Genomic DNA, 60948 nt, shown 5'->3' on the forward strand with positions numbered 1-60948 from the left:
CTATTACATTAGAATCAGACATTAGCACAGTTAACTCTTTTTTAACTGTAAATGATTAGTTTTTTTTTTTAATTTCTTTTTGCAGATGCAACCCTTTTGAGTACATGATGATATCTTTGCATATCGATATTGGAGTTTACAATCTTATTTATTTATTTATTTGTTGAAATAAATATCAAATGTTTTACATTGTAAGTGATTTTTTTTTTTTTTTTTTTTTTTTGGGTTTCTTTTTGCAGATGTAACCTTTTTAAGTACGTGATGATATCTTTGCATATCGATATTAGAGCTTACTATTGATATCAAAACCAGCTGTAATATATATGTTTTTTTATTTGTATTGTCGATACTTCTGTTTTGTTTTAGATACAAAAATTTGAGTTCTTGAATATAAAAAATTATTAGTATTGTTGGAGAATGTTTTACATATTTTTGTAAACAATATTTGTTTGACAATTGTTATAAGGTACATATATATTATTATTGGTATGATTTTGTGGAATGTGGATGTGGATGTAGATGTGGATGTATTTTATTTTACAAAATATTAATAATTTGTACATGGAGTGAATTAATAAAATATATATTAATTTTATGAAAATAATTTTATTGTTACAATAATAAATCGTCGCTAATGTAATCATAATTTTCTTACATTTTATTAGTGACGGGTTAACTTGTTACATATGCATATTAGTTTAAATTTTTAGCGACGGTTTAAACTGTTATAAATGCGGTATTAATTTAATTTTACGTTTTTGCGACGTTTCAAACTGTCGCTAATAATACTTTTTGTGATGTCAAATACCGTCGCTAAAAAAGTTTTAGCGACGGTAACCAACATCGTCACTAAAAGTGAAGTTTTTTTTCCTTTTTTTTGTGTCAAGTTAAACTGTCGCAAAAACTATTAATTAGCCGTCGCTACAAGAAGCGACGGTTTGTAACCGTCGCAAATACTTTTTGTTACACCCCTTTCCGCCACCCCCCATTTCCCGTCACTACTCCGTCGCAAAAAATCTTTTGAGACGATAGGTGGACCTTTTGCAACGTTTGAGACCGTCGCAAAAAGTTCGATTTTTAGTAGTGTTGTTTACAAAATTCACCAAAAGGTGATTCATATTCACCACCTCTATCACTATTTAGTTTTTTAATTTTCTTACTAAGTTGATTTTCAACTTCATTCTTATATTGAATAAAAGTTTCCAAAACTTCATCCTTGGTTCGAATTAGATAAACATAACTATATCTAGTATAGTCATCTATGAAAGTGATAAAATATTTTTTTCTCACCTCTAGTTTGAATTGATTTAAAATCACAAATATCACTATGAATTAATTCAAGTGGTTTCGTACTTTTTCCAATTGAATGAAAAGAGTTTTAGTTAATTTTGCCTCAACTCAAATTTCACATTTATGATTCAAATCAATGTCAAATTTAGGTAAACATTCTGTATTAATTAATTTACGCAAAGATCCATAATTAACATGTCCTAATCTACCATGCCACAAATTTGAAGACTCAAGTAAGTAAGAAGAGGATGTATTATTGTTAATAATAGAGGGTACAACAATCATTATATTTATTTTAAAAAGGCCATCAGACATGTAATATTTTCTTACATACATCCCGTTTTTGGTAAGTACAAATTTGCCACTTTCAAAAACTAGCCTAAATCCATTTTTACTCAACAGAGATCCAGACACTAGATTCTTGCGAATGTTCGGTACATGTAGCACATTGTTGAGAGTGAGTTCTTTTCCAGATGTCATCTTCAGAATAATCTTTTCTTGTCATTCAACTGTAGAAGTTGAGGAGTTGCCCATAAAGAGTTGTTCGCCGTTGTCCACCATAGAATAAGATGTGAACATCTCTTTGTTAGCACAGATGTGGCGAGCAACACCAGTGTCCACCCACTATTCTTTAGGATTTCCAACAAGGTTTGCCTCGGAAACAATTGTAGAAAAATTTATATCATCTACACCATTGAAAATTTTGTCTACTTTGGTGATATTGGCTTACGCAGGCTTCTTACTTGATCTTCCTTTGCCTTTGCACTTGCTACGGCAATCTTTGGCCCGATGTCCCTCTTTGTCACAGATGTAACATTTGCCATTGAACTTGTACTTTTTAGTTTCCCCTTCTTTAGAGTCTTGTGAGGAATTTTCTCTAGAAAACTTCCGTTTCCTTGCTTTTAGAACATGCTCCACCACATTTGCTTTAGATTTCACTAGATGCTTACCAGCCCGCTTCTCAGAATTGTGGTTGTCCTCCTCAATCCTCAAATGCACAATCAATTCTTCCAAGGTCATTTCTTTGCATTTGTGTTTGAGGTAGTTCTTAAATTCCTTCCAGCCTTGTGGTAATTTTTCAATTAAGGCGGTAACTTGGAAGGATTCACTAAAAGACATGCCTTCTGTATGAATGTCATGCAGAATGAGTTGGAGATCTTGAACTTGGCTGATCATAATCTTAGAATTAACCATTGTAAAGTCTAGAAATTTGCCTACTACGAATTTTTTCGAGCCAGCATCTTCTGTTTTGTACTTTTTCTCCAACGACTCCTAAAGTTCCTTTGCCGCCTTGATAGGGCTGTAGACGTTGTATAATGGGTTATCAAGCCCATTCAAAATGTAGTTCCAGCAAAGGAAATCAAGCATCAACCGTAGCAACCACTTGTCGGTCGGTTTCATCCTCTTTCAGAGTAGGAGCATTCTCACGGAGAAACCGTGCTAGATTAAGAGTAGTAAGATAAATTAGCATTTTCTGCTGCCACCTTTTAAAATCAGTTCCTTACAACTTCTCTGGCTTTTCACCGTGATTGACTGGCATAGTCACAACAAGAGGAGGGATTGGTGCAATTGCAGTCACCATACCAGTACTTGTTTGAGCATTAGTTTTAGTAGCCATGAATTCTAAATTATAAAATAAAATTAGAATTAGAATTTTATAGCACACAGAAAATTTAAACCATAAACACAGAATTTAATTCTGTAAAAATAAAAGAAACAAGAAATGTAACTTTTATTTCTAATTAATTTGAAAATAAAATAAAATTTTATTTAAACAAATTAATTCCACATAGAAAAAAAATTTATGTAACACTTTAAAAATTAAAATACTGAAACAAAATTTTTACTAATGAAAATTCAGAAATTATTTCTGAAAATCAAAATTAATTTTTGACCAACTTCACAAATAAATATTCTGAATTGTTAATGACTGCTAGTATATTAATACTAGTTCTCAAAGAAAATAAACAATATATTACTACTATTTGTCAAACAGTATATTACTACTATTTGTATTTTCCAACTAAAATCTTATTTTGTAAATGTACATAAAATTAATTTCTTTGAGAAAAGGAAAATAAGAAAAGGAAACAAATGAAAAAATTCGTCTTAAGATTGTTGGAACAATCTTCTGTGTAAAATAAATGACTTGAAACAAAATCAAACAAATAAAAATAAATTACGTACAAAATTTATTTAACGAACCAAGTAAGTATAAAAGATCAAGTCGAGTGTTTGACACTCTGTCCTTAAGACAGATTCGTCCCGTTTCGGTGTTTACGGATAAATGGCGTCTATCTCTTAGGATACAATGATCTTTACACAGATTGTAGTAGCACTCCAAATAATCTGTACGGCGAACCAAACTTGTGTTCTACACTCTCAAAATTTTTCCTAAAATAATATAAAGAATATATCTATGCAATATAGCAAAAGGAAGGCAAGAAGATGTTTTTTTGGAATGAACAAATTGCTGGAAATGGCCTGGTATTTAAAGGCAAATAGGTGACCATTAGATCTATCCGAACAGGTATGATCTTGAACTGAACAGATGCAATAAACCAGAACAGATACAGTTTGAATTTTGAACAAATCTGCTGCCAGTTTAAAAACTATTAAAAAATAGTTTGAATCTATTGGAAATTTGGACCGGAAAGGTACTGCATGGACAGGAAAAATTAAATTCAAATTTGGTAAAAATTTTGAATTAATTTCGTTCAAAATAAAAAATAATTTTCCTACAAGAATTTTGGAAACAATTCAAATAAATTTTGTCCAAAAATGAATATTAGAACCGACCCACACCCCGCACCTGGCACGGCTCACCCGGCACCGCAGCGGCGGCGCGTGCGTGTGGTGGTTTGAGCCAAGGTTCTCTTTGTCTATAACTCCTCCCTGCTACAAACTTGGGGTACCTCTCGGGACCCAACCCAAGTGTTGCCACCTAAAACTTATATACACATAAGTTCTCTTTAGTTTCTAATGTGGGATAACCATTTTCAAAGTTATCTACATTTTTACTTCTTTAATAGTTCATTTCATGAAGTCGAAAACGACGTCAACTTTCCATTCACTCATAAATGGTTTTGACGAACTGTCTTCACCGCGTGACTTGCCATGCGGCAAAGAATTCGTCACCTCTTTGGATCTACCCCAAAAGACGTGTGAGACCCTCTCAAATTTGGGCTCAAAGTTAGCCCAAAGTAAGCCTATAAAACCATAAATTCCAACAGAAGAAGATATGAGAGTGGCTAGAATGGGGGAGTGAGGGGTGAAGTGGCAACAAAGTGTTGGATGTGACGGGACAATGAAGAAGGTAACAGAAAGGGCTAGTAGCTTTTATAGATTGAAAGAAATTTTGACAGTTCTCTCAATTTTTTTGTGAGTAGTTTTTTTTTTTACTGATAATAAATAATTTAGTGACTTACACAAGGCATGCATGTGGGTTTTATCACTTAACATGATCATACCTAATATCGTTTATAGTTAATGGGTTAATTAATACACAAATTAGTGTTTATATTAGGTTATCTCCAACGTTGCATCAGATCTTTCATGAATTTGATGAAAAATTGATGTAAATGGTGCTCTAACCATTTCATTAGACTGATATGAAATGAAGGGAGCAATATATTTTTCATCAAATTAAGGAAGCGTTTAACCTTTCATCAAATTTCGTAGGTAACTGTTGGTGGATGATCGGATGGACAATCGGGTGGACGATCTCCCGGACAACTGGGTTTTGAGATGATTTTGATGAAAATTTACTCTTCACGAAACGACCGACAAAATTGATAAAAACTATTGGAGTGCATCATGTCAGATCAAACATTTCATTAAAATTTTACTCAAATTTTATAAAGCATTAGAGATACTCTTAGAGGTGAGTATGTTTCAAATTGGTTCGTTTTAGCCGTAAACAAGGCCTATCTATTACCTACGGTTCTATCAAATTTGGAATCAATCCGCCCCGAATCACTAAACCATGGATTGCTTCGATTTAGAACTGTGAATTTTAAAAATAATATTATTATTCATAATATGATCACGAATATTATTCACAACTTAAAAATTGTTTACATGATTAGTTAAAACTAATTTTATCACTACACAAGAATATACTTATACTAGTAGATAATTTATATATATTTGATACTAACAAATTATTTTAATATTTATATTTGATAACAAATTATAATATATTTTAAAATTTTAATAAAGCATTTTAATATTTATACTCAAACTCTAGTTTCTATCATTATGGTTATTTTTTACATTCCAAACCAACCTTTATTAGTCGTTAGTAAACAGTAGTAATTGTGTGGCTTTTCCACACAAAAAAGCAAAAGCAAAATTTGGTGTCTTAGGCCATCTCCAACCGTGTACCAAATCCATCATTAAATTTACGTTTGATGAAAAGTAGCTTCTTTTTTTGCTTCAACAGTTTCACCAAATATGTATCAAATCGAGAATATAAAAAATCTTTCACCAAATTGAGAACGTTTGGGACCTTTCAACATTTCACTGTTCAAGACCGTTGTTTTTGGGCCTCGAACGACCTACCGATGGACGTTCAGCCGAATGTCCACCAAGTCATCCGCTCAGTACACGGGTCCATCACATTCACACCATCTCACACCAACCATTTTTTTTTTTTAGCAACACCATATGTTGGATAAATTTTTCATTCGTTCTCATCATATTACTACCTTTTTAACTTCTACTAAACATTTTCTTTTGCTAATCTAAAACTGGGATTCCCAAATTTGTGAGGTCCTTGAAAATTTTACTTTCTTAAAAGTCCCTTACTTTTAAATTATTTCTTTGAACTCCCTTAGATTCTTAATTAATTGCAATTTTAACCCTAGGATCAAAATACATGCGCTAACAAAAACCCGCAAACCCTAATCGATTTTGGTAACTTAGGAATCCTTTCTAATACCCTAATACTGATTAATTGACTCCCTAAATATGGAATTACCACTTGAAAACCCTAGGTTTTTCCGGTCTTTATCACGTTCGTCGGTTGATCGCCTTTTTATTCGAAACAAGAAATTCAAACCGAATTAGACTCTCTAACCCCAATTTAATTTAATTCTACACTAAAATAAATGTTCCAATTCATAAATTAAACCCAAAGCCCTCACATTTTTTATTAAATCGCAAATTGACCCTAAACAAGTACCATTATATATACATATACACTTGTACCCTAAAATCTATTTTTATACACTATATTTTACAATTTTCAACATTTGTATACAAAATAAAATAAGACAAGTCTCTCAAATCACCATCATATGGCTAGCCATACCTACATAGATATAATGAGTGTACTTTTGAGATAAACTTGTATAATTTAAGGAAAATCTTTGACTTTTGTTACAAACTTATATATATATATGTATATATACATTGTACTTGTAACTAGGTTGGTTTGATTAAGATAAAACCCTAACAAGATCATGCGTAAGTACTCAATTAAGACCTATAATCATCTACTATTCCATTGAATTTAAACTAAATCCAAAATATCCAATCCAATTCCAACCAATGGGCATTTTGGACCTTTTGCACTAGTTTTATTATAAAAACAACCCCACCCTTAACATTTTACATACAAGAACACACACATAAACACTTCATTTGGTTGAGAGGGAGAGAAGAGAAGAGAGTGAGCTTGGTGGAGGAAAATGGAGGAAGGAAAAGTCTTGTTAGCTAACCAACTAAGCCTCAAATAAGCCACATCACCATCCCTCATTCTATTTCCTTTTCAAATACATATTATTAGAGATTTAAAACCACATTTTCAGATGTTTTGTGATGGTATTCATGTGTTCAAAGTGGATGAATTAGGCTTTGATCATTCTTCTATTAGGCTTTGATCATTCTTCTATTCATATTTCCTCTTAATAGATGCAAAACTACATTTTTCTTCCCATATCTCACATTTTTTTAAAGGCATACCACCACTATAAGAATTTGAGTTATTGATACATTATTTAGTATGTTTTTATCACAAAAGGAGTGAAAAATTTCCCTTAGTTGGCATCTTTTCTCACCAATCTTCTTATTTTAAGTATTGTGCATGAAAAATCCGTTTTACAGCCAACTTTCAAAAATTCTAGAAAAATGTAGAAATATCTTATGGACCTCGATTTAGGTCAAAATCTTACTTAAGGAGTTATCTTTCAAAAAAAAATTGTCTTATTGAAAAAGAGTGAGCAGTTTGTAAGAAAATTTGATTCTCGTAACGGTCGACGAATCTTGATAGCGCTGGAGTGTTTCTTAAATAACTAAAAATCTAGATAAGCTATTCCATTTCCAACACATGTTCTGAACACTAGATTAAATTCTTTACGAACCATAGGAAGGCCGAGTTCGGAAAAAATCTAAAATAGCCTTTCGATTTTAATCTTTAAGTGGTACTGTATCTAGAAATTTTGTTTGGCATTGATATTTTATGCTCTTGTGTTCATGAATATGTTTATTAATATATGATCATATCTTGATATGATATTACATGTGTTGTGGTAATATACCGTTTATTTTAGTCATTTGATGATGCTTATACTTATGCAAATTTATTCTTTTGTTATTTGTTCGTGCTAACTAACTTAAAACATTAATCTAAACGGAAAAAATTAATGGGGTGGCTAATGGGGTTTCGATCACATGAATATTGTTATGAGATAAGATTATGTTCAAATTGATTTGGTTAGTAGGACGTGTTCCCTTTTGAAAGTTGAAGTCTTGCGCAAGTGGTTGTATCGAAACCCTTGAATGGATTAGTTGTATTCGGACCTTAGGTGTTTATGATGGATAAGGTTAGGGGAGGTTATGGACATGGCCCTTATTTTTTTGTCTCTTTTGAGGTCCTCGGTTGGCGCTACGTGGTATATAACCATTGGTAGGCATCTGGGGTAAGGTCTGCAAAGCAGCAAAAGAAGGGCATATCGAATATCCAAGTTCAATTCTTACGGTCGGGAGGATGAAATCTCTTTGGGGGATTTCTAAATTACTAACAACTAACCTTGTAACATTTGTTATTTACTTGAATGTCATGTTCATTTCTTGTATTGTTGTAATTGCTATGGTGTATTAGATTGGAAAAAGTGACAGGGTGTGTGTGCGTTTACTAGGCATTCAAAGCTTATGGTGTTTCATGCCAGGTATTGAAGACTATTAGACCGGTCAAAGGCAAGGTTGAAGTATTTGAAGACGTATAGCTACCCTATGAAAGTTAGGAACTAGTTTTGTAGCGTTTTGAGATTATAAGTGATCAATCGCTTGTTGTATTTAAGACTTGATTTTGTAATTATACATACTTTTTATATTACTTATTCCTTATTTTCTCGTCAACTCATGTAGGCCTTATGTTAATACTCTGTCAAGATTTGTCAAAAGGATAGCTTTGCTATCTAAGGTGGTTGGACTTAGAAGGGAGGCTATATTGACTCCTCCGACCTTCCTAGGATCTTACTTGGTTATTAATCAAAAGACTCATTAGTAATGTTTCCTATTTTGTAATCTTAGATAAATCCTGTATTTATTTGTTAATATATTATCTAATATTCCCGATTTTTGGGATGTTATAGAATTAGCCATCGGGAATCCAATACAACAATACAATTGCCAGCCAATCCCATTAACTAATCTCCAATATAATCAATTCTATACAATAAAATCTATGTAATAATTTGATTTGTCAACAATACAATACATAGTTCTATAATTAATTTGCTAAAGGCACTAGAAAAAAATACATCACAGTCGTAAACCCAACTCAAATCAATTAAGTGTCAAAGTATTAAAAAATCACTACAATAAATGCAAACCCACTACAAATGTCTGAAATGAATTCACCACCATATTCAAAAATAGTACCCATTAAAAACATAAAAAAAAACCACGAACTTGTCTCAGCTCAGATCACGAATAAGATTATGGAAAAAATGTTCAGGAAAAAGAGATTTATATAAAACTATTACAGATCGGTGGCGGAGATGAGGCCAAGAACAAGACCAAAGAAAGGGAACCCAGAACGTGAACATGTCACCGTAGAGAAGTGTCGCCGCCCATATCAGGCACAACGCAGCTGTCAAATTCCACATCATCTCCTCCTCCTGTGCTCCGTCGTAGTGGCATATCACTTGTTCACTTTCTTCGACTACATTGCACCATTGAAAATTTTGCACTGATTGGTCGATCGCCCGATCGACCTGTGCTTTAATGAAAAACTAAATTCCTCCGTTGGAGCAGACGATATCAAAGAGAGTTTTTACTCAATTTTTTACTTAAATTTGGTAAAAAAAGGTAATGCACCGTTGGAGGAGGAGATGTAAACCCACATTTGACACAAAAAGGCAAAAGTAAGAGTGTTAGGAGGTAAAAGAAAAGAAATTATAAAAAGATAAAAATAAAACATTATAATTTTTTTAATATTTTGTTTAGATAAACAGGGAAAAAATATTGATTTAGCTTTTAATAAAATAATATATTAAAATAAAGATATTTAATAAAATATTATTTTATTATAATATTTTATAATAAGCTTTCTGGTGATGAATCTGAAATCAAAAAAGTAATTGAACAAAATAATTATAGCAATCAATGTTTAAAAACTATTGGTGAACAATTAAACAAAATTGAAACTACTTTTAAAAATCATTCAACTAGTCATACTTCCACTAGTAAACCCTTAGACAACCCACTTATTAATCTTCCTAGTAATAGGAAATGGTTAAGCCTAGTTACCTATGATACTACTACTGTTGATGTGATGACCGGGTGTCTCACTAATTTCGCTTTCCCTTGTTTAACCTTGGATTTACCCTAATAGAGTGTCGGGTTAAATTGGAGCCATGTTGAGTGTTTGGGGTTTGTGTTGCCCGGAGGGTTTTTCTCAATGTAATTTCTATTCACGTTTTTATTCGGTGTTGAAGTTTCTTTCTTCCGAGAAGTGCGGGGTCAGGTCCGGAGTTCCCGGGAGCAAAACGGAAAATTTCTGGGTTGCTAGGCCAGGACCGCATGTGCGGGGCCGTAGGCCGCACATGCGGTGAAGGTTGAGCTTCAGTGGTGTGCATTCTGTCTAATATGCACAAGCGGGGTGAGGTGCGGGAGAGGGGCACCGCACGTGCGGGGGAGGCGCTCCGTACGTGCGGGGAGGTGCGTCACACGTGCGGCAGACGGGCAATCTGAAACTCTTTTTTTTTTTACTCTTTTTGCCGAAGTTGTATCACATTTTAGACATCTTTCTCTCACTCTAAACCTCATTTCTCTCCTCCTTCTCTCTAGAAATCCTCACCAAAACACTAAAACACTTTGATTCTTGTAATCTTTGGGTCTAGATCATCAACATTTCACACCAATCTTGAAGATCCAAGTTAGGGCTCCTCTTGGTGTTGTGGAAAATTGAAGGATCTTCCATCTTGAATTTAGGGTTTTCTCTCTTCTCTTCATCAAAGCTTGAGATAGGGATTTCTTGAGTCATATATACATGTTTTGCTATATGAATGTTGATTTAAGAGTTTTCATGAGGTTGTTGTGTTGATTCTAATTTTGCACTAAATGAAGAGAGAGAGAGAAAGTTTTGAAAAGATAAGTTTAAATCTCAACTTTTTTTACTTCCATGAGGATTTTCTTCTATAAAACTCAAGAAAGATGATTTTGGTAAGATTACTTCAAGAGAATGGTGAAAGGTTTGTCTTTGATGACAAAGCCTAAGATTTTGGGGATTTTGGAAAATAAGAGAAATGTCTATAAAATTCTTTATTTTGTTATGTGTCAAGAGGAGGAATGAGAATAATTCCATTACATGTTTAGCAAAATGACAATATAATTGATGTATGAAAAATGGGATATTATTTTTACATATTTGTTAAACACTTGAACATGTATAGATGGGAAGTGGAGAAAGGTTGTGTACCATGGAATGTGAGAATTGTAAAATAAGTCTTTGGGTTTAATGTAGAAAATATTACATGTAGTCTTGACGAGGCTAGCTTGTTATTAATTGTGCTTGATGAGAGATTGATGTTGCCATGGGTTTATGTCAAGTAGTTATTTCGTGAAATAATATTGAAGAGAGGAAATGAGAAACGTGTTGATTTGATGTTGTAACAAGTTACTTGAATTGGAGAATGTTGTGAGGCATGGAAGTTCATTGCATTGCATGCTCATTAAAGTTATTAATTTGCATTGTGAATTTATTTTTGGAAAACATTCACTTCATGAAAGAAAATGATATTGTAATAAGATCAACGGAAATATGTATGGGGTAAATACGTTTGGTAAGTCCGGTTAGGAGGTGTAGATGACTTGATAAGTTGGCCTGAGTGTCCGGGGTGAAAGACCAAAAACACGCGTGGAGGAGGTACCACTTCCCTTCCGGTTGGCAACCGGTAAAGTGGGGTATTGCTAGTGCTCATAGAGCCTACTTGCAGACACCAACTAGGGATCGTATTTACTGCCCCTATTGATTAAAATTGGAAGTTTTGAAATATGTGAGATTGTAAGCTTTTATTGAGAAATTGAAAGTTTCAAGAAGAGCATTAAATGAAATTTCTTTAAAAGAGCATGACATGTATGAGTCCGAGAGGCTACTTTTGTGTAACTGGGCTTAAGCCTTGGAAGTTGTAGCCCATAAGGGCATTTACTTGTTTTGAGAACTATATGCTTCACATGCTATAAATTCATGTGTTTTCTTACCAATGAATGTATAATTTGCATGTGAAACTTTTGTATAAGCTTGTGTATTAATTATGTTCGTTAAGGTGGTTGGTTTATGTTGAAAATTTCGGGGCGTTACAGTTGAAACCATCGAACAATTATTTACTAAAATATCCACTACTTCTAATGAAAAGGCCTACGGTCTTAACGCAACAACCACCTGTTCAATTCAGAAGTGACTCCGATACATCCAACAATGAAATCAATCAAATAGCCCAACAATTCCAAGACAATAATCTTAACCAAATCACACATCCTAAAGTTAATCCTACTACTCTCACCAAAAATTGGTGTACTAAACCCCCTGGATCTTCAATTTGAAGAAACTAATATTAACAATCAATTTTCTGTTTCTGCCAAAAAATTATATGAATGGAATATTGATGGTCTTAGTGAAAATCAAATTCTACAAAAATTAAATCATATGTCCATGGTTGCAAATAGTTACCTTAGTAATTATCTTGATTACACTCAACCTGAAATAGTCTCTCTACTTACCTCCGGATTTACCGGTATGCTTAAATCTTAGTGGGATAAATACCTAACTTCTGATACATGTGAAAGTATTCAACATGCTCAACAATTAGATGAAAATGATTTCCCAATTTTTGATGAAGATATAGGATCAAGCAAACTTGATGGTATTAATACTTTAATATTTACTATAGTCAAACATTTTATTGGAACACCTACTAATATCCATTTTCACATCCATGATCAACTTAGTAATCTCACTTGCCCTACTTTAAGTGATTTCGCTGGTATAAAGATGTCTTTACCTCTCGTGTCGTGCTTAGAGAGGATTGCACTAAGTCATTTTGGAAAGAGAAATTTATCAATGGATTATCGAGTCTTTTTGCCCATAAGATTAGAGATGTTCTTAGTCAACCTACTAGTATTATAGAATATGATAATCTAACTTATGGTGACATCATTAGTACAATTCAAAAAAAAAAAGGATTAAAAATGTGTATAGATTTGAAACTTAGTCAAAAAGCTGCTAAAAATAAACATAAAGCTAAATATGAATTAGGAAATTTCTACGAACAATATCCAAAGAGAGGCAGAAGCAGCACATAAATAAAACAAGTTAAATAAACTAAATTAAATAAAATCTAAATTGAATAAACTAAAGTAAATAAACTTAAATAAACTAAATTAAATAAAATATTTTAAATAAGAATCAGATAAGCAAAAATAATATAAACTTACAATTGTTTAAATTAACTTACAATCTTTTATTGGAAGTAATCGGAAAATACAGAATTGTTTACTGGAAGTAACTGGAAAATACAGCTTCTACATGCATCCTTAAAAACTGAATTTTTAAACAACAAACTAGAAATTTTACAAAAGTTGAGAGAAATTACGAAAGAAAATTTTGAACTCTTTCTAACTCTGAATTGGCATTGACTAAGGAGCTGCTTTTATAAGCAAAGTGGATAACTGTTAAGCTTGTGAACTGGGAACTGTGAGGCCTGTGACTGGAGCTGTGAGGCTTATGACTTCAAAAGCTGAAAAATACTATGAAACTTGTGACTTGAAAAGCCTGAAAATAAGAGGCACATCAGTGCTGAGAGTATCTTCCTGTGACCGAGAACTTTTTTACTTTTTTACTCTTTTTTTTTTTTAACTTGCAGTGAGGAAATGTGACTGCACAGTTGACTGATGGGAATCAATATATATATCAACAGCTTTTCTCAAAGTAAAAATAGTGATTGAAGTTGATGTATATATATAGAATCCAATGACTTTTTTAGGCGTATAGGTCCTGAGCATCTTAGAATTGTGGACCATATGGATCATGACTGGTTGAGGCTTCAGAGGAGGCTGAATCATCTGAGGCTTCATCTTTAATTTGTCACTTTGCTTGGGCCATCAATAATTTGGCCATTTAGATCAATTCATCACTAGAGATTGACTTGGGCTTTCAAGTCTGGAAGGTTCAATGTTGATTGATGGGCTTCCAAGTCTAACTGTAGTAAGGGGAAATGGCTTCCTTGTGTGACTGAAGCGTATGGGTTTTGCTGAGAGTTGACCATTGCAGGAGTTGGGGCATGAATGTTAAATGGAAATTCTTGCTGGACTTGTTCAATAAAATAATGGGCTTTGAATGCATCCCACCATTTAACAAAATGTTGACGACTGACTATATTATTGGATAGGCTATATTATCATTTAAAAATCCAAGGGACTTTATATTTGGACATAAAATGGAGTAACTAAGGAAACTGACTTTTATGCTGGCTGAGCTTGTAAAATGAAGAGAAGTAATTGACTTGTTCTATTAACTCAAAAGGGATGATTTCTGGAAGGGCATCATACTGTGACCACCATCTTAGGAACCAATAAGGGAATTCGGATTTGAATTTGTGGTCAAATGAGAAAAATCAAGAATGACTCATTTTGATGCAGGAGGATTTTGAATCAAGCATCAATGTAATCATAGTAACTATATTGTATATCATGGTTGAGATGGTCTCGTAGTAGAAAAAGGAGACCCCATTCTTCCATGGAAACAATATTATGAATGTACAAGGAATGATAAATGATTTTACTGGTCTGAACTCAATCATAGATAGGTTTAATGACTATTGACTTATGATGGAAAAAAATATCCTTATAAAAAGTTATTGACTTATGGGGGAGGGAAGGAATGAAATGCCATCCATTAAGGAAATAGGATTTGACTAATTCAAGAACATTGTGGATATTTTTGTGGATAGGTTCTTTGTAAAAAAGATTGACTGACTGTTTAAGAACATAATCTGTTCTTAGGGTAGACTTGTTAGGAGGCATTGGCGTAATTGACTAGCAGGCAAAAAGGTCTGAAGACAAAGTCGAAATGTAACTATGTTTAGGAATATTACCAACAATTTAGGTTTTGTAGTAGGTTTGTGGCTTGACATTTGTAAGAAAAATGACAGAAGTAGATGAGCATCCACTAAGGACATCTAATCTATCCATATGAAAGTTAACTAGATTAGTGTAATGAGCAGTGAAATTGCAATAACTTTTAATCTGATTGAATTGAAGGTAGGGTCATTTTGTAGTGACTTTAAATAAGATATTTTAAACTTATAATAACGAATAGTTTTGCGGTATCTTATGACTTGTGATCTATTTGTAGAACAATAAGGAGTAGGCATGATGCACTATCCTCCTTGTAAAAATTCTCGGGTAAGGAAATCAGGGATAAAATTTTGACTACTAGGAATACATTCAATATCAAAATAAAAAATACTTAAAATGGATTGCCATCGAGTAAAAATATGTTTACTAGTAATATTTTGAACATCTTTTTCTAAAACATATTTAGTACTTTTGCAATCAACACGTAATAGGAATTTTTTTTATTTAAAATGCCATCTTGAAATTTACTAATACATAAAATGATAGATAGAATTTATTTTTTAATAGTACTATAATTTTTCTGTGCTTTGTTCCAAACACCAGAATGAAAACGAACAATTTGTTCAGATGACTGGGAAGTGTTTTTCTGAAGGAGAATGTCACCATAACCAACATCAAAAGCATCAGTCCAAATAATTTTGAATGAATTTTTAGTAGGAATGCCAAGACAAGGCAAGGTTTTGACATATTTTTTGACTTGTTAAACAATAGCAGTATGAGTAGAAGACCAAGGAGGAGGATTATCTTGCAACCTATCAAAAACGGGTTGACTAGTTTTCCTAAGGTCTTTGTAAAATTCAGTAATGTAATTTAAGGAACCTAAAAACCGTTATAACTAGGTTTTGTCTAAGATTTCATCAGGGAACTTAGAAGCAAACTCAATAGATCGATTGATAGGAAGAGTAGTACTTTGGTGGATATCATAACCTGAGAATCTAACTTTAGTTTGGAATAGCTTAATCTTAGGAGCAGAAATGACTAGACCATTACATTTGATAATATGGAGAAAGGAATTAAGATGTTTCCAATGTTCATCGAGTGACTTAAAGAAAATGAGGATATCATCTATGCAGACAATAGAAAAATGACTAAAAAGATTAAAAATTTAATTCATAATGTTTTGAAATTCACTAGGAGTATTTTTTAATCCAAAGGGCATGACATTCCCTTCGTAATGGCCAAAAGGTGTAGTAAAGCCAGTTTTATAGAGATCATCATGATGAATTTGTATTTGCCAAAATCCACTTTTAAGATCAAATTTACTAAAGATGACAGCTTGACTAAGTCTTTTAATGAGATCTTTTTTATTAGGGATTGGATAGCGTATCCATTCTAGACTTTGTTTAACGGTTTATAATTAATGACTAATCGTGGAACACCACATTCAAGTTCAACATTTTTATTAACATAGAAAGTAGGGCAAGACTAAGGCGACTTACTATTACTAATGATGTTATTTTTTAATAATTCATTAATCTCTTTTTTGCACATTTTCACTAATTCATGATTCATTTGAGTAGGTCGAGACTTAGTAGGAATTTGTCTTTCATTAAAATTTTTAATATAAACAAGTGTAACTACATGTTTTTTCCTATGCCAGAAAGCCCTAGCTAACGTGGAACAAGCGGTATTTTCTAATTGTTTTTTAAATTTATCAATTTTGGATATAAGAATTGGATTAGTCAATTGAGTTTCAATTCTTTTGTATTTTACTTCTTCTTTGAAAAATTTGAGTTGTTTAGTTAATCGATTAACAGATTGGAATATAGAATATTATTTTAATTGATTTAATTCTTTGATTTTAGGAGAAGACAAGAATTTAAAAGTCACTGTTTGACCAAAAGCTTGTGTGGTTATGCCATGGTTAGTAGTGGTAAATGGATACAGTAAAAAGATAAATGGAGTTCCTAGGATAACTTTGTCGGTCATATTTTTGACTAGAACAAAGGATGTTTTAAAACAAACATTATTTTGACAAATAGGTACTTTGGGTAATTTATATTTAATATGCATTTGACTTCTATTAGCAAAACTTAGTTGTTCATTAGTTTTATGATAATATTTTGTGGGGATTAAACCTTCTTGAATACAATTTAAATCAGTGCCGGTATCAATGAGGGCTATGACTTCTATTTTAAAGTCATTAATAACTAGTTTGACTTTCGAATGCCATTTTTGCATATGAATTCTATTAATAATATTTAAACAATGACTATCATTATGATTATCACTATTAGATTTAGTTGATCGATTATCAAAGATGACGTGGCTAGGATTAGGACTAGAACTAGATTCATCAGAGGAAGTATCATTATTATTTTGGAAATCATTAAGATTTTTATTGATTTTTAATATTTCAATTTCTTCTTCTAATGATTTGTCTTTAGCCTTTAACTCTTGAATGGTTAGTTTGATTTGGTTAATCTCATTTTGTAAATCTTGAAAGTGATTTCTTTATGTTTATTTTTCGAAATCTTTCTAAAGTATTTGTGAGACTAATAATTGGTTTATCTTAATGATGTTTTTTGTCTTTATTTATTAGTAAAGATTTTAACTTATTAGTGTATTTTCTTTTTGATTTAGGATTTTCTAATTTACTAATTAATTCTATTAAAGAATCTTCTTCTTGTTGTGATTTACTAAGAACATTCATTTGTTTACTGTAAGTATCATTACATCCTAATTCAATCTCTCCGTCAGTATTCTCACTGGGAGAGTAATAAGTAGAAGTATCACTCAAGGGAGTGGTGTCACTGGATGATGGACTAGAATGAGCAGGAGATTGATTTGGGATATTAGCTATTTTAAATATGTCGAATATTTGACTTTGATGTTCTTCAATAATTTGTAGTTGATTAAGCTTATTCTTAAGTTTTTCTTTAAGTTTACATTTATTAGAATAATGACCATTTTTTCCACAATTGTAACAAGTAACTTCTTGGGTAGATTTTGACTTCTTCTTAAAGTGATTAGTTTGTTTGTAATATTTCTTTTTTGGTTTAGCATAATACTTATCAGGTGATTTGGTAGGTGAATATTTCTTCCTATATTTAGCAGAGTATTTGTGTGAATATCTCTTGTAATTATGTTTGCGTCGTGATGGTGCAACAGGAGGTAGACCATATTATTCATAGAAATTTTCTAATTCATATTTAGCTTTATGTTTATCTTTAGCAGCTTTTTGACTAAGTTTCAAATCTACACACATTTTTAATCCTTCTTTTTGAATTGTACTAATGATGTCACCATAAGTTAGATTATCATATTCTATAACACTAGTAGGTTGACTAAGAACATCTCTAATCTTATGGGCAAAAAGACTTGGTAATCTATTGATAAATTTCTCTTTCCAAAATGACTTAGTGCAATCCTCTCTAAGCATGACACGAGAGGTAAAGACATCTTTATGCCAACAAAAATACTTAAAGTAGGACAAGTGAGATTACTAAGTTGATCATGGATGTGACAATGGATATTAGTAGGTGTTTCAATAAAATGTTTGACTATAGTAAACATTAAAGTATTAATACCATCAAGTTTACTTGATCTTACATCTTCATCAAAGATTGGAAAATCATTTTCATCTAATTGTTGAGCATGTTGAATACTTTCACGTGTATCATAAGTTAGGTATTTATCCCACTAAGATTTGAGTATACTGGTAAATTTGGAGGTAAGTAGGGAGACTATTTCAGGTTGAGTGTAATCAGGATAATTACTAAGGTAACTATTTGCAACCATGGACATGATTTAATTTTTGTAGAATTTGATTTTCACTAAGACTATCAATATTCCATTCATATAATTTTTTAGTAGAAACAGAAAATTGATTGCTAATATTAGTTTCTTCAAATTGAAGATCCAAGGGTGTAGGTTTAGTATACCAATTTTTGGTGAGAGTAGTAGGATTAACTCTAGGATGTGTGATTCGGTTAAGATTATTGTCTTGGAATTGTTGGGTTATTTGATTGATTTCATTATTGGATGTATCGGAGTCACTACTGAATTGAACAGATGGTTGTTGCGTTAAGATCGTAAAGCCTTTTTCATTAGAAGTAGTGGATATTTTAGTAAATAATTGTTCAATGGCTTCAACAGTAGTAGTATCATGGATAATTAGGCTTAACCGTTTCCTATTACTAGGAAGATTAATAAGTGGTTTGTCTAAGGGTTTACTAGTGAAAGTATGACTAGCTGAGTAATAAAAAATAGTTTCAATTTTGTCTAACTGTTTACCAATAGTTTTTAAACATTGATTGGTATAATTATTTTGTTCAATTACTTGTTTGATTTCAGATTCATCACCAAGAAGTTTAAAGGGAGAAGCATGTACTACAACACCCTTATGTTCAATGATGATAGTTTCTAAAGGAGGGTGACTGGAAGAAACAGAAGTATTAGGGGAAGTTTTCCATTTAGTTTTAGTAATAGTATTGACTTTTTGACAATACTTTTCTAAATAATCAAAGAAGTAGATTTCAGTGTTGATTTCGTTCATAAATTTATATCATTTCTTGGTAATTTTTTATTGTTGGTGTTCATCATAATTGGTTCATAAGTTTGTCGTTTTAACTTATTTGCTTTAGATTTGAATTCATCATGAAGTTTATTATGATTTGGAATAAAAGGTTTACTAAGGGTTAATAATTGTGGATTAATAGGAGAAACAACTTCAAAATCAGTTTGAGTATGTGAATCCTGTGAGGTAGTATCTTCTTCAGGAAGATGTGTATGGGTGGAATAAACTGGTTTACTAATTTGAGAAATAGAGAAATTATTGATTCCTTTTAATTTATTATTGGTGGTGTTAGAAGTTTGGTAAATATGAATTTTTCTATCTTGTCTAGTAAATAAAGGTGTAGTGAAAATTTCATCATCTTCAGTATCAGCAGGGATACTAAAAGTATTATGGCGAGAAGATTGACTATGTGGTTGATTAAACCTTATATGAACAAAACCATCATTATAATGTTGAATATTTTGGCTAGTAGAAGGTTGTTGATTTTGGGAATAATTTTCATTAATTGTAACCCAATCATTATGACGGGTGATATCTTTCCAACAAATCATTTTTGGGACTGAAATATTGGTTTCATTAGTACTACCTTGAATGAGTAATGCTTTATCTTTTGGACTTTTGGTTAAAGTTTGAACATTCAGATTTGTTTTAATGCATTTGTGGTAAATTCTGTAAACTAAAGCAATGTTATGGACATTATCTAACATATTAGTAAATGCACCAGATAGTTGAATATTTAATGTTAAGGCTTTTAATATATGAGGATCTCTAAGACTTAAAGTAAAATTTGGAAAACAATTAAAGTGGACAGATCCTTTATGGAGGCTTGATTCCATCATACCCATTAGACTATTATGATAATTAATAAATCGAGCATCTCTTAAACATAAGAGGACAGAAGTATTGCGTCCTTGCATAGTTAATGGTTTGATTCCAACTTGAATTAATCATAAATGAATAAAATTATGACCATCTTTTAGATGTTGGCGAATTGACTTTTTGGATAATAACTGGCAAGTTTCTCTGATTCTAGTTAAAGCATAAACTTGTTCAATAATTCTAACATGTAAATTAACATTAAAAGTTGACTTTAAAAAACTTGTTCTATAGATTTCTTTAACTGGTACTTTTGGGATATTCCAACTTAAATAAAGTTTAATATCATGAAATTCATGCTCTTCTTCATTTATGACTAAATTCGTATCAGGTAGAGGAGTTAAAGTTGTAGATCTAGAACTTACTGAAGAGTTATTTTTGAAAAGTCGACTCATTTTTATTCTGTAAATTAATTCAACTTTATTAAATTCTTATATAACTTATTATGTTTTTGCATACTATGTGTTCGCACATACTCTTTCCAGGAACCCAGATATCTATCACTTGCCTGTCCTAAGGACTTACACTAGATGTGGGACGAAAGGTGAGAGTGGAAGACAAAAATAAGTTAGTGGAAAATAAGAAGACTGAAATTAATAAACAGAGATAATAATGATAAGAAACATCAACAATCTTGGCTGTGATACCAAAAAAATAATTGAATATGAATTTTCCAATATTTTCCAATCACAAGTTTTATTATAATATTTTATAATAAAATAATATTTATTTAATTTACTTTTTCACCTAATTTATAGAGATTCAAAATAAAAATCATGAGAAAAATGAGTTTTTTTTTTTTCCTTCTTTTCATTTCACTGTATTTGTCTTTTCTTTACTTATCTAAACGTGTGATATAATATAAACTTCCAAACAATGCATTTATTTTATTTTCACTCCAAATCACTCACTTAATTTATCTTTTTTTTAGTTAATTTAATTTCACTTAATTTATCTTTTTTTTAGTTAATTTAATTTGACTAAATTGATTCTAAAAAATTTAAATGGGATGATTGTCAAAGAAAAAAATAAAATAATTTTGATTTAATTATGATATTTTATCTTATTAAATTATTTAATTTTAATCTTTTTGAAAAATTAATTAAAAATTAATTATTTAATTTTTTTTAAGATAAAAAATAATATAATCAAAAGTAAATTAAAAGTCAGAAGTAAATTAAAAGTCAGAATTAAATTGTCAAACCGCAGCCGGAAAAAAAAAAAAAAATGCTTAACAAAAGTCCGCTGTTGTTTCATGTTTCTAGGTCAGGCTGAGGCGCTTCTCTCTTCCCCGCTGTGTGAGCGCAGCAGCGTGCATAACTTGGGAGAGAGAGAAAGGATTCGGCAGATTGGTAAACAGATTTTGCTCTCTTTGTTGTCGTTTTGTTTCTTCAATTGTTTTTTCTCTGTAATAAACCACAAAATTCTTAATCCTGTAATAAATTTGTAAGTGGCTCTTATCTTCTCCCTTTACACGATTTGACGACGCTCTCTCCCTCGTGTTCCTTTCCCGACTATAACATGACGGACCGTACAGTTCTTCTTTTTTTTTTTTTTTATTATTCCCCCCCCCGGGACTACGAAGTTAGTTGGATAAGGTTAATACAAGACCAGAGTAATGAAATTAATTATTTTTTTTGTATATTTAAAGTATAATAAATTCAAGGCTAAAAAGAAAAAAACAAAAAACCCTTATACGATGTGTTTTCATTTATGAGTTGAGACTTGAGAGCGATTTCAGGTTGGGTGTTGTGGATAGATGAATGGGTGAGCCTTGTTAACTTTATTGACGCATGACGATTGCTATACAATACAATGGAATACATCGTGTGCTGTTGCTGCTATTGTTCCCTCAGTTTGATTTTTTCCATATAACTAAGTTGTTGCACTTTTGAATTAAGGTGGCAATATGGCTGGTGAGGAGGCCAAGAATTCCAGTGCTAAAGCAACCAATAGTGAGTATCGATGCTTTATATCAATCTACTAGCATACTGTCTTTCTCCACACACACACACACACATACACATTCGTATATATATATATATGAACATACATGGACAAGTATATGGTCCCTATGCGTTATTCTAAAACCTGTTTTTGTTGAAATTATCAGAAGGAAAAAAAAAGGAAGTGAAAAAAGAGACCGGCCTAGGCCTCTCTGCTAAGAAGGATGACAACTTTGGGGAGTGGTATTCTGAGGTATGCTTCGAATGTCTGATCATCTGTGAATATTCTATTGGTTGTGTTATTTCATTATCAGTATTTTATTTTCTCGTATTACCTTATTCAACTCAACTGTCTATTCTTTTACTAATACGAGCTGCTTTGCTGCTAGAAAAGAAACTAGTTCACGTGTTTTCCTTGGAAGAGTAGGTAGATTATGTGAGTGACTACCGAACTAGCTTGTATTCTTTTCTTGGTTTGGGATATATATATATATATATATGTTGAATGTGTCAAAATCAGACTTTCTAGTTTTCTATCAAGAACATTATTTCTTTGTAGAATCCACCTGTTGACACTAATTTTTTTTATCGTCCATACTGCTTCATATTATATGAAATGTCATTCAAAAGTAGAATGTATGGTGACTTCGAGTTGCTTGATGATTGTACATACATATTAAAAATGGTCCATATATTTTAGTATATGAAATGTTTTTATCAATAAAAAAAGGTATGATGCACATACCATTAAAGTGGAATGTACAATTATCACGCTACTGCAAGTCGACTAACTTCTGGAAAAGGAGATGAAACGTTTAGGGTTGTACAATCATCAAGCTACTGCAAGTATTTGGAATTCTGAATATGCTGTTGTTGCAGATGGAAAAATATGCCGTGTGATAATGGCTCTAAGTTTTGAACACCTTGTGTAATACCTCTTTTTGTAAAGCCCTCTCTCTTTTTTTGTTTGTGTGTGTGTGTGTAAAACTTTGCATAATCTTTTAATATACTGAATATATAGAAATCTACTAGTTCTAGCTTTTGGATTGTTGTTCTTAGCCTATTGGGTTACATGGCTTCACTTCTTTTGGCTAAGCTTTTCTTTCTAGACTAGTTTGGTGTGTTTCCTCATAGGAAGGAGGTTTTGGCTTGCATTGGCTGTGCCTTTGTGTTCCTTTTGGGGTTGTGTTTTGTGCTTCATTGTACATCCATGCTTTTTGGTAATAAAATTACTTGCAAAAAAAAAAAAAAATTGTAATGCGGAGGGTTTTAAGTACATGTCCGTCCCTAAATATGGAAAGCAAAGTGGGTGGAGATAGAGAGTTTGTGGAGTTGAAAAGTGAAATTGCCACAGAGAAAATAACATTAAAATTTTAACATTTGGAGGAACTGAAAGATGCTACCAATATTAAAGGTAATTATGAAAGTGTAATGTTGGGACTTGATTGCCAGTCTCAATGCTGAGTGTTTGAACATAAAAGTTTTTGGACCTCTAATTTTGTGTAGAGCAGATACGAAGATGCTGCTTGTTTAGATTTTTTGGACCTCATTATGTGATGTTTGGTGCTTATCAGATCCTTTAGGGTGTGGTTGGTTCAAGGATTTGGAGAGGGATTTCGAAAGGGATCCAAATCCATGAACCAAACAGAGCCTTAGTGTGCATTGACAAAGCTTGCCGTGGTCGATGGGTATAGATCAAGTTTATATGTTTTTTTGTTTTGTAAGAGTTTTTCTTTTTCATTGTAATGCAAAGTAAGATGGAATGTAGTGTTCCCCACTACTGCTGTAAAATCCTTGTTCTAGATTATAATATACTAGTTAGTTAAAAAAAAGAAGAAGATTATAATATACTATTTTATCTCCGTAAATATTGTGGGAGCTTTTGCTGGTGTAGAAATTTTATTAATGCATAGAAAGAGACACTCATTACCAGTTCTCTACTACAGTTTTATTTTGTTGCTGCAAAAAATAAAATAAATAAACCTTGACAAAATGGATACATTTCTGTGCATGCTGTTCTGTCCTTGGTGTGCATTCAGTAGCACACATCAATCATGCATTTTGTGTCCTAGTCCTCTTCTTGCTAGTTTCTTTTGCACAATGGATTATGGTTAAGAGGGCTCTTAATTTTTTTCTCATCTATATTTTGTCTTTCCAGGTTGTTGTCAGTGGTGAACTAATCGAGTATTATGACATATCTGGTTGCTATATCCTGCGACCATGGACAATGTCTATTTGGGAGATCATGCAAGTAAGTGTTGAACTTTTGGCATTGTCATTTTTTCCCCTCCTGCGCAGGGATACTGAATGTCATGGCCATTCCTGGTTACTACAGATCGATGATTTTTATTTATTTTAGCTGAAATAACTGATGTGAATGTGATTGTTGTAAAGGATACAAGTTACTTATTCTGGTTGGTGGTTTAGGTTTGTGAGATTACACATATGTATTTTTTAGTCCTGTTTGCGTCATCGACGTCGTTGCAAGTGTTGAACTTTTGACGTAGTCGTATAATTTCTTGCCCACCAGCATGGGGATACTTTAATGTCATGGCGATTGCTGGTTTAGCTACTGATTGATGATATATATATTTTTTTTCATTTTTAACTGAGGTAATTGACGTGAATGTAATTGCTGTGAAAGGAGATATGTTGCCTATTCTGGTTTTCGCTTCAATGCGCAGTAGTGAATGTGTTCTCCCGGTGGGGCTATCGTAATTATTCTAGTGCAGATCATATCTCTATGTCTTTCAAAGCACATGAAGACAATCTCTGTTCTTGTGGGGGGCAGGAGTGGAAAGGTGGTGGGGAAGATTACTTGTTCACACTCTGTGGGTTCATTCCAGTTGACATCTATGGATGTCAGGGCCATATGTATTCCATGCCCCCTTATTCATATCTAGCTAGTAGCTACTGATTGTTGTCCCTATCACTTATTAAACATTCTGATGCATTTGTTAAAAGTTTTATCCAGATTGTAAATATCTTATCGATTCAGAGTTTATATGGTTGATTGCTCGAGCAATGTCAATGTGCAGGCCTTCTTTGATGCAGAAATTAAGAAGATGAAGATCAAGAACTGCTACTTCCCTCTTTTTGTATCCCCTGGTGTTTTACAAAAGGAAAAGGATCACATAGAGGGTTTTGCTCCTGAGGTGAGATTTCAATTGCTTTTGGCATGGTTGTATTTAACTGAACTTTGAATGTGAATACAAGGGAAAATCTGCTTATTTAAAAGTCATCTGAATATCTCGTCTGAAACTTTTGTTCGTTTGTTTTTCCCTTATAATTTATTTCCCCCCAAAAAATAGCATCAATTAAACAACATTGCAGAGTGCATGTATTAACAAAAATAATGGCAGCATTGAGAATGTGTTATTAAGGTAATTCTAGTGTTCTATAAGGCTCTAATAAATGTCTATGCCCAGGGCATACCAACCTGTTTTCTTAAAAAAATAATCAGAAATAAGTTTCAAAGCTGGGTGAGTTGGAGGGCAACAACCAACATGGGCTCACCTGTTGCTGTAAGGACAAGCTTGAACAAATTACAGTATGATTTTATTGTTAGCACTTACTACTTCCTGGATGCGGGTACACAGTGAAAGCAATATTTTGCTGCAAATTCCTGAAAAGTTAACAAACAAACTGCTGTCACATTACTCTTTCTCAGAATAACTAGTTACCCTTAAAATAAATGCTATTTTCTCTCTTTCTTTCTTTCTTAATTTTGGGGGAAGGGAGTTTGAATGAATACCAATCATGCCCTGGTTAACAAGTGGATGAACATTGTCATGCCTTACTGTGCTTCATTAATTTCATGTTGTCATCAAAAAAGTTCCTCAAAGGAATCAAACTCTGCAAACAAGAATGCTAACTGTGGGGTGCTTGGTGGAAGTTTTTTTTCTTAAGGTGTCTATTATTACCCTCCTGGACCTAAATAATTGGCATTTCCAGGACCAAAACAGTTATTCTGACTGGTGTCAGTCCTATATTTGGTTTTGAGGATTAAGGCCCAAATAAATTTAGTGTCTACAACTTGTAAGATATGTTTTTGTAATGGATGTTTTGATGTCTTGTGAAATATTATTGCATTGTGTTCTATTTGTTCCTCTTCTTGTTCTTTTTCCTTTTTGGCTGCACAGGGGGTGGGGTGGTTTGAGTGAGTGTTGTGCGTGTCAGTGTCGGACATAAAACATTACCTTATTAGAAGTGTCAGTGTCAGACATAACATATATGTTGCACATTTTGTCTCTGACAATCTTTTGTAGTTAGGCTGGTAGTTTAATAGTGAACATCAGATTTTGTAGATTTATTCTTCTTTTCTTGCATACTAGTAAGTTCCTCTATATAATGAATCTAAGATGATGAACTTTATCAGGTTGCTTGGGTCACAAAATCAGGACAATCTGATTTGGATGTGCCAATTGCAATTCGTCCTACAAGTGAAACTGTCATGTATCCCTATTATTCTAAGTGGATAAGAGGACACCGCGACTTACCTTTGAAACTTAACCAGTGGTGCAATGTTGTTCGATGGGAGTTCAGCAATCCAACTCCATTTATCAGGTAGATTTTAATGGATCTATTGTTTGATCTTTTATCTTGTTAACTAGATATTTTGGGTTCTCTAGCAGTTGTAGAAGTCTTGCAACTTTAGACTCTGGGAATAACTTTAGGTAAAGAAAGCCCGTTCAATTCTAAATGTGTGGAACTGTGGTTGTTTGAAATCTGGTTATCATGGCTGCAATGCTTTTGAGCATTGCTCAATCATTTTGCATAGGAGCTTTTTTGCCATTGAACTGTTTTTATCATGCTTTTGCACATTTATCAATGTTTTTATCAGAATGACCTTTGCCTATTAAGTTGTTTTTTTTCCTTTTAATTTTGACATTTATTCTATGGTTAATCTCTTGAAGTCCATAATGTTTGTAATACTTCCAATTTCGATTATTGGTAAATTAGTCATGCTTTTTGCTTCTGAGGAACACTCCATTTAATCCATTCTTAGGAGTTCGTATATTGATGACAATTTTGGGGGGTTTTGGTACCCATTTTGAAACTCTTTTTTATTGTCAAAAACAGAAAAAACGAAAATGATACAGATAATGTGTTTGGTGGATCTGTTTTTGGAAACTGTTATGTGAAAACATCCAATTTTAAGTAAATATTTTGAAATTATTTATTGGGTTCTCAAGAAGTCAAGTTCACACACAAAAAAAAAAAAAAAAAGTTGCAACAAAATAAAGTTGATTGTTTCCAAACTTTTTATCATTTTTATATCTAAGAATACAAAAAATGAGAACCAAAAACAAAACGAAATAATGAAAATGATATCAAATGGGCCGGCCCTTGTATATAACATTATTGGTTACTACTTGAAGTCTCCTACTGTCTAGAAACTAGTTTTTAGTTATTTTCTGGTTTGCAATAACTCTCCTTGTGTGATTGTAGGAGTCGTGAGTTTCTTTGGCAGGAGGGGCATACAGCATTTGCCACAAAGGAGGAGGCAGATAAAGAGGTATTGAATTTTGAATTTTGGTAAACTAGGGTCTCTAGATTTTATACGTGGAATAGTTGTGTATTTTATATATATTCTTTGACAGTAAAATGGATTTTTTCTTTCTTTCTATCTATTTGTCTGGTCTTCCAGATTTTCAGTCAGGATAAGGACTTACCTTATATTAGTTTATTCAGATTAGGTATTAATGTATTTACATTAGAGATGGCTTCTGTTTTAGTTCATCTCTGGAAAACATTTTCTCTGCTTTCTGATATAACTATTAGCTAATACACTTAATTTAGATCTTGATACTTCTCATCCTACATCTTTCACTAGAGCTCAGTGTGCTAACTGTTCAGGGCATTTGTCCTGTTGTGCATTTGTTCCAGCCTAAAGCTGTTGTGTGTTTTTTTTTTTGGTTGCCTTGGATCGTAGAATCCCCTAAATGGTCACACTTCTAAACATTCTTTTTTGATCTTGATAATGGTGGAAACAGTTAGCAATGTTCATACATGGACATTGACACTATTTTAAGAACTTTGGAGACATTATGAAGGAAAAATGCTATTAAATGCAATCTTTAAGACATTAGATTAGTCAAGGCTTTGGTTTGTTGTACTAGACTAATTGAACTACTTGCCAAGCATCATTTCCTTTCTTGTTTTCATGTGTCAATCTTACTTTAAAAAAAAGAAAGAAAGTGATTTGCATAAAAAATCTGGACACATTATTATTTTTTGTAAGCTGTGTTTTTGTGGCTGTTGTGACTGTTGGTCTTTTTCAGGTTCTTGAGATCTTGGAACTATATAGATGCATATATGAAGAATACTTGGCTATTCCTGTTATAAAGGGCAAGAAAAGTGAACATGAGAAGTTTGCTGGTGGACTTTATACAACTAGTGTTGAGGTAGCTAATATGTACACCTAAGCGATCTAGCCTTCATCTATCTCTCAACAATTTTCCTCTAATTGTGCTTTAGTTTTAAATGGTTGGACTGTTTTATTAATGTGTATGTGTAATGTTCGACAGGCTTTTATTCCGAACACTGGTCGTGGTATCCAAGGTGCAACTTCACATTGTTTGGGCCAAAATTTTGCAAAAATGTTTGAGATAAATTTTGAAAATGAGAAAGGTGAAAAGACTATGGTCTGGCAGAATTCCTGGGCATACAGTACTAGAACGGTAAAACAATTATGCTCTCTCTTATTTGTTTGAGATATATTGTTGTCAGAAAACTAAAATTAGATTTCTCTGTAGTATGTGTACTGCATAATATACTGCATTTTCCTAGGTATTCGAATGTTTTATGTTAATACACTAAAATGTGATATTCAACTATTCTTTATTGTCTGGCTTAGAATATGAAGACAACATCACTTAATAGTTAATTCTGATGGTAGAGTCATGGGTAACTTCTGTTATTGCGGAGTGTGCAATGAATAATCCAGTTTGTCCCTGTAATACTTCGTTCTCTCTGTGCAGGATTAAAATAGTTTGGTTCTTAAAGAAAATATTTGGTTACTGCCCATCACTGTGCGAGTTTGGTTAGTTGTTGGTTGCAGGTCTTAGGTTTCACACTGATCGGTTTACATTTGCCTATGATTTTTGTAATATTTTCTAATTAGTTCAATATTTCGCAGAGAACTTCCTTAAAAGTTCTACATTTGGTCACATATGGTGTTTGGTTAGTTCATTTGTTTTTAACATGAAATATTCATGAGTAATTCTAACTTGGAAAACCCTTCTCAACTTTTCTCTATGTATTTCATTCTACTAATATAGATTTATCAGGAAAAATAAAAAATAAAAAAAATATAGATTTAGAAAGGTACCCTGCCTCCCTTTCTTTTAGTTGGATGTTGATGTCTTGTGCAAGCCTAGAATTTCTTTGTTGTTTTTTTCTTATTGAAATAATAAGTGTTTTGAGAAGTCCTTGGAATTTATGCATTAGGTTATTATTGGAATCCACTTCATGGTTCCAATTTGGTTTCACCGATGCAATTTAGTCCACTCCATGGTAAACCACTTGTTGACCATTTAATTCAGTAACTAACCAGTTGCACTGATGCAATTCAATTGCAACTTAATGATTTGTCACAATATAAAACTATTAAAATAGTATGAGACTTGGATTTTGGGACTTTGAATTGTTGAAATTCTGCATTTTTGTTTAGCTTGATGTAGTTCTTTAGTCGTTATCTCTGCTTATCATATACTACAATTGATGAATAGAATTACGTTCTTATTGTACAAAAAGAAACACACACCCAATAAAAAAAAGAAAAAGAGCTTCATTATGATTGAAGTTACATATTATTGGCAACATTTTAGTGTGTGAAGGTCATGGTTTTGCAGTCTCGAGGCATGCTTATGTTGATCTGGTTCCGTAACTTGTATTCTCACAGATCTTAACTTTGATTTGTGGTGCTTTGTATTTCTGCTGGACAATATTTTTGGGTGTAATGGATTTTAATAGGTGCCTGCAAAATCTTTAATTACGAATGTGCTATTTTTGGAGCAAACATTTCCTCTGAAAGTTTGCCTTGCTCATGTTACTGTTCTGTTATAGTTATTTTGTAGAGGGGCATCCTAGGAATAAAATAAAGTTAAGTTGAAATGCATTCTCTTATCTTAGCATATCCTTTCATAACATTTGCTAATTAGTGAGCCAAGTTGAGGATGATGTGGAGCCAAGCCAAGAATTGGCGCCTTACCAGGGAAATGAGTATACAGATTGAGGTATTCTTTACAAATTTGGTGCAGAACATTGACAGCACACTTTAAAAGACATTAATCTCATTTGGTGAAACTTGAAAGGATTGAAAGGGGTGGATGCAAATAGTTATGAAATTTCTTGATAGAATGGAAGCTATTTACATGTTAAAAATATAATTCTTCTTCTTCTTTCTAGTGTCTTGGTATATAAGAAATTTCCCGGAAGAACGGATGGAGATAAACTGGGGGGAATGAGTCATTTGCTAAAAAAGCATTGTTGTCTGGTATATGGTAATGTTGCCCAACCAATAATGGACCTGATTTTCTCTTGAAATGGCAGTAAAAGTGCCAAGTTGCATATTTTTTCTTTTGTGTTTGTGCAAATTTATTTTAGGCATATGCTTCCACTGGCACACGGGAATATTTTTTTCCCCAGCAAGTGGTATAAGAGCTTTACGTGGGTTTATTTTTTCCAATAAGAGTAAGTTTAGTATAAGAGGTAACTTGACTTTGAAATTATATTAAGCTCTACATAGACTTGGGGTTGACTAGACATGTCTGTATTTACTACCCAGCTCTGTCTTGCGCCATAATCTGCTTTAAATCATAAACGATAGACTTTGGATAAGCATAAGTGGACATTCTTTAACTCATGTGAGCTAGTATAGTTGTTTATGTAGGTGCGTGTACTTTTTAGGAACATCCCAGTGTGAATTATTTTATATTGTATCTAGGTACTGGATTATATCATCACTTATATGGCATTATTATTATTTGTCTTGATTATTTTCAAACTAGGTACCAATTATAAGCATACACATAGGTGGTGAGAAACAGGTGATGCATAGCATTGCTCGTAAGAAAATGGGAGTTTGGAGTTTGGGTCGTAGGACAACGTGGAAATTTAGGGTTTCGAAAGGTGCACCAAAGGGATGGGGCTTTTTCAATCAAAGATATGAATTTTGGGGCTGTTGTGGGACTGTGAATAGTGATTGGGGTACAGTAACTATGCTGAATTTATGCAGAAAAGAAGGAAGAAAGAACAAGAAAAAGTCTAGGCTTCACACCTGGATTCCGGAGGCGTCATCTCTTCCTTCAAAATCCGGAACTTCTTTCTTATGGTGTAGACATATTGTGCATATGGGATTCCCACTTTGAAAGAACATCTTGGTGAAACCTTTAGCTTTGATACCAAAACTGATGCAGCACACACAGGTTTGAAGCAAGTTTAAGCTAATTTAGGGTTAGGTTTAGTGAAATAATACGTAGGGTTGTTTAGGGCTTGGTTGTGAAAGGATTGGGCTTAAGGAGAAAAGAATTTGGTGGCAAAATAGATACTGTTTATGGGCTGCAAATAGTACTTTGTGAACAGTAATAGAACTAAAAGGAAGAAGATGAAGAAAACTAGAAATCACTTCTAAAATCCCTCACGCACCACACGCAGGGTTTGGGTTGCATCACACAAACCCTAAAAAGGTTCAAATCTCTGGGAAATTATGTAAAAATCTGATCATTATTGAATAGAAGCAACACATAGCTTGATATAGAATTAGGAGACTTCCTTAATCAATTTGAACCAAAAAGGAATCTACTAAAGCCAAAAAGGAAACTATGAAATTATTTTGATTTGTAAAACTTATTTAAGACCTATAAATAAAAGTAATTAAATAACTTGACCCACAATACGACCCATGGTCAACCCACCAACCCACATCCAAAAATTCTACAAATTACCACTAATTTTAAAAACATTTAAAAACTCTATAAAGCTGAACCAAAACGGAAAAAATCAAATAAAACATAAATAGGGCTTAAAATGCTTCAAAATCATATTATGCAAGTTTCCATGTGGTTTTAGTCTTGAATGCGAGCCAAATTCCGTGATTCCTTGCATCTTTGAATTTGCTTTTCCTTCAGTGTGTTATGGATTGCATCAGGTAGTCTTGCAGGCTAGGTGACACTCAGGCCACTCTTTGCTATACCTTTTTTGGTACAAGTGGCCCACATGTCTTGGATGATCCAGCGATTGCAGCCAGATTAGTTGGGTAACTGGATGGTGTCTCAGTCTTGATGTCGAAGGCTTTAAGTCCCTTTGTTGTTTCTTCTAGGCCTAAGCTAGAGTACTCTATTACCTCTGTTATGTATCCGTAGTATACTTGATTTCTTTTATGGTTTCCTGTTATTTTTTTTAAGGAATTGTTTTTCCTGATAAATTTGATGAAGTTTTGCTTTGTCAATTAGGATTTACAGATCTCTCTCTCTCTCTAAATACAGGTTGGAGTGATGGTGATGGTTCATGGGGACAATAAAGGCTTGGTACTGCCTCCAAAAGTAGCAGCTATCCAAGTTATTGTGATTCCGGTGCCTTACAAAGATGCTGATACTAAAGGGATCTTTGATGCCTGTGATGCAACTGTGAAAACATTGACTGAATCAGGTTTCCGTGCTGAAGCAGACTTCAGGGATAACTATTCACCTGGTTGGAAGTATTCACATTGGGAAATGAAAGGTGTTCCTCTAAGGATTGAAATAGGGCCAAAAGATCTTTCCAATAATCAGGTAAACAAATTTGTTGTCATACCTCCTCTATTCATTCAGTTTTTTAGTGGCTTCTGCTTGTCTCTCTATGGTATTAATTTCATTTACTTTTTTGTACTTGATCGTTTATTTTTGCTTTTATGTAGGTACGTGCTGTTCGCCGTGATAATTCAACTAAAATCGATATTCCGATGGCCAGTTTGGTTGAACAAGTAAAAGATATGCTAGCTAATATTCACCAAAGCCTGTTTGATGTCGCCAAACAAAAACGAGATACCTGCATTCAGGTTGCAAAAACTTGGGATGAGTTCATGGAAGCACTGAGCCATAAAAAAATGATATTGGCTCCTTGGTGTGATGAAGAGGTATGCTGTTTGTTTTTACAATGCTGTATGTACTTTATTTTGGTAATGAGACTTCTGATAGGCAACGTAGCCCATTAAATAAAATAATTGGAAAAGAAGAAAATGGTTTTGATGGATGTTCATATGTAATCTTTAAACAGTTTTGTGGTGGCCGAATAAATGAAACTGAGTCATAGGCTGGCTGAGTACGAGTCGGCGGCCCATACTGAATCCATGGTCACAGACAAGTCGGCCATGTCAGGTCTAGTGAGGGCCAAAGCCGAGTAAAACCAGGTTAAAAGGGCCGTCAGAGCCGATTCTCCCATGGGCTATATAGAGGGCCCATGAATGAGGTCAAAGCCCAAGAGGAAGCAGTGGGCCCTTGGAAGGTCGCTGGGGAAACAATATAAAAGAAAGGAGAGGGAGAGGAAAGGGGGCATTATGTTCTTGGACAAGAGTATTCCTAAACCCATTACACCATAATTGGCACCATCTGTGGGAATACTCGAGTGCGTTCATGACAAACGTAATAGATGATCCTCCATTGGTGGCTGATGATGTTACACCAAGAACCATACTTGGTTCGGAGAACATCACCGCACGAAGAGCTTTGAACTTCGACCCAGTAACTTAGTCTTCACCTTCAACCTCAATGCAAGAAACCATGCAGACGATAATGGACCAGGCAAAACGAAATGAACGACAACTAGAAGAGATGGCGGCTAACAACGAACGATTATGTAAAGAACTAGCCCTGGAGTTAGCCAAATCTCAGTAGACCACACCGCATCACGAGTGAGGTCGGTCGCCGGAACAGAAGAAAGATAATCCACAATGTCGACACTGGAGACACGATAGTAGCACCGCCTCCGACTCATCAACCCAAGAACCTAGAAAAAAGGAGTGTATTGGCGCTTCCAGCTCATCTGAAGGGAGTTCATATGTGCGACACAGACAAGGAAAAGGTGACGGTTCAAACGGGGAAGATAGACATAATGCTTTCGCACGACGAATTGCAAGGGCCATCCTGTCTAAAAAATTCAAGGCACCGACGTTTACGTTGTATGATGGTAAATCAGATCCTACGGATCACATTCGCCATTACAAGCAGCCAATGACGTTGCACGCTGACGATGAGGTGCTTATGTGTCGCATGTTCCCAAGCAGCTTGGGTCCATTGGCAGTCCGGTGGTATTATAAACTCGAACTGACCTTGGTTAAAAGTTTTCATCAACTCCAAAAATCCTTCCGTGCGAGATGCATCACCAATGAGATTTAGCTTAAGTGAGCCGACTCACTCTGGGCGATGCAAATCAAGCCGGAAGAAACCCTCCGTGAGTATTCGGCGTGTTATTGGGAATGTTTCAACCTGGTTGACGATGCCTGCAATGATTCCATGGCCATCACTGCCTTCAAGATGGGTTTACACCCTGACAGTCTGCTTTGGAGCTTACTGACAAGGCGACCACCTAAAACTCTGTGGGCTTTAATGAAGAAGGTTGAGGAGTATTGCAAAATGGAGTATGATGCCCTCCGCGTCAAAGTAGGTCAGAAGGTCATGGAAACGGCGGCACCCACCCTGGTACAACCGATAAGTGTAGTCCTGCCACAAAGGAGACTTGAGCCACGAAGCAGGCCAAAACGAGAAAGTCTCCCAGACAGCCGCCGATCGAGGGACCATCATCCATGCCGATCGAGCGAGCAATATCAGGTGGAGAGCAGGCGCCCCAGGCGGTCTGACAAGAAATTTACCGAGTTGATCGAGCCGATCAGCAAAATACTCCCCAAAGTTCAGCACCCTCCCTTCTTTAAGTGGCCGACCAAGATGATTGGGCCCTCGACGCAAGACGAAGAGATTGGTGATGTGTCTACCACAAGGACCATGGACATGAAATCGACAGGTGCTATGCCTTGAAAGATCATCTCGAAGAGCTGGTGCAGGATGGCCGATTGGTTCAATTCCTCCCACGTAAGGTCAATGCACCCAACGCAGTAGCCCTGCGCTCGGAGTCACCACCACTGGGAGTAATTCATATGATTTATAGTTTTCCATCGCCGAATAGCGTCCATGTGATTCAGTCTCAGCAATCTCAACCATACCCGTCCAAGCCGCTCACACCAGCCAAACGGCCTCACCCGACTGGCAAGATTAGCTTCAACGACACAAATCTCGAAGGGTTGATTCTTCCCTATGATGACCCTCTCGTCATTGAGTTACGCGTCAACAAATTTGTTGTTGAACGCATTCTGATTGACCAGGGGAGCACATCAGAGATAATGTACTACAAGACGTTTCTTAAACTCGGCTTCACAGCATTAGACCTCTTACCGGCAGAATACCCCTTGTTCGGCTTCGACACGAATCCCGAATACCCTCTGGGCAAGGTTAGGGTTGCAGTGCGTGCGGGCACTGGGACACTCGACGTGGAGTTTCTAGTTGTAAAATTTCCATCACCATACAACTTGATCATGGGGAGAACTTGGTTGCACGCAATGCAGGCCATACCAAGTACTTACCATCAGTTATTTCACTTCCCAACACAACATGGCATTGAGTAGATTCGCGACTCTCAGAAGTCGGCAAAGGAGTGCTACCTTACAGCTTCAGTCAAAAAGCTAAAGGAGATGGAAGTAAATTCAATCGAAATTTCGGACCGAGAAAGCCTCGAGGACGTCGGGAAACCTCCCGCCGATAAGGCCACCGAGGATCTTGATCGGATTGGACTTGCAAATGGACCAGATAAGTTCTTCCTGATCGACACACGTCTCAATGCCAATGACCGACAAGAGTTGATTTCATTCGTACTCGGCAATATTGATGTATTTGCCTGGACGCCTTACGAGATGTCGGGCGTAGATCCTAGTGTGGCACAACACCGTTTGAATGTAGACCTAAAGGCTAAGCCCGTCGTTCAGAAGAGCTGCCGATCGCAGCTGAAAATACTTTGGCTGTCGTTACCAAAGTCGACAAACTTCTAGAGGCTGGTGCAATCTGCGAAGTGAATTACCCCACCTGACTATCCAATATAGTTGTTGTTAGGAAGAAAAATAGATCTTGGCATATCTACATGGATTTCACGGACATGAATAAAGCCTGCCCCACGGATTGTTTCTCCAGAATCGACCAACTAGTCGACGCAACTGCCTATTATCAACGTATGAGCTTCCTGGACGCATACAGGGGTTATCACCCAATCGCCATGCATCCTGAAGACCAAGAAAAAACGACATTCCTCACCCTGAGGGGCACTTATTGTTATAAAGTCATGCCCTTGGGTCTGAAGAATGCCAGAGCAACTTACCAGAGGCTTGTCACTACCATGTTTAAAGAGCAATTCGGCCATACCATGGAAGTGTATATCGATGACATGGTGGTAAAGTCCAAAGAAAAGCATACCCACTTGGCCGACTTGTCCATAACCTTTGATATTCTCCAGAAATACAGGATGAAACTTAATTCCTCAAAGTGTACATTCGGCATTGGATCTGGTACATTCCTTGGCTATATTGTGAACCATCATGGAATTGAGGCCAACCCGAAGCAAGTTATGGCAATCATGGAACTCGGCTCACCTCAATTGGCCAAAGAAGTGCAGAAGTTAATGGGAATGGCCGCAGCTCGCAACAAATTCATCAGCCGTTCTTTAGACCGGTGTCAACCGTTTTTTCACACCCTCTGGCAAGGAAAGGCATTTCATTGGACCCTCGAATGCCAATTTGCCCTCAATGGATTGAAAGCTTATCTCTGTTCGATACCCGCTTTTAACAACTCCATCGCCGGATAACCCACTCATCCTGTATCTTGCGGTATCGGATCGGGCGGTCAGCGCCGTATTGTTGAAAGAAGAGCTAGGTGAGCAAAGGCTCATTTTCTATGTTAGCAAGGCAATGGTGGATGTCGAGACACGGTACCTATCGCCGAAAAAGATGATTCTGGCCCTTGTGGTGGCCGCCAGAAAGTTAATGCACTATTTCCAAGCCCATACAATAACTGTGCTGATGGACTATCCTCTCTGAATAGTACTTCGCAGCGCGGAATCATCAGGGCGTGTTTCGAAATGGGCTTTAGAACTCGGTCAGTATGACATCCAATTTTCTCCCAGGACGGCTATCAAAGGTCAGATTTTGGCTAGCTTCGTTGCCGAGTTAACTGGTTGTCATGTTGACTTTGAATCGGCACAACCAGCCTTCCAACCCCAACAGGAGTGGCGAATGTATGTTGGGGATATTTGGCAGATGAACTACGATGGTTCATCTAACCAACGTGGTAGCGGGGCGGGAGTTATGATTATGACCCCTGAGGGCGCAATAATTGAGCAAGCGGTAAAACTTGGTTTCGATGCATCAAATAACAAGGTTGAGTACGAGGCTTTGCTAGTCGGCCTCCGTAACGTGCTTCGCCTGGGCACCAAGTGATTATAAGTCTTCTGCGATTTAAAGCTGGTCATCAATCAATTGAAGGGGGAGTATGCAACTAAGAACGACCGAATGGCAACTTACGTAAAGACGGAAAATTCACTGCTCATACAGTTCGATTTCCACGAGCTAAATCAGATTACCCGCGATCAAAATACCCATGCTAATGCTCTCGCCTGCTTGGCTTCTGCCATAAATTCGGAAATCAAACGAAGCATTGAGATGGGATTCGTTCCCCAGCCAAGTATCAGCCACCTTGAATCCACCAGTGTCAATGTCATTGATTTGGGGCCGAGTTGGATGGACCCCATTGCCGCATTTTTATCCTCGAAACGGCTTCCAACAGATAAGAAAGAGGCCCATAAGCAACGAAACAAAGCCCTACGCTACTATTTGGATCCCAATGGAAAGCTCTACAAGAAGTCTCTCTTAGGGTCGTATTTGGAGTGTGTACATCCAGACCTAGTGGAGGATTTTTTAGCCGAGATACATGAGGGCAATTGCGGCGGCCATTCTGGAGGACGTTCATTGGCCTATTGAGCCATAACCCAGTGGTATTATTAGCCCACCATGCGAACTGATGTAGAGAATTACGTAAAGAAGTGCGAATAATGCCAAGAATTCTCCTACTTGACTCATTTGCTCGTGGAAGAATTGAATGCCGTCACTAGCCCTTGGCCTTTTGCCCAATGGGGACTGGACATCATCGGACCACTCCCAAGAGCACTAGGGAGTAAATGGTTCTTGATTGTTGCAACGGATTACTTCCCGAAGTGGGTTGAGGCGGAACCATTGACACATATCCGAGACATAGACGTGAAACGCTTTGTGTGGAGGAACATTATAACACGATTTGGCATACTGTGAGCTCTTATTTCCGACAACGGCACCCAATTTGATTGCGGCGTCTATCGCAAATTGTGCGGCACATATGGTATATGGCCGTACTTCTCCTCACCAGCTTACCCGCAGAGCAATGACCAGGTTGAGGCCACCAATAGAGTGATCCTGGACGGAATCAAGAAGCGCTTAGAAAAGGCCAAAGGGAAGTGGGTTGAAGAACTGCCTAGTGTATTGTGGGCTCATTGCACCATGCCAAGGCGACCTATCGGCGAAACACCATTCACCTTGTGTTTTGGTACAGAGGCCATTATTCCTCTTGAAATCGGCTTGCCTACTCTAAGATCAAAGGCCTTTGACATGGGGCAAAATGATATGATGTTGGCCTTAGACCTCAATCTAATTGAAGAGTGTCGTGATCGAGCTCTTGTGCATATGGCACGATACCAGCAACAGCTCGCCAAATTGTACAACTAGCGCGTGCAGCAACACCGTTACACCCCAGGGGAATTGGTTCTCAAGAAGGTGCTTCCTGCCACCAAAAATCCGGCAGACGGCAAACTAGGCTCCAACTGGAACGGTCCTTACCAAGTTGGCTCAATTGCTAGGGCAGGAGCATATCGACTCTTGGACATGGCGGGCAAGAAGCTTCCTCGACCATGAACGCAACTCACCTGCGCAAATTCTACCATTAAACGGCATCGAAACCAGCTTTTTGTTATGATGTAGTGACTCAGTTTCCTTTCCGCAAATGTATCTTCACAGTTCATCAATGAATCTTCATGGCTCATATTTGCTTGGTTTACTCTAATGATTAACCGAATAAGCCTCCGAATTCAGAGCGCCTTTTTTGCTTGGCACAATTGGCCATTACAAAAGACTCCAAATTCGGTGCACCCCCTCGTGCAAGTCACGATCGGCTGAATAAGCCTTCGAATTTGGAGTGAACTTTGTGCTTGGCACAATTGGCCATTACAAGACTCCGAATTCGGAGCGCCCCTCGTGCAAGTCACGATTGGCCGAATAAGCCTCCGAATTCGGAGTGCCCTTTGTGCTTGGCACAATTGACCATCATAAAAAGACTCCGAATTCGGAGCGCCCCTCGTGCAAGTCACGATCGGCCGAATAAGCCTTCGAATTCGGAGCGCCTTTTGTGCTTGGCACAACTGGCCATTACGAGAGAGTCCAAATTTAGAACGCCCTTCGTGCAAGTCACAATCAGCCGAATGAGTCTGAGCCCTGAGCCAAGTTGAAAGCACAATTGGCGCACCGTAACTGGCAGAATGCCATGTCATGGTCAGGATTTGATTTTTTCGAATTAAGTATAAAAGTCATACAAGCGACATCACATTGTATGAAAGAAACAAACACAATAAGCATTAAAGTAATTTGAGTTTTATTAGAACAAACGGCAACAGACACTAAATTACAAGAAAAACACAATACTAAACTATTGCACTCTGGGAGGGATAGCCACGACCTCCCCATTGTTCACCTCCTTTTCATCGGCAGTTTTCTCGCGGGGCGCTGCTTCAAATGGAAATTCGTTACTTTGGTACAGGGGCGACGCCGAGTCAATACTCGCGGCCCAAAGAGCCTTAAGCCATCCGTGTTTGAAACCACGCTTCTCGCAGCGACAAAGATCATTGGCCAGCTTCTCCTTGGTTTTCTCGATACTGACTTTTTGACTGTCAAAGAAGCCTTCCTCATACGCGTAGGATCGTATGGCCTCTGTGGCAAACATGGCGGCCATATCCCGATCGGCTATAGCATGGTCTATCAGTCGCTAGTTTACTCTATTGGTGACAGCCATATTTGCCGACCCCGCGGGCAACTTCTTGGCAGCCCTAGCTTTGCGCATTTCGCTCTCCGCCTTCTCAGCGTGACGTTCCAAATCTCGAATTTGCTCATCCTTATGCACAATTTCTTTTTGAGCGGCCTGCAACTGCATATCGCTCTCGTTTGCACAATAGAGTCCCTTGATCGACCCATGGACACCGTCTCTAAACACCTTATAGTCACTCCGCCCGTTTATAGACTGTTGTACTTCGGGTGGAAATATTTGACGAGTAAAGTCCATTGCCACATTGGGATCGTGAATGATCGAGTCTGCTCCAGTCATGGGCTTGTTGCCAATAAAGACAGCAAAACTTAGAGGGCGTGGCAATCTACTTGGGTCCTGCCGAACGGATGCTCATGCACTTGCCGCCCTGTCGTTCCCTTTTTGTTGTGCCCCGCCTCTGGGCGATTTCTCCATTTCACTCCTCCTTGGAGACCTACTTCGTTGACGGGGTGAATGTCGTGTCCCCCGTTCCTTTGACACTATAGTACTCGCTCGGGAAGCTGCTCCACGATCCATTTCCGCATCTAGCTTTGCTAAACTTTTTCCCTCGCCTTTACTGTTGAAAAATAATCTGCTAGACATACGCTCACACTAATAACTGCGCAGATGCTTTTGTCTCTTCCACTTGACTCGCTGCTCACAGTGGCGGGATACCCCTTTTGTGGGCTGCGTAAGGGCTACTTAATTACGCCTCCTTCATTAATTTGCAACATGCACCGCTAACGATGCGATCGCAGTCGCCACTGGTAATCGGCTAAAATCCAATGCTCAAATGGGGCAAGGGCAGATATTCTCATCTATTCGACTCATCCATATGTGGCCGAATTATTCAGCTGCCCCACTTGATCATAGGAGCCATGTTATGCAATCGGCGGAGATCTCATACTCAAATAAAGGCAGATATTCTTATCTATTCGGCTTATCCATGTGTGGCCGAATTATTCAGCTGCCCCACTTGATCATGGAGGCCATTTTATGTGATCGGCGAAAATCTCATGCTCAAATGGGGCAAGGGCAGATATTCTCATTTATTCGGCTCATCCATTTGTGGCCGAATTATTCAGCTGCCCCACTTGATCATAGGAGCCATGTTATGCAATTGGCGGAGATCTCATGTCATGACCCCATTCCGCCCCTAGTAGAATGGTGTCGTCATTGCCAGAATCTAAGATTACCAAAGGCCAGCTTACAAAGGTTCACACACAATCAGAGTATACATATGGGGCCTACATATGCGGAAGCAATAAATTTAAATCTAATTAGTCCATAAGAGCTGTGCATAGATTAAATGAACTGACATACAATTTATCAAGGTCTAACAACTTGAATACAATTAAAATAAAGTACAAAATACATCTTTGATCAAAAGGCTTCTCAAGCCGACATAAACAAAAGAAGTAAACTACAAGCCAAGAAGCATGATCTTCAAGATGCTACAAAAATGCGAATCCAAAACAAGTTGCAAATAATCATCTAGGCGTCGCCGCCTTCTTGCTCGTTACCTACATATATATATAGAGAGGGTGAGCTTGGATACTCAGTGAATGGTATAAGTAATAAAGGTTTGAATGAATGATATCTGAAATCTTTTCCAAAACAATACATATCATAACTTTACAAATCAAAGGGATGAATCACATTCATCTATCAAATCTTTCAAAGCTTCTTGGATGTTAATAACATCTACATAATACCAAAGGATGACATTCCGGACAAACAAACCTACGCGGAAAACCGTCAGTGGCAAAACAAGGGTGCAGTTGCATTATAGTCCCCTGACACTAAGGACTTCCAAAACAAGGGTGCAGTTGCATTATAGTCCCCTGGCACTAAGGACTTTCTCAGAATGTCATTAAAACAAAGATAATACTAGATACAAAACTAGGGACAATCATTCATGCTTGATTAAATACTTTTCCAAAACAAAGCAAAGCAAAGCTTTTATCAAAACATTATAACATAGCTTTATTAAAAATACCACTCACATAGTTCTTCGGGTGTAGGAATTACAAGCAAGGATCCAAGGCCTACAAGCACATAATAAATTCTATTGAATGCATTTCAAGAAGACAGGAAGAGATGCTCAAAGATGGGTATGAAATGCCTCCTTAAAACAAACTTTACATGACAGGAAAGGATCTCGGCATTTCTTATAAAATCAAGTCAAAACAAAGCAAAAATGCTGGAAGTTACAACATTGCCTTTTCATCTTGGGAAAACATGCTGGGTACTAACCAGGTCTAAGCCGAGGTCCCACACCTCTTGGCTGAGGTGTGTTCCCGACGACCACATTCAAGGAAATGAAGTCTGGGAAAATCTGGGTTTCCCTCTTGAAAAACACGAAGAGCATGAATGCTAAATTCATAACTTCTTTATTCGAAATCTGAGTTTTCATGAGATGCGTTTGAAAACATGGACTTGGGTATCCATACTTGAAGATTTCATGGAAACAAACACAAAAACATAAAACTTGTTACAAATTTTCGGATCAAAACATGGTTTTATCTCAAGAATATAAGAACATCATTTTCTCTTTCTAAAGCAAGTTTTAAATCAATGCATGACTCATGAATCATGCTAGATCATGCAATACAATCGGATTAACATAAAGAATAACAAGGGTAAATCAAGATTCTAACTTCAAAACACGGATTAAACAGCTCAAATTCTAAAGATCAAGCTTGGGATCTAGCTCTCTCACTCCAACTTCCTCTCCTCTTCCTAGAGCTTCTCTCTCTACCATGCAAGAGATATGACACAAAATGATATATTTCTAACTCTGCCGGCTGACTTAACCCTTTGTTGGGACACGTGGCAACGGCTGATTGGATCTCCTCAAAAAGGTGATAAATTGATAAGACAAGAGCATGACAAAGTGTAAGGAACAAGTAAGGTGCCAGGGGCACTTCGGCGGGTAATGATCTCGGCTAGGACAAAGCTTCGGCAAGTAAGGTCTCAATGATCTCGGTTAGGAAGGACAACACTTGGCCTAGCTGTGCCACACCTTGGCCTAGATGTGCCACACCTTGGTCTAGGTCGCACCAGTCCAAGGACAAGATCACTTTGGTATAACATTTCGGCATAGATAATACAAATCTCAACCTTGGTGATGAACACCTCGGCCTAGATAATGACATCTCGGCCAACATGTCAGGGTGAGGGTGGAGGTCACCCAAAGTGGTTCCAAGATGGTCCGAGGTGTAAGAAGTTTAAAGGTGTAACCTAGGCTTAAGGTGACCTCGGCCAAACTCACACCAAGCAAGGAACAAGGCATGCAAGCAACACTTATGCGAAACAAATCAAGGTTTGTAAATGCGACTTAACAAGGCAAGATCATGTAAATACATGCAAGCATGACTAGAGTAAAGTGAGGGTTGTTACATCTCATGCTCAAATGGGGTAAGGGCAGATATTCTCATCTATTCGGCTCATCCATATGTGGCCGAATTATTCAGCTGCCCCACTTAATCATGGAGGCCATGTTATGTAATCGGCAGAAATCTCATGCTCAAATGGGGTACGGGTAGATATTCTTATCTATTCGGCTCATCCATATGTGACTGAATTATTCAGCTGCCCCACTTGATCATGGTGGCCATGTTATGTAATCGGCGGAAATCTCATGCTCAAATGGGGCAAGGGCAGATATTCTCATCTATTCGGCTCATCTATATGTGGCTGAATTATTCAGCTGCCCCACTTGATCATGAAGGCCATGTTATGTAATTGGCGGAAATCTCATGCTCAAATGGAGTAAGGGTAGATATTCTCATCTATTCGGCTCATCCATATGTGGCCAATTACTCCACTGCCCTACTTGACCATTCGCCGTAGCATGTTTTTTGCTTTGAGCATTACCATAAGCCATTACTATAATTTCAAAAACACATAAACCATTACTATAATTTCATTTTCATACACACATCACTTCTCAGAACTTGCATTTTTCATTCATAAACTGTATACGAACAAAGTATCATTTTATCAATGAAAACAACCCTAAATTCAAAACATTACTAATACTATATTAACACTAAAACAACTATACATAAACAGCAAAAATAAGCAAACTATTGTCAAACATCTTCAAAATCCTCTGGGTCTGATTCCAGAGGTTCAACCTCCAGCTGCTCGTACGGAATTGGCAAATCAAGAGTCACTTTGGCAGCTGCCAAAGCTTTAAGCCGGCCATGCTTGAAGTCTCAGTTTTCAAACTTCAATGCTTCATCGGCATATAATCCTTTGGCTTGAAGCTCGCCGGCATCAAACGCCTTGGGTGCATCCACCTCCGCACGCTCTTGGACCTTCTTTGCCTCCTCCAACTCGGCCATTAATTTGGCATTCTCTGCCTTGGCCAACTTCAACTCACCGTCCATACTGGTAGCCCTCTCCTCGACGTGCCTTGCTTTCTCCTCTTCGGCAGCAGCCTTTGCCCGCTCCTCTTTTGCCCTCTTAGCTTTGGTTTCTGCCTTAGCTATCGTCGTTTTCAAATCGGCCATTGAAGCCGTAGCCTTGTTTTTTTTATCCTCGAGTTGGCCTTAGATCACGCCGAGTCTCTCTATGGCGTCGTAGTAACAACGGCTGATCTCTGCTATCCTGCCCGTCGCCTAACAAGTATAATAGCAATCACATTAGTAAACATAAAAACGGCAGAATAGATTCACCCCAGTGCATGCTACTTATCAGTATAGCTAACTGCGTCGCCAAGGCAATAGAGATGACGTTCGGCTTGGCACGGAACGCAGCTTTATCTAACGGAAGTGAAAGCACCGTTGCTACACTTAAAGCCACAGCGGGATCTTTAATGGCTGACTCGCTGGCCAGAATCGGCGCACATTTCATACTTGGCTGGATGACGAACGGCTCGGCCGAATTCGGGGAAAACGCCTCTAACCTTTGCCGTTTATCAATCGATTCTTCTGGTGATTCGGCAATGAATTCGGCGGAGCGCTTTTCGCCCCTTTGGTCGGTTTGTTCGGAGCTTGAGGTCTCCATTGGCTAACGATTGGGGACTTTATCAGCCACGATCAATTCTTGAGTTGTTACTGCAATGGCCGCTGGAGGGAGAGTTTCTAGGTTCCCCCCGCTACCACTGGCTCTCCTCCGTGCCACCATCTTCTCGGCATTTCTTCTTCTGGTGAACTGGGCAAGTGACTCTTCGCCCGTTTCCCCAGGCAAGTCTTCCAATTCGGAAAAAATATCCTCTGGAGAAGCAATCTCCACTCAGCCTGAAGTAGATGGTTGGCCGCTGCCCTCTTGGTTGAGTTGCTCAAAGGCCAACTCAACTTCTCTGTTCAACTCTTGTTCTTCCAAATGGCTCCCTTGTCTAGCGTCTTCCGTGTCTAAACTCTCTTTTTCTAAACGGCCCTCCAGTCCAGCCTCTTCGATATCTGAACCCTTAAGAACGACGTCCCTTAAGCTCTTAAAGCTGGGGAATATGAGTGCTGTAAGGTGCTATTCTTCTCTCGGCACGGGCATATGATCTACCGCCGAAAAGGTTGCGTAGGTTGGGTCGTATCTTAACAAAATATGCGCGGTGCGTCCTTGTCCTTGAAGATTGGCCTGCCCTTTGTACCTAAGGGCCGTTTTCACCTGGTTAAGAACGGTTTCGTCTGCCGACGGAAGGACTCTCTTTAAGTCGTTACCTGCGTACAAAACTAGTCAGTAATCTTTTAGAGCCAAATAGAATGACTAAGAATTATTTTTTAGCCACCTGGCTCGCCCTTCCGTCTTTGCACAGGGTCTTGGCGATCTTCGCCTTTGCTGAATTCCCAGTTGCCTCGAACGGCGACCATGACGTTGTCGACTCTTTTTCCAGAGCTAGCAAGCATAGTCACCAAGTGGTGATCTATGTCCTTGGCTCTAAGAAAATAACGGCCCTGACGACCAGTTGATTTCGCCATGATATAGCAATGCCGAATTGCTGGAATTCCCAGGTTGAGCCCTAGTTGGCGGTTCAATTCCACTAAACCCATGATTATACGGTAAAAATTCACATTGGGCTGAGAAGGAATGAGACCCCAGTAGCGCAGAACAGTCCTGAGGAAAGGGTGTAAGAGGAAACGAACCCCACCCTCAGTAATTGACAGGAGAGGGAAGATGATGGTGTTTGCATCCGCCCTCTCCATATCAACTACACTGTCTGCAACGAGGGATAGATGGAAGTCGTCGGGGATCGAAAAATAATGACGGAAGGCGGCTACTCGCTCCTTAGAAAGGAGAGCTTTCAAATGAGTTGCCATTCTAGACGGAATAGAAGATACACAAATAAAAATACACAAAGGGACTGGAATGTGAACAAAAGAGGAAGAGAGGGAGGGACTTACAGGTCAGAACGAGGAAGCAAAGCGAAGGAGCGATATGAAGCAAAGTTGGAAACGCAGGAGTCTTGTGAGGGAGGAAGAACGGTATGAAGAATGCAAAGGAGCCAAAGTTCAATACATGCGATTTTTAATCGCATTAAATGAACGTCAAATTACGAAGGGGCAGGAAGCAATGATGACCCCATATTGCGTCTGATCTGACGTATCAGTACCAAAAGGCGCGCGTGCGCCGTATTTCCGACTTCCAAAGTCTTTAGTCAAAATATTCACGGAAGCCGACCATGCCAAATAACGGATGTCAATTGGGTGTTCGGGGGGCAATTGTGGTGGCCGAATAAATGAAACTGAGTCATAGGCTGGCCGAGTACGAGTCGGCGGCCCATATTGAATCCATGGTGATAGACAAGTCGGCCATGTTAGGTCTAGTGAGGGCCAAAGCCGAGTAAAACCAGGTTAAAAGGGCTGTCAGAGTCTATTCTCCCATGGGCTATATAGAGGGCCCATGAATGAGGTCAAAGCCCAAGAGGAAGCAGTGGGCCCTTGGAGGGTTGCTGGGGGAACAATATAAAAGAAAGGAGAGGAGGAAAGGGGGCATTCTGTTCTTGGACAATAGAGTATTCTTAAACCCATTACACCACAAGTTCCATGTAGTCCCCTTTCTTTGCTACATTTTTTGGTATCACCGTCACCGTCTTCTTCTTCTACTCCTTTTTATGTAAATAATAAACTAGAAAATAAATAAAAGAAAATTTTATTTAGGAGGGTCAATTTCTTAGAAAAATATTTCATATCACGCATATATTTTGTGCATTGGTTTTAGTTTCTGCTTTTATCAATTTACTTTCTCTGTATACTTTTTCTGCATAAAGGCCTGATTATTGTGGAAGCCTATGTTACATGGACTCTTGTACATGTATGGCGTACCAGTGTTGTACACTTGACACTTGGGTAACGGTATGAGATGTGTGTAAGTATCTTCCATTTTAGTTGGAGATTCTCCTAGCAAACATATTTTGTAATCTGAGTTTTTACCATAAGACTGTAAAACTCTCATATTATGCATGAAATGCTCTATGGCACCTTGTGAATACCATTTTACCCTATACAATCGAAGTAGTATATTAAGAAATATAAAAATCTTGCTGTGTTCCCGTGTCCTGGACATGAGAGTTAGATGAATCTGATTTGGACACTTAAGGCACATACCTTCGCTAGGTACCTGCTAATCCTTTTGCAATTAGTCTGAGAAGCAGTTTTAATTTATCCAGTTACTTCGGTTTGGAAGTTTTGTTAGATAGTTCTTGTTTTTTTCAATGATCTAGGAGGTGGAGAAAGATGTGAAAGCACGGACAAAAGGGGAGATGGGAGCTGCTAAGACACTTTGTTCTCCATTTGACCAGCCTGCACTGGATGAAGGTACCGTTTACTGTTCTTGGTCAAGGTTGTTCTAATTATTGTTCTACACTCCTATATAAGTCCATGGATAATGTGAATCTGATTTTCATCAGCATCTGTGTCATGTTGCACTGAAGTTGTTCAACACTAAAATGGCTGGTCATAGTTTTTTCTTGGCCTTGGAAAAGTCACACTACATAATGACTAGATAAACAAAGATTACCTTTATACTTGAGGTTCAGGTTGCTTTCATCTTTTAGGCCTTCATCTCTTACCATATATGCACAAACCTTGTGTTTCACTTAAAAGCATTTTCCCTGCATTAGTGCTAAAGTCTAGGCCTACTTATCCACAGAGAGTGGAAAAATCTTTGGATGTTGACTTATTGCAATTTATAGAGACCAATTGTACATATTCTTTTGCTCTCCCAACATGGTCGCTGGGTTCCCATTCTTCATTATTTGTTTGAACATGAGGAAATCAGATATTCACGTGGAACAAAATCTCCCAAGATAACTGCATGCATCCTGAAGACCATATGGAAGTTGAAGGGCACAGTTTTGTGGCTTTTGTAGGGTGCATTGGACAGTCACATGGAGTTTTAATTCATCCATTGTGCTTTACATGGCATGCATTTAAAGGCAAAGATTTATCATCTAGAATTTATACGCACCATGTTAAGGTGATGGATTTTATCTTCCACGATGACTGCCTTCTTAATAGGAACATATGTAATATGTCTATTAGATGTGCCCACATTCACCTAGTATTGTAGGACACGTGTTTGGTATCAATGGTGAGTTGGAACCAATGTGGAACGAGTGTTATCCGTTGGGAAGAGAAAAGTAAGATTCTATTATATGAATATTTTACAATTTGATTGTGTTATCGGAACATCCACTAACGAGGATTTGTTTTATGCTGTACTTTTGTGCAGGTGTATTGTGCTTTGCCTCAGGCAAACCTGCCAAGAAGTGGACGTACTGGGGTCGAAGTTACTGATCATGAATTTTGGTCTTGATGATTTTTATTTTTATGTTTTTTGAGGGTGTTACTTCTGTGTCTTCAACTGAGTGAGTTTAGATGTGTGACATTTGGGTGCAGTGATTGGAGCACCTTTGAGGAACCTACGGGTGGTTACAAAGACGGACCTACGTTTTTTTGTTGCATAATATTATTTCAACTTGCGAATTATGGGATTTTTTTGACATTTGTGTTTTTTACTTGACAAACGTGATGTTGCCGTTGATCATGTGATACTGATACATACTAAGCTACTTGATTTGTATCTTCGAAAAAAGGAACATATTTAACACAAAAAAAAAAAAAAAAACATAAACAAAATTGCCAAATTACTATCGATATTTGGTTAATGTGATTTTTTGCAAAGATAATGTACTTAATACTCTATAAATTAAATAGTTTGAATCATCAAAATAGGCCTGAAGTTTGGGCTCACCAAGGTCCATCAATAGAAGCTGGTCCCTTATTTTTTAATTGAGTACCAATAGAAAATTTATACAAAATTTTTATATATAATTGTATGATTTAATGATGATATTTTATTTTAAAATAAAATACTCTTGATTTTTTTTGTATGAATTTTATGTATATGCTTGCACCACATTTTATTTTTTTTTGTCAATTATGGCCTATTAATTATGGTCAAGTTCTATTATGGTTTGTTGATCAAATTTAAAAAAATAATCTTGATCATATTTGTTATTATTATTATTATTATTATTATTATTATTATTATTATTATTATTATTATTTCTGTCGATAAGCATGTTAATGTGGTATGCAAATGTGTTAAGAATATGGTATGATGACATGTTAAATGGAAGGTTAAAAAGTTAGTAATTGCAGCAATTTCAAAATTAGTTGTTGAAATCAAAGAGTCAAGATCAAATCAAGTACTAAATTTGCAAAATGGTTCCTATTAACATGGGATATGGATAATGTTGAGGAAATCATTGGCTTGTTGAAGAAATCGTAATCTTAGGCCATCTCCAACGGTGCATCAAACCCTGCATCAGATTTGAAATTTGATGAAAAACTCACTTTTTCTCACTCCAATAGTTTCACCAAATTGATATCAAAATGATAATTTACCAAAAGTTTCATCAAACTGAGGACAAACTCTAGATTTCAGTATTTCACTGTGCTATACCGTTGGGGTGGGCCAACCGGTCAACCAGCAAGATGTCCGGCCGGTTGACCCACCGGTCGACCGGTTCCCTCAACATACATGCCACAGGTGCAAATTGTTTGAATTGGCCTGACTGGTTTGAATTGGCTGAAAAAAAAATTTATAGCCTTACCAGTCGATCGACCGGTCGACCCACCAGACGACCTTCCCTTTTTGATGCACACCGTTGGAACAAGCCATATCAGATTGAGAAAATCACCTACGTTTTACTCAAATTTGATGAAAAAAGAAATGAACCGTTGGAGATGCTCTTAAGTTATCTTTTTCTCTCATGTGGCTGAATTTATAAATAGGCCAAAAGAGATACAAAGAGGAATCAATCAATCAATCAATCATCAAATACACTCGTGCAGAGTTATTTTGGAGTAATTCTAGATCAGTTATTTTAGGTGTAGATTAAACAAGTAGCTTTTCCAAACCCCTCCCACTTCTCTTATTTCGGTTGATTGCTGTATTTTCACTTCTTTGTTCTTGTTTAGGTTTATGTAATTGATAGCAAGTGACAAATTAATTAAATAAATACATATTATTTTTTAATCATTCTTTATTTAATTACTTTCAAGGAAATCCTTAATCTGTTTAAGGTATAGAATTCAACCACAAAGTCTTATCTTTTTAGCATTTATTAAATATTGTTTAAGTTTGTCGATCAAATCATTGTCGATCAGGCTCGAACTAAATTTTTACCAACAGTATGGATAGAATTTTTTTAAAATTTTGTTTCTCATCAAATTATTTTTTAAATAATATATATATTTTATAAAATTCAAACAAAACATATTATTAAATAATTTTTTTAGGACTAAGAACCACATAATATTACCTATGCAAACTAATTACATTAGTTGTCAGCGCATGAGTTAATATTGGAGTGTTTTAGGAAGATAATTAAAAATTAATTTTTTAATTTTTTTTTTAAAATATGTAAAAATATGTGAGATGATGTGATCCAAAATAGATTAAAAGTTGAGAAGTGACTTTTAACTTATTTTCCAGAAGAGGCCGTTGTCATATGTAGTCCCTTCTTTTTATTAAAACTTGACAATTGGTGTTGATGCTTAAGACTTTTGAAATTATAATTTTTAATCTCTTTTAAAATTTAAAATTTAAAATTTATTAATTTCATTAAATTTAATATCTACTGAATATATATAATTTAGTAATGAAAATGTGAGTTAATAAATTAATAATCTCAATCGTATGATGTAAATCCTAATTCCATGTTATAATTCACTCATCAAACATGTGTTTTTGAAGGGACTTGTTAACCCGACCTGGATAGATGGTTATGTACTTACTCGGATGGTTTTATCACTGCATAATAGGACATGAGATTTGTGCGGTTGCGGGCGGACGAAGGACAAGCAAATGCACGGCTTCTCAATCTGGTTAGATTCCCGCCATCATCCGCACCCCTTTCCCACTCCACCGTCGCTGTTTCTTGAAGCGGCCAGTGCCAGTCATCCATTACCTTCCTTCTTATTCTTCCCAACCGCAAGCGCAAGAATTTTAAACTCTCGGTCTAGGTCTACGTCTATGTCCATCTCATCAGCTTCTTCTCGATCATTCCTTGCGAATTGTTCTAACATAGATTCCATCCCTTTATTCGGTGGTGGTGGCGACGAGAATGAGGATGAGGATGAGGATGAGGAGGAGTTGCCGTCCATCTACGGCGGCGGCGAGATTGAGATAGAAAAAATTGGAAATAACTGCCGCAGAATTCGATCCATGATTGCAATAGAGGCGAGCCTTCAAACCGTTTGGAACATTTTGACTGACTACGAGAGATTGGCCGACTTTATCCCTGGTCTCGCTGTCAGCCAATTGCTTGAGAAGAGACCCAACTTTGCCCGTCTTTTTCAGGTACGCCCCCCCAGACCCATTTAATCTCTCTCTCTCATGGAGAATTCTCTACAATACACACCAATACCATATGCAATTTAGTTACGCCATTTTGTTTATGATATTATTTTGAGATGTTTGGTTATGTGTTATGTAGTATTTGATTATGACGTTTTTGTTTTTGTTCTTTCTTATCTTATAAGGTGCATATACCATAGTCTTTCCCCTCTCTCATTCCTTGTGTTTCTTTTACTTTCAATGTGTTTCATTGTAAAAATATTTCTTTTATCTTTTTATATGGATGGATATGTCTATGGATATGGCCAAACTAATTTACTAACTATTCATGTGTCTTTGGTTGATTTTGGTGATCCATTCACGAATATCTGATTTGTTTAGCTAGTAAACTAAGGTAAAAGATGTGATGCATAGAGATTGTAGTACAAGTTTCGAGTGAAGGATCGCTAAGAGGACCAGCCAATATCGCATAACAAGCTCTCTTTCTTCTAGTGTATCAAGACTTTGGGAGAATCTGGAGGCCTGGCAATTTTGAATATCCTCAATGTGAGCTAGAAACCTCCTTTTTCTTGTAATAATATTCCCAAAAAACATTTCTGTTCCAAATGAGAGCTTGTTCAGCAAACTTTCTGGTGGTCTCGACTCGAGGGTGTCATTTGAGTAGTCTGATTACTACACTTTATTCACCAGATCTGTAAGCCAGGCCGGGCCGGGCCGCTTCAAGTCTAAACGGTTTAACAAAAGGAGGATTAGGAAGCATACCTGACAGATACTATGGCTTTTGGAAAACGAGCTTCAAAATTCCCTTGCAAATGTTAAAACTTTGTAACCACATTTCCGCCCTAATAATCTGATGTAATATGACAGTCCCCAATGGCTGCCTAATCTGTTTATGAGCTTTTCTCGAAGGAAAATGCTGGGAACCTTCGAATGTGTATCATAGTTTCCATCTTCATGTATGTCTCCTAGATCATCCTCATTCGCTTCTTGAGGATTCTCGTCCTTGTCATCTGAGATCTCCTCGTGATTTTCTTCAAACGTTTTTATTTTTATTTTTATTTCTATTAACTGCAATCAGATCATATTTGAGGGATTTTGTTTTGGGGCCTTCATTACACCTCTCATCCTCCTTCATTGGATATTTTCCTATTCCCTCATTTCTCCTTGTTTCACTTTCCTCTAAATCCATTTGGTTAGTCGATGGATCACTCTTAGATTTTTTTTTTTTTTCTTCGATATTGATCATTGGAGGATGTTTCTGCATTGGCCATTGTTGTTCAATCAACACTTTCCTTCTTGATGACTTGGATGGTTTTGGGAGCTTTCAAATATTTCAAATACCAGCATGAAAGTAGTGGTTTTAGCAATGACTTGGTGCCTCATATGGAGTAATATAATTCTTTCTTTGATTAGCTGAGCTGGTAGATCTTAGGTATATTTGTTGCTTGCATACCTGGTTCAGTAAAAGGCAGGGTGAGCACAAAATTTCTATGAAAATTGTGGATGATACAGGCCCGATGAGTCAGGTTTTCTCCTGACTGCGTCCCTCACTATCCTGTCCCAATCCTGACATGGGGTGTTGAGGTGGTCACCCCTTTGGTTATGAATTTTATAACGAATAGAAACAAGGGGCATCAATAAGGTGGCTCAAGGAGTAATGCAAAATGAAGTAGCATGAGTATAACAATACCTCATTACAACATCAATGTAGGAACAAAATCAGACAGGAGGGGAGGCGTCTCTTTCCATGCTTACGAACCGACGTTGGACAAACTGCATCTAATTGGTAAAACTCTTAGGTTCTTCATATGATTTATTTTTGAGTATTCAAGTTAGTTTGAAATGTTCCATATTGCTCCTTTACTACTAGACCAACAGCTTTTTGGCCCTGTTTGTTTTAGTCCATTGATGGTGGGATTGGATTAACAATCCGGTGGGTCCTACTTAAATCGTGTTTATTTTGCAACAATGCCATGGGACTAAGGTTTTAAAAAGCGGCCGCAACCGTTACGTAACGACGTTACGTAACGGTTTTGGTGGTTACCGCCACCCGTTATGGCCGCTTTTGCAGTGTGATTGAGATTCACAGGTGTGTCGGCTGTAGCGCTTGTCGTAGCGGTCGTAACAGTGCCGTAATAGCTGTAATGGCCTGTTATGCACCGTTTCGTAACGGTTTTGAACTATTTCTTTCGAAAAAATACACAAAAAAAAGCTGAAAATGGGGAAAGAGGGATAGAGAGAAGAGGGAAGATAAAGAGAGAAAATAGAAGAGCAAGAGATAAAGAGAGAGAACAAGGAAGATGAAGAACATGTTATTAATTTGTTGAGGCTGTAAGACCTATGCTATTTTATTCAGCTGCTATCACTCAACCATTTTGTTTGTGTGTCTATCTATATATTGTTTGAAAATAATAATAATAATAATAATAATAATAATAATAATAATAATAACAAATGTGGTCATTATCTATTTGGCTTGGTTAATATATATATATATATATATATTTAGGCTCTTATTTATTTTCTTATTTTTGTCATTGTTTATCTTATATATAATAGTTAGTAATTAATTTTTTGTATAATATAAAGTCATTAATTATTAAAATAAAATATAAAAAACTCAATTTATAGTGATTTAAAAATATGAAATATATTGGATAATACTTAAAAATTTACAAAAATTGATCAATATTTTTTTTAAACCCAATAAATATGATCATGGAAAAAAAATATGCGTATCGGTAAGTTTTTTTCAAATTGTGCGAAAAATAAAAAAATTTACGGTTCCGGTTACCGCAACCGTTACGCTACGACTTTTACACCCCGCAACCGCAACCGCGCTACCGCTACCGTTACGGCGACCGCAACTGCTTTTCGAAACCTTGCATGGGACTAACAGTGCCATGGGACTACAAATCCCCTCAAAGGAGGGTATTAGCAATCCTAAACCCTAAACCCTACAAATTCCCATGGATTGGAGGTAAAAATACCATTTTACCCACACTTCATAGGAATAATGAAGTCAATTTTTATATATTGAGAACTTTTACATAAATTCATAGATTTAATCCTAACCAACTAATACCACCAGACTAATACACAAACAAACACAATTTATCTTACATGTTTAACCTAATACTATCACACTAGTAATCCCTGCTCTCAATCCCACTGTACTAGTAATCCCATCTCCTATCCCTGCTTGAACCTGAAATGGGTTGTTCCTCTTTCCCTTACCCCTGCCCTGATCTTATAGTGATGTACCACAACTCCATTATATTAGGGTAAGTCAAGGTGGGCCCTGACATTGCTAACAAGTTGCCATCCTTGATGAAAATAGATCAGCCCCCTACTAATGAAGCTTGTGGTATTAAATTTTCAAAGCCCTAGGCTGACTTCATTCCTTAGGGACAATAAAAATATTCTTATTATAATAAGAATGGAGAAAAAGGAGTCATGTAGCCGATCCCATTTGTGTGGGACACAAGGCTTACTTTGGTTTGGGTTGATTATGTTAGGTAGGAGGAGGCCCATGTTACATGGCCTTGGGTACGAGTATCGGATATGGGTGTGAGTCCAAGCGTCAGATCTTCATAAATGTAAATCTTAAGATATTGGGATATGTATACAAAGTAGGATATGGGTATATGGGGACTCATGGTGGACACTTGCATATGACATATTATAATATGTAAATTATGTAAAAATATATTTGAAATTAAATAGGATATAGGGAAATTATGGAATTTTTGCGTCTCATCTATGTTAAAGACTGTAAATGTTTCTGTTCTAGTAAATGTGAGTTTCTTATTCTTCGAACATTATGAAAAGTTGGAGGATCAAGTGTCTAAATTGGGTATAGGTGTCGGACACATATCCCGCAAGCATGTCATATCCGTTGGACACGGGTATTTTGGAGGAAATAGAAGAGTCCACGGAACATAGTGGGAGACTGCTGTGATGGGCTGTCCTCTGTTTCAATTGTATCAGAAGTTGGAACTTTTAAAAGTGGAATCAAAAGTAGTGAATAAGATTGTAAATTTTCAGAAAACTGAAGGTCAATAAGGGAAAGTTTGAAATTAGTATATGGTTATGCTAAAACTATGTAGGACCGAGGAAAGAATTTCCATACAGTAAGCAAGAATCCATTTGCTGGCTCTGAATGATTAAAATACAACTTTTATGAGACAGTGCACAGTTGAAATCTCATATAAAATTATGGTGTGGGACAAGAGTTAGGATTCAATGAATTTGAGAGGAGCAATTCTAAAATTGTATGAGAAGTTTTGAGTTACGAATTTATGAGGCACCTTGCAAGTTTTCTATACCAAAGAAAAGCTCCACTTGTGGAATTTATTTTCAAGACACTTTCAGTGGATCAAGTTTCTTCTCTGGCCAGGGCATTCGCTGATGAAGAGATTTCCCACAAGTAGCTGTGAGTTTCTTTTTCTGGGTGCATGTACTGATGGAAAACAAAGAAAAAAGGTGGCAACTCTATCATTGTATTCGTTGGTACCTATAAAGCACGGGTACTCCAAAAATGTTGCTGTACAAGCATTGGGTACTTACTGGGTATGGCAAAAACGCACCGGGTACGTTTTATACGATATGTAGAAGCCTGGTACGCCATGGGCACGCTTTTGGGTATGCTGGGGTAAAAAACAAGATTTTCAACAATTGTAAGGGTACCGGAGCAACTTTTTTGACCATCTTAAAAAATTAAATAACTTTGGGGTTCTTTTGTGATAATAAAAACATAACACAAATTGAAATTAGGTTTATTGTTTTGATTCGATTCTCTCTTGCGAAGAACACAGTTGATGAGTTCAAAGAAAGAACACAGTCGGCGATTGAACTCTCCTTTGAAGATGACAGTGCTGGTTGACGGCAAAGCTCGATATCCCAGTGAGTTTCTCTTAGTTCCTCTTCTTCTTCCTTTTTCTTTGATTTGTTTTTTCAGATTTTTTCACTCTTTTTTCGCAGTAAACAAACATCTGATTTTTCTTGTTTCCGGTGAGTTTTCTTACCTCCTCTTGTAGCCAATCTCCTCTTCTTTGATTATCTTCTTCTTTGGTTATCGTTTTTAATCTGTCCAACATCTGATTTTTTTCTTTATATAATTCTGTAGTAGACACAATCAGAATTATATAAAATAAAAGATAAAAAAAATTTAAAATCTAAGGAGACAAAAGAAATGAACATTTAAATTTAGGGTTCATAAACTGATTCTGATGTATTTATTTCATTGTAATTACTTTCATAATATTGATGATTTTAAATTGTTATATGAATAATTTGAAAATTTATATACTCGAATGAAGTGAAAAAATTCACAAATTATTTTGGTTTTGTAATTTTTGTTTTTAATTATCATATTAAACTTTGATTTGTTGGATGTTTAGCTATAAATTAAAAAATTAATAATAAAAAAAAAATTAGCGTACCCTAGCCGTATCTGTACCATACTTTTTAAAGAATTTGTTGTATCGGCGTACCCATACCTGTATTCGTACCAGCACCCGTGCTTCTTAGGTTGATAGGTAATGTATAATTTCTTGTTCTGGGTGCGTGCAGTGAGGGAAGAAAAGAAAAAAAGAAAAAAAAAAAGGGTGGAAACTCATTCATTTTATTTAATGGTGGTGTATTTGAATTTTTTGGTTCAGGTAATTTTTTCATGCACTGGTGTGAAACTTGCATCGGAGATCTTCTCTAGAAATCCCACTCCAAGCATGCTTTGTTTATTAAGATTTTGTTTTTAGGTTGAAATTAATATCTCAAATTAATTTATATTCGTGCACAAATATTTGATCCATTCCCATCATCTATAACCTAGTTATAATGCTAGTACATGTCTCTAATTCAACAGATTGGACAGCAGAAATTGGCATTTGGGCTAAACTTTAATGCTAAAGGAATTGTTGATTGTTATGAGAAAGATCTTGAGAGTCTTCCTTTTGGTCAAAGGCGCGATATTGAATTTAAGATGGTTGAAGGTGATTTTCTGCTGTTTGAGGGCAAATGGTCTATTGAACAGGTAAGGTCTTCTTGTCGTTGATACTCGGCTGGATTCTGGCTTTTCTGCCAACAAAGCAGCATTTTTGCTCTGAAAAAAGTTTCTGCAGTTAGTGATGGGGGATTTTTTTGTGTTCCCAGCAAATTCATTCACGACCTTCATTCATATGAGTTTTTATTTTTGTTTTTAATTTTGTGTCATTTTAGCTCACTGTTGTGATATTGTTAACGAATCCTAATATGGAACTCTTAACACTACTCTAACAGCCAGTCAGTGAAGGTGTTTACTTATTTTATGTTTCATCTATGTGTTTTTTACTGATTCAAGATGATTGTCCTTTTAACGTTGACTGATGGGTGTGATTGCTTAATGTTTGGGCTACACTTTGCAATTGAAGTGTGTTGAGCCAAACCAGCGATCAACAATGAAGAATAATAGTGACACAATTATGGTGATATTTACATATATTTTTATGATCCACTGGTGATGGGGTGTACATGATGGCAGGTAACCCATCCTCTGCCCAAACAGCACCTCAATCATCCCTCCCTGAAATAAATAAACAAATAAAGAGGAAGAAGGCTCTTCAATGCCAGGTTTCTAGTGCTACCATCAAGAGTTTGTACCAACTAACTTAGCTTGCACCAACTTAGTTTGCACTTTCGTTTATCTTCTTTGTTTGTTCTTGAAGACGTTGTTCACAAAGATAGGGCGTCTTTCAGTAAGTTTGAGATATTTTTTCTTAGTTTAATTTAGGGTTTTGTTCTTATTTTTTTTATAAAAGTCAATTCTTATCAATGGTTCATGAAAATTGAGCCTGGTGTTTGAATTTTCTTATGAGAACTTGCATCTGTCTTGTCTGTCTCCCATCTCTTTTTCTTCTCTGTTCTTACTATTTATGAGCTTTTGATACCAGTGATTTGGAAATGCAGGTCAATATGATTTGTTTGTGTTGTGTGTTTCAAAAAATTGTGCATGTATAAAAATAAAAAAATATTCACATTTGGAAAAGTTTGATGCTTTCCTAACTTCTTTGGACACTTGAATAATTTTGTGGGCCATATATAAATACAAAAGCTGATGATTTTTTTAAAAGTTGGGTGGATGCAGTGCAACATAGAAAGATGTGAAGATGGAAATTCCTTGGTAGGCGAAGAATTTCATACTACTCTTTCATATGTTGTTGATGTGGAGCCAAAGCTGTGGTTGCCAGTTAGTCTTGTTGAAGGCAGACTTTGCAGAGAGATACAAGCCAACCTTTCATGCATTCGAGCGGAAGCAGAAAAAGCTAAACGTGGCATTCTTCCTGATAACTGATGTAACCATTTGTTCACCTCGCTAATTACTTCATGTAAGTATGTCTATTCCAGTACAATTTGTTGATATTTAAATTCAAATAATATACTTTATGTCAGTTGCACTATGAATATATTATATATGAACATATATTATTATTATTATTTACATGGATAGAGAGGGGGAGAGGGGGATACTACATTTTAACTGTCTCCTATGATAACCAGGTTAGGCTGTGAAAGTAAACCGCAACTCGTTGCCTGTACTGCCATTATTAAAATTAACTTGTTCCCATCCTGTCCCCATTATCTCTTCCACTTGTCCTGCTACAGCCGCTTCGATATGATTTAAAGTGGGGGCAGATCACTGGAAGGCTGCCCTCATCTTGTTGTCATCCCTACTTGCTCCAGCCCACCCCCTGCCATCTCAACACAAGCCTCATCTCACCCACCCCCACCTCCACCCCCACCCCCACCCCATTGTCATTCCGTTTAATTAGATACACCGACATCGTCCCATCTTCTCAGTTTCTCAAATATTTTACTTGTGAAACCGATGTTGTTTTCCCTCTCATTTGGTCCTCTATACTGTGTTTAGTTGGGGGATTTAGGGAAGAATTTGAAAAGGGAAAGGGAAAGGGAAAGGGAAAGGAAAAATGTGTGTGAAACTAGGTGAACTGTCGGTATATTTTATTTATATTTCATCTACTTTTTCATTTTCCTTTTTAAATCACTCCTCAAATCCCCAACCAAACACGACATTACTGATTTCACTAGTGAAACAATTGCCACCATGATTATTCATTATTGTTGTTATAAATTCGATCCATAGCATCAATATTATTTTGGTGAAACAATTGTAACCCACCATGATGCCTGTTGTCATCCATCACCTTATAAGCCCAATCGCCACTCTTTTTCGAACTTCTTCAAGTTGCGTTTCAATCATGAATTTAGGTAGGAATTTGGAGAAAAAAAAAAAAGAAGGGGGCAAATGTGAACAAAATTATAAGCTAAATCTTTTCTTCATTTTCCTTTCCCTTTACCCTTTCTCATCCCTATCCAAATAATTGATCCAAACACAACGTTAGTTAATCCTTATCCACTAACTTGTTATAATTTTTTAATGCTATGCTTGGATTTGCAAAAGGAGAAACAAAAAGAGGAGGTGAGTCTAATTTTGTTCACTCATTTTTAAAGTGATTGAACAAAATATATTTTTTGATTGGACTCCATGGTATCAATACACTATTTGATACGCAGGCCTTTTCCATCAATCATACGATGTGTTTTATCCATGCGCATCAAAAGTGTTAACAGATTTGTTTTTCAAGATGAACTATCTCTTATCTTTTTTGGATAAATTATACTCACTTCC

General features: G+C 36.4%; 2 protein-coding genes and 1 long non-coding RNA gene across 9 annotated transcripts; 2 read left to right on the forward strand and 1 right to left on the reverse strand.

Annotated features, from left to right (window-relative positions):
- The first annotated feature begins 21508 nt into the window (after nt 1–21508).
- Nucleotides 21509–49422, forward strand: LOC114256977 (Class II aaRS and biotin synthetases superfamily protein). 2 transcript variants are annotated; one of them, XM_028196692.2, is made up of 13 exons: nt 21509–21681; nt 22231–22284; nt 22443–22528; nt 24434–24526; nt 25314–25430; nt 26654–26841; nt 27727–27793; nt 28560–28682; nt 28806–28958; nt 32766–33050; nt 33176–33394; nt 48118–48211; nt 49128–49422. In XM_028196692.2, the coding sequence occupies exons 1-13, from the start codon at nt 21585–21587 to the stop codon at nt 49190–49192; spliced, it is 1641 nt and encodes a 546-aa protein (XP_028052493.2). In that variant the 5' UTR covers nt 21509–21584; the 3' UTR covers nt 49193–49422. The 2 variants fall into 2 exon arrangements, with proteins under 2 accessions (XP_028052493.2, XP_082768950.1); XM_082912824.1 differs by lacking the exon at nt 21509–21681 and adding an exon at nt 21944–22096.
- A 2160-nt stretch (nt 49423–51582) lies between these two features.
- LOC114256976 (Polyketide cyclase / dehydrase and lipid transport protein) lies at nt 51583–59735 on the forward strand. 6 transcript variants are annotated; one of them, XR_014359650.1, is made up of 4 exons: nt 51583–52265; nt 58129–58296; nt 58783–58996; nt 59372–59735. XR_014359650.1 is itself a non-coding variant. In XM_028196689.2 (4 exons), the coding sequence occupies exons 1-3, from the start codon at nt 51771–51773 to the stop codon at nt 58831–58833; spliced, it is 714 nt and encodes a 237-aa protein (XP_028052490.1). In that variant the 5' UTR covers nt 51583–51770; the 3' UTR covers nt 58834–58871; nt 59386–59521. The 6 variants fall into 6 exon arrangements, 5 of the variants coding, with proteins under 5 accessions (XP_028052490.1, XP_028052489.1, XP_028052492.1 ...); XM_028196689.2 differs by having other exon boundaries at nt 58783–58871; nt 59386–59521; XM_028196688.2 differs by having other exon boundaries at nt 58783–58871; nt 59372–59489.
- LOC145818223 (uncharacterized) lies at nt 51896–54992 on the reverse strand. The gene is made up of 2 exons (XR_014359651.1): nt 53025–54992; nt 51896–52776 (listed from the first exon to the last, which is right to left on the reverse strand). It is a non-coding gene; the product is annotated as an uncharacterized LOC145818223 (long non-coding RNA).
- Nucleotides 59736–60948: the final 1213 nt, after the last annotated feature.

Source organism: Camellia sinensis, unplaced genomic scaffold (assembly GCF_055761805.1).
Source record: "Camellia sinensis isolate YWXY unplaced genomic scaffold, ASM5576180v1 Unanchor6, whole genome shotgun sequence".
In the NCBI taxonomy this organism is placed as follows: Eukaryota; Viridiplantae; Streptophyta; class Magnoliopsida; order Ericales; family Theaceae; genus Camellia; species Camellia sinensis.

Excerpts from the sequence above, each read along its gene's own strand:
- LOC114256977 (XM_028196692.2), top strand. The coding sequence starts at position 21,585 with ATGTTTCTAGGTCAGGCTGAGGCGCTTCTCTCTTCCCCGCTGTGTGAG. Across the intron at positions 26,842-27,726 it reads AATCCAACTCCATTTATCAG|GAGTCGTGAGTTTCTTTGGC; the intron begins GTAGATTTTAAT and ends GTGTGATTGTAG. Across the intron at positions 33,051-33,175 it reads AAGATCTTTCCAATAATCAG|GTACGTGCTGTTCGCCGTGA; the intron begins GTAAACAAATTT and ends GCTTTTATGTAG.
- LOC114256976 (XM_028196686.2), top strand. The coding sequence starts at position 51,771 with ATGCACGGCTTCTCAATCTGGTTAGATTCCCGCCATCATCCGCACCCC. Across the intron at positions 52,266-58,128 it reads ACTTTGCCCGTCTTTTTCAG|ATTGGACAGCAGAAATTGGC; the intron begins GTACGCCCCCCC and ends CTAATTCAACAG. Across the intron at positions 58,297-59,385 it reads GCAAATGGTCTATTGAACAG|TGCAACATAGAAAGATGTGA; the intron begins GTAAGGTCTTCT and ends GGGTGGATGCAG.